Genomic DNA, 70,118 nt, shown 5'->3' on the forward strand with positions numbered 1-70,118 from the left:
GATGTGCAGGGTCTCAGGGTCCCACTTACACAGCAATCACAGGTCAAGGTCATCCTCAGGGGGAGAGTCCAGGGCTCTGTGGCCATCCTTTGATCCTGGCTACAAAGCTTGGTACAGGCCACGTGTTCACAGGGTATCTGTGGATGCCAGGTCAGAAGTAGTAGGTTCCAGAGTGAGGGGACACCCTTGTCACCTTCGAAGCAGCTTGGGAGCTCCTGAGCCCAAGGAAGCAATTTCTGCCAGCCCAGAATTGGGATGCTCAAAGATGCAGCATCCGCGTGCCCAGAGCCCTGTCCCCAGAGGGCAGGCAATGAGCAGTGGAAGGAACCTGAGCCGGGAGTGAGCCAGACCCCGCGATGAATTCTAGCTGTGCCAGTTTCCGGCTGTGTTCTGGAAATAATAAGCTGGCGATTATAATAATAATATAAATAAATAATAATATTATTATTATATTATAATAAATAATAATAATATAAATAAATAATCATAATAAGCTGGAGACTACCCTTCCTGAGTATTCTTCTCATTATCTGTAAAATGGGGACAAAACTCCCCATCTGACCCAACACTTTTTATGTTTCTCGAGCTAGCTTAAGCAAAATCAGGACTGTCTCAGGAGACCAGGGCACCTCCTGAAACCCCAAGGCAGAAGGGCACGTGAGCCTGACAGTCCCCCTGTAAAGCCACCAGAAATTCAGGCAAGACTCCCTCCCCATCTCGCCTCCCATTTCTCTTCCCTCCGTGCTTGCTTCATTCTTCTCCCTCTGCAGATGAGTTTCCTCCATTTATCTGGTGCCTGTAGCCAAAGCTGGCTGCCCGCAGAGCTCACTCAGAGGCTGATGCGTGACAGTCCCAAGCTCATGCAGTCTGGCTGCTGTCTTCAAGTCCCAATTCCAAACTACTGGGAGAAAGAATCTGGTCCAGCTGGGCCTAAGCGCCACCGCTCTGGTCTGTGGCATAGGGGGCTCTGTCCAGCAAAGATGGGTCATATAGCATAACAGGGACCCCCATGGGTAAAATGAGGAAGGGGGCACTTCTCAGAGGAGTGTCCCCTGAAGGGTTATTGTGAGGATTAACTAGGACAGTGGACCTCAGCCCCCAGCACCTAATAGGCATGCGCTTCAAGGGAGGGTCTTAGGTCAGATCCCCTAGAAGCTGAGCTCTCAGGAGAAGAGGAGTGAGGAAAAGAAAGGGGGGGTTCACAGAAAGCTGGAGTTCCAACCTGACTCACGGGGAGCGCTGGACGGGGACCCCCATGGGTAAAATGAGGAAGGGGGCACTTCTCAGAGGAGTGTCCCCCGGAGGGTTATTGTGAGGATTAACTAGGACAGTGGACCTCAGCCCCCAGCACCTAATAGGCATGAGCTTCAAGGGAGGGTCTTAGGTCAGATCCCCTAGAAGCTGAGCTCTCAGGAGGAGTGAGGAAAAGAAAGGGGGGTTCACAGAAAGCTGGAGTTCCAACCTGACTCACGGGGAGCGCTGGGGCCATTGCCTTACAGAGTCAGTGTCACATTGAGGCAAGGAGACTTGTCTATTGTACCCTCATCCGTCAGTCCCTAGGACTGGTGGGGGCTGGAGTGAGGGAGGAGGAGGCTGCCATTTGACTGAGGGCAATTCTCAAGAGAAGCAAGCTGCTGTGATTATTAGCAGCCAACATCCCGGCAGCTGGCAGGCAGGTGCGCTAGCCAGGAAAGGGGATCCACGCGGGGTGCCAACAGCATCCATTACTGGGAGTCTCACGCAAATATACATGGGCACTAGATGACTCTTGCCTTTACTTCTCCCTTTTGTGTGTTTAAGAGTAATATTAAATTATATTTTGAATATGCGTTTTTTCCAAAGTGTATGATTTTTCATACACTGTATGTTGCCACATATAGTACATACAAATATACCTATTATTATAAAGATTGAACATGCAAAAATGTACATGTAATAAGTTCCACAGGGGATCCTTAAGGACTACACGTGATTTTTGCCTTACATGTTGATTTTAGAACTTAATGGCCCCGCCCCTATTAAATTTGACTCCTCTGTAAGTGGTTGAGCTCCCCCTGCTACCAATCCGCCTCTTCCACAGGGTCACAGGACTCTGGCCCTGTTGGAGCCCCTCCTGGCTCCAGTAACTTCCCATACCACTTGAAACACATCCAAGCCCTTGACTCAGCTCCTCAGCTGACCTGACCCTTGCCTACCTCTCTGATCGCTGATTCTCGGCTCACCAGCGTCCAGCCTCAGGGCCTTTGTTCAGTTCCTCAAAGGCACCAGCTCTTTCCCACCTCAGCCTTTGCATGTGCTGCTTCTTTGCCCAGAACATCTTTCCTCTGTTCTTTGCAGAGTTGGCTCCTCCTCTTTATCAGGTTCAACCTGATGTCCCCCGTCCAAGAGGCAGGCCCTGACCCCTCTTCCTAAAGTAAGTTCAAATCACCCTGCTTGTTCCCCTCCTAGTCCTTGACAGTTTGTAATCGTTTTGTTTTATCACTTGGTTCTTGTCTCTCCTGTCACTAAATTGTAAGCTCTATGAGGCCAGGAAGTACCTGGCACACAGTAGGAGCTCAGTATTTGTTGAATGAAGGAATGAATGAGTGTGTTGCCGTGGCCCAGCAGTTTACCTCAAATCCATCCTGTCCATTTCCACTGGCAAGAGAGAAAGTACCAACAAGAGGATCATCATCCCCCTGCTCAGAGCCCTTCCATGGCCCTTCCCTTCATACAGAGTTGCTGACAATCCCTTGCTTAAGCAGGCAAACATAGGACAGAAGTTAAAAGACCCAGGTTCAAGTCTCACCCTTGGCACTTGCTAGCTATGCAACAGTAGCCAAATTGATTCACCTCTCTCTGTCTCAGTTCCTTTCTATGTGAAACACCTCCTGCCTTTTCTCTTTCTTGGGTTGTTGTGAGAAGACATAGAAACCTCTGCACAGATGATTTTCAGTATTATGAGTGCTGACTTTCAAGGGCCTTCATCATTCAGGTCTGATCTCTCCCTGTCCAGATACAAATGACCATTATTCTGGCCCCACCCAGCCACCTGGTACTTCCTGAACTTCACTGTGTACATTCATGCTTTGGTGTTTCCATTCGAAAGCTGTGCTCTTTTTCAAGAAAGCCCATTTCCCTGCCTTCTCCATCGGTCCAGATCCAACGCATACGAGAAGGCTCACTCCTCCATGACATCTTCCCCCACCTCACAGATCACTGCATCTTTGATGTTTGCTTTACACCTGGGACCGTCTCCCTCTTGCACTCCAACTTCCTTTCCCTGGTCCAAACTGCTAATCCCAAAATCACACTGCACTATTTTGTACAGACCAGGCCCTGTACTGGGCAATGGGGCTTCAAAGTGGAGGGAGACCCCATCTCTACTGTAGAGGAACACCACCAAGTGGGATCAGAAGGACCAAACAGCCCTTGATAACTGATTTGCAGACTAAGCGAGCATAGACGTTAGGTGCACTTGCACTAAAGTCAGATATACCTGACTCTGAATCTCAGGATGCCTGGAACAGAACCCTAATTACAGTGGCTTAACTAAATAGCACATATTTTTTTCAAATAGTAAGAAGACCAAAGTGGGGCTTTCAGGACTGCTACAGAGACTCCATAGTACATGGAGGGCCCAGGCTCCTCCTAGACTCCACTCTGCCATCCTTAGCGTATGCCATCATGTTTCTTCTTTGTACCAGTTTTCTCATCTATAAAATGGGAATAACTACCGTCTGTATGGGGTTGTTGTAAAAATTAAGTGAGTTGATATATGTAAAGAGCTTAGAACAGAATCTGGCACATGTTAAGTGCTCTATAAATGTTAGTTGTCGTTGTTATATCCTCATGCTGAAAAAATGGCTGCTGCCCCTCTAGGCATCACATCCTCATCCCTGGCAAGAAAGGAGGAAAGGCAAAGCACAAAAAGTGAGCGCTGGCTGAATCCATCTGTTTTTTTCTTTTCCAATGGAGATAAAATTCATATCACACAAAATTAACCATTTAAAAGTGAACAGTTCAGTGGCATTTAATGTACTCACCATGTTGTACACCACCAACTATCTAGTTCCAAGGAACCCTTGTACCCATTGAGCAATTGCTGCCTAGCCTCTGGCAACCACCAATCTTCATTTTGTCTCTGTGGCTTTACCTCGTCTGCATAATTCCATCTATTTTTAAAGAGCTTTCCAGGAGGCCCCACCCAGCCTCTTCTGCTTATAACTCATTGGCCAGGAATGTGTCTGATTTTTGACTGGGCACATTGCTGCTCTCAACAAAATCAGCACTCTGTCATTTCATATTCTAATACTTACTGAGCACCTACAATCATATTTTATTGATCCGCAGACCCATGAATTCTTTTTACACATTAATTTTTCCAAAATAAGAATCGTCTTATATTGATAACACAGTCGGCCTTCTATATCCGCTAGTTCCACATCTGCGGGTTCTGTATCTTTGGATTCAACGAACCACAGATTGAAAGTAATTGTTTTTTAATTAATTAATTACTATTATTATTATTTTGGCTGTGTTGGGTCTTCGTTTCTGTGCGAGGGCTTTCTCTAGTTGTGGCGAGCGGGGGCCACTCTTCATCGCGGTGCGCGGGCCTCTCACTGTCGCGGCCTATCGTTGTGGAGCACAGGCTCCAGAAGCGCAGGCTCAGTAGTTGTGGCGCACGGGCCTAGTTGCTCCGCAGCATGTGGGATCTTCCCAGACCAGGGCTCGAACCCGTGTACCCTGCATTGGCAGGCAGACTCTCAACCACTGCGCCAGCAGGGAAGCCCGAAAATATTTTTTTTTAAATAAATTTATTTATCTATTTTTGGCTGCGTTGGCTCTTCGTTGCTGAGCATGGGCTTTCTTTTTATTTGCGGCAAACGGGCTACTCTTCGTTGGGGTGTGCAGGCTTCTCATTGCGGTGGCTTCTCTTGTTGCGGAGCATGGGCTCTAGGCACACAGGCTTCAGCTGTTGTGGCACGCAGGCTCTAGAGCGCAGGCTCAGTAGTTGTGGTGCACAGGCTTAGCTGCTCTGTGGCATGTGGGATCTTCCCAGACCAGGGCTCGACCTGTGTCCCCTGCATTGGCAGGCAGGTACTCAACCACTGCGCCACCAGGGAAGCCCCTGAAAATACTTTTTTAAAAGATTCCAAAAAGTTCCAAAAATCAAAACTTGAATTTGCCACATGCTGGCAAATATTTACATTGTATTTACAACTATTTACATTGTATTAGGTATTTTAAGCAATCTATGATGATTTAAAGTATATGGGAGGATGTGCGTAGCTTATACACAAATACTAAACCATTTTATATAAGGTCTTGAGCATCTGCAGATTTTGGTATTCACAGGGGTCCTGGAACCAATCCCCACGTGGATATGAAGGGATGACTATATCACATTTTTTAATGAAATATAACATCAGGCACTCTTCTAGGTGCTGGGGATAAATCAATAAATGAGACAGACAAAATCCCTGCCTGTATAGAGCTGACATTCTAGTGGCGAGGCGATAAACAATTAAATGTAATAAATAAGAGTATTCTTTAATGTGTTAGAAGATGATAACTGCTTAGAAAAAATTAAAACTAGAGCAAAATCAGGCCCATTTGGTAGATGGACAAGGAACTGGTAGCTGTAATAATGTGTTATCTATTGCCAAGTAACAAATTACCCCAGAATTTAGGAGCTTAAAACCACAGACATGTATTACCTCAGTTTTTGTGGGTTAGGAATGCACAACTGGCTTATCTAGGTTGCAAACAACATGTCAGCTGAGGCTGTGGACATCCAAAAGCTGACTGGGGCTGGGGGGGTCCACTTCTGAGATAAATCACACATATGGCTGTTGGCAAAAGGCCTTAGTTCCTCACTAGCTGTTGGCAGGAAACCTCAGTTCCTTGCCATGTGGGCCTCTACACTAGGGCTGCTTGAGTGTCTTCATGGCTTGTCAACTAACTTTCCCAGAACAAATGATTCAAGAGTGAGAGCAAGGAGAAACCCGCAATATCTTCTATGACCTAGTCTTGAAAATGACACTGTCACTTCTGCTATATATTCTATTTGTTAGAAGTGAGTCACTATGTCCATCCCACATTTAAGGAGAGGGGAATTTGAGGCGGTCTCTTAAATAATTTGTGGAAATTTTTGGAAACCACTACAATTAAATGGAGTAGTCAAGAGAAAGGTAATATTTGAGCAAAGACTCAAAGGAGGTGAGGGAATTAGACATGCAGATATGGGGTGAGGGAGCAGATTGTTCTGGCAGAGGGAAGACCTGGAGCTGTCACGGCAGGAGCTTACCTGGCATGCTGGTAAAGAAGAAGGAGAGAGTGACACTAGGAGGAAACTAGTGGCACTGCCACACTTCTTTCCTCCATTACTAGCTGTGTGACCTTGGGCAAGTCACTTCTCTGTGAAATGGGAATGATAGTACCTACTCACAGGTTGATTATGAGGTTTAAATAAAATGCTACATGTAGGGACTTCCCTGGCAGTGCAGTGGATAAGACTCTGCACTCCCAATACAGAGGGCCTGGCTTCCATCCCTGGCCCGGGAACTAGATCCCGCATGTATGACGCAACTAAGGAGCCTTGGAGCCGCAGGAACCCTGGAGCCACAACTAAGAAGCCCTGGAGCCACAACAAAGGAGCCCGTCTGCCACAACTAAGACCCGGCACAACCAAATAAATAAATAAATATTTTTAAAAAAATACTACAAGTAAGGCATCCAGCTCATGTCTGGTACATAGTAAACACTCAATAAATATTAGCTAATACTACTCTTGCTATGATCTGGTGCAGTAGCCTCATTCTCATCATCTGAGCATCTAGTACAGGTGCAAGTCACCATCTAGAGGCTCTTGGAGGACATGGCCCTTAGGGCATCTGTAGAAATATCTCCCCTGCTCTACAACCTTGAGGAAAAGCTGCAGAAGAGATGAACTTTGCCTGCCGGTCAAAGCCTGGAGCTCAGGTCTCAGAGCAGCCTCCAGTGTTAAATGCCAAGTCTGCCAAGCTGCTCGGTGGGGTTTGGGACCCTGCTCAGCCAGGGACTGGGGAGCCAGCTCAGAGGTTCTAGAGCGAGGTCTTCCCTAGGTACCACTCCTGAGCCCCCCAGTCTCAGGCAATCTTTGCCTCGGGTGCTAGAAATGGGGCTGTCCGCAAGAGTAAAACCCAAAAGTTCTTGCCAACCAGAACCTGGGGTCTTTGAGACAAGTTGAAGCCACTTGGGGTGGATCTTTCTATAACTCCTCAAGAAGAAGGACTGGACACAAGAAAGAAGAGGGAAGAATTGCTTTCTCACTTGGTGACACAAGATGGTCCCTAGGAGCTACTAGTTCCTTCTACTGGTGACCACTGACCAGTGCCCAAGTGGGTCAAGGATTAATGTGGCCCTGTCAACTCATGCCAGGTAGACTCAAGGGCTTTTCCCCCTGCTCCCCACCATGGGCTCATGAAGACACGGCTTGGGGTGAAAGCAGCTTGGATCAGTGGGGACTGCCCTGCTCCAGGACTACAAATGTCCCTTCCAGCCCTTGCTCCACCACACACACCTTGTGACCTTGGCCAACTTCCTGAATTATTTTCTGTGCTTTAGTTTTCTTCTTTGTCATAAAAAATAATAACTTTCACTCTGCCTAATCTATTCATTCAATGAATTATTAAGTCCCTCCTATGTGCCAAGCACCATTCTAATGCCTTAGAAATACGGTGCAGAACAAGACAATGCAAGGCCTCTGCTCTCAGGGAGAGGGAGAGAGTCTTTGAAATAATGCCAAGTGGTGGTAGGTGCTGAAAAGAAAAGCAGAACAGGCCAAGCTTCCTCTGCTCCAGCCACCCTCCCTCCTGGCTGTGGCTCACACCTGCCTCCAGGATTTACCCTAACTCACGGGTTCAGAATCACCTGCAGGGCAGATTAAAATGCAGGTGACTGGGCCCCAGCCATTTCTGATTCAGGTCTGGGGTGGGGCCCCAGATGTGCATTTCTAACAAGGTCCCTGGTGACGCCGATGCCTCAGTCCCTGGTACTACAGCTTTAGCAGTACACTCCAGTTGTCCCCTCTGCTGGGACCAGTTTGCCCCAGACACCGTGTGGCTACTGCCCTCTCCTCCTCCAAGTCTTTGCTCAAACCTTATGGTCTCAATGAGGTCCACCCTGACCATTCTGTGCAGTACTGCACACTGTCCCCTGTACCCCCAATCTCCTCCCTAACCTGTTTTTCCTTTTTTCCGTAGTGTCTACCACTTTCTAACATGTGAATAACTATTTTACTTAGTTTGTTGTTAATTATATGTCCCCAAGTACCCACGAGTGGTTCTAACCCAGACCCCATGAACCCCTGAGGACCCCCTGGATCCTCCAGGGATCAGCTAACTGCCAAATTTCTATGCAATAGTTTGTGACCATGATGTCTGTAGTGCTAACCTAAAACAATAAAACAACCAGTCATTTTACCAGCAAAACAGGTTTATTCAGGAGTAGCAAAGAATTGTAACTTCGGACATACAACTATGGTGAGCCACACGCAAGTCCAGGTAAAGCAATGGAGAGGAAACTCTTTTATAGAGGAGGAGGGAAGTTGGAAGTGTTGTTATAAACAAAAACTCCATTGGAGGAAACTAGGAGTTTGAAGTATAGTGACTTTTCATTGGCTGACTTGTGACAGTCTCTCATTGGCTGAGCTGTTACCAGACAAGAAGAAAAATCTTTCTTCCTCTACTGGAAAGTAGCATCACTTCCTGCTGGAGACGCAAGGTAGGTCTCTTCCTGTTAGGACCTGTACCGATGCCCCAGTGGCACCTTTGTGAGAGCTCCCCCTTCTGGGCTCCCAACTCCATTTCAGTGAGGTTTCTCTTTTTTAATTTTCAGTCAGTAGCTTTCATTAGATTCTCAAAGACTTACTTGATCCCCAAAGCTTGAAAACCACTTGTAGATCAATATCTGGCATAGAATACGTGCTCAGTAATACTTGTTGACTAAATTAAAGACCTTTTAAAACATTATTCACACACACACACACACACATTTTTTTGAAAAAGGAAAACTGTTCAGTGTCCCATTGTCTCCCAAATGTTGGTGTCCTTAGACAACTCTGTCAGAATGACAGCGTTGCTTTTTAAAAATACAAATTTATGATTCAAAATACTCTCAGAGAGTCTGAGTCAGGGGTTTGGGTGGGGCCAGAAATTCAGTATTTTTCAAAGCCTCCTGCTTCCCTCCCACCTCCACCCCTCCAGGTGAATCTGAGGTGCAGCCAGGTTTAGGAATTTCTGTGTGAAATCTTTATTGGAGAGGGACTCAGGAGACTCAGTTCCCATGTGCAGCTTTTACACTTTGCAAAAACTGTGATCACACCCATGGTCACTTGTGACCTTCTCACAAGCTCTCAGGTGACCCGGCAGGGACTACAATCTCCCTTTCACTGAGTAGAAAGCTGAGGCCCTGGGGAACCAAGTGACATCACCTCGTGACACCCAACGGTCATACTGCCTGTGGGTGGTAGAGATACAGTTAGAACTTGGGCCCCTGGACTCTCACTCTAGGGTTCTCCCCTCTGCACAAACTGGATAAACCCAGGTTCCAGGAAATCCCAAGGACACTACCAGGGGAGGAGAGCCAGAGAAGGGAGGGGCAGAGTGGCAAATGTGGAGGGCCCAGTTCAGGAAGCTGTCTCCTGGCCACCAGGAAAGACTCCAGCTGCTCTAAGGACACAGGCATTCACATGCTAACTCTGGTTGTGTATGACCCCAAGACACTCACTTTCCCTTTATGTGCCTCAGTCTCCTTATCTGCAAAATGGTGCTGATAATCCATGCCCTGCCTCCAGTAAGATTCTTGTAGAATATATAGCACTATAACACCCAAGTTATAACTATTCTTATCAAGGGAAGGTGCAACATTCCCCCGCTCAGAAGATCTCTAGGGACAGAACTAAACCCAGCCTTTCATTCATCTGAGGTACATTTTTGAGCACCTATCATGCACCAGGCATTGTGCTGGACACTGTGCACACATCACCTCATTTAACCCTCACCACAAGCCAGTGGGATTGGTGCTGTCATTGTCCCATTTTACAGATGAAAAAACTGACGCTCAGGGGAATGAGTTGCAATTCATTCCATCATCTGTTCATTCATCCAACTTTTACTGAAAACCTGCTCCGGGCCAGGCTCTGAGCTACGTGCTGAGGACATGAAGATGAACAAGTCCTTCAGGAAACAAGCCCATAAATTACTTTAATTAACAACTCAGTACATGCTTCCACAGACAAGTGAGTGGGAGCCGGAGGAGGAGCAACTGGCTCTCCTGGGATTATGGGGACAGCCAGCTGATCTTCCGCGGACCCCGCACCACCAAGGTGCCTGTGCCCTGCGTAGAGGTAGCAATCAAAAGGCCTGGGTTCGAGTCTCGCTTCTGTCAAGGCTTTACTGTGTATTCCCAGGAAACCCCTTCTGCCGCTGAGCCTTGCCAGTTTTCTTAATCTGGAAAATTAAGAGGTTAAGAGGTTGGGCTTGTGATCCTGCAGTTCTGGGGGCCTAAACCTCTGGCCCTCCTTCTCCACCTTCTGGTCCGTGCAAGCTTGGCCCCAGCCAGCACCGAGACTAAGCGTAGCGCAGCCAAGACCAGACCACTTGAAAAGTGCCCAACACCCCGCTCCCAGACAGAACTCAAAGCCGGAGGCGCGGCCTGAGGTCCAAGGGGCGGAGCTCTGACAGGGGCGGGGCTGAGGCCTCCTGGAGGTGCGGCGCGGCCCGCCCAGGAGCGTCTCATCCAGCCAATGATCACCCGGGACCGGGGCAGCCCCGCCTCTGGGTATAAGAGGGCGCCGAGTCCGGAGGCACGACGCAGAGGTCTAGCAGTCCGACTGTGTAGGTGTGCAGGGTCCTTTCAGCCCTGAGCTGGGGTGCACAAGAGCTCTGAGTTCGGTGTGTCTTGTGCTGCGCAGGAGCACGGGTCGGGTTCGGTTTTCCTTTGCCCGGCTGAGGTGCGGAGAAGGCAAGGGGCTCGGATCCCTCGCTGCAGAGGAACAGCTGGCCGGGACCCGGGGACGCCCGCGCTGACCATCGGCCCGCCGCCGCCGCCGCTGCCGGCAGTCGTCCCGCCGTCATGGCCGACCACCTGATGCTCGCCGAGGGCTACAGCCTGGTGCCGAGGCCGCCGCCTGGCGCGCCCGCCCATGGCCCTCACGCGCTTCGGACGCTGCAGCCCTACTCGGGCCCGGGCCTGGACAGCGGGTTGCGGCCGCGGGGGGCTCCGCTGGGCCCGCCGCCGCCTCCACCGGGGGCCCTGGCGTACGGGGCCTTCGGGCCGCCGCCTGCCTTCCAGCCCTTTCCGGCCGTGCCACCGCCGGCCCCGGGCAGCGCGCACCTGCAGCCCGTGGCGACGCTGTACCCGGGCCGCGCCACCGCGCCCCCCGGCGCCCCGGGAGGACCTCCGGGCCCGCAGCCGGTGCCAGGCGCCCCGGCCCCGCCACTGCCGCCGCCCGCGCACGCCCTGGGAGGCATGGACGCCGAACTCATCGACGAGGAGGCGCTGACGTCGCTGGAGCTCGAGCTCGGGCTGCACCGCGTGCGCGATCTGCCCGAGCTCTTCCTGGGCCAGAGCGAGTTCGACTGCTTCTCGGACTTGGGATCGGCGCAGCCCGCCGGCTCGGTGAGCTGCTGAGCGAGGCCGGGCGCCTGCCTGCGTGCCCGAGAGAAGGAGGCCGGCCTGCCCGCCGGACTCCGCACCCAGCGTCTGGACCCCGCACGCACCCTCCGTGAGGGTGGAGGCAGCAGTCAGTGCACCGAGCCGACGCCGGGCTGGGACGCCTGGCCTCACTCCAGGCCCTGCCTCCTGCAGAATGACAGTTTGGGTTCAGCTCTGTCCCGGAGCCTCAGCGGTAAAGTGAAGGGGACTGGACGCCCCCTTCCGGACTCCCAGTTCTTAGATTCTGTGTCCTCTCCTCTCGGACCCTCCCCCGCCCCAACCCCCAATCTGAGCCATCCCAGGCCTCTGCCTGATTCCCCCTTTCCTCGTGCAAACCACTGTGGTCACTGGGTGCCTGGAGCCGCCCAGCCGCCAGGCCCCCACCCAGCTGCCTGGGCCCTGAGGTCTTTGGGCCTCCCGCCCTGGGGAGGGGCGGAATGTACAGCCCTCACCCCTGCGGAGTGGAGGAATACCCCATCTGACCTCCAGCACCACAATAAAACTGGGTCACTTTCCAGTCTGGTGTTTTCATTTCCTTGTAACTCCAACTATATTTGGCTTCTAGAGTCCTGAGGCTGTTGGAGGCCCTGGGTGGGATGGAGGACACAGCCCCTGGCAGTGGTCAGGAGAGGAAACTGACAGTTTCTTTCGAAAATATCTGTGAGTTGTGCAATTGTTATGTCATAATCTGGAAGGCAGAGGCTGCCGCCACCGGGTGGCAAGGTAACCCAAAGGCACCAAAGGCGGACTTCCCGGCTCCTGGGAGGGGTGGGGGGAGCTTGGGGGTGCTGCCCTCACTGTTTGCTCAGCATGGCGGCTAGAGGGGAGCGGGGTGTACCTGAGGGTTCAGGTTCTGGCTTTGAACCAGAGCTCTCTCTCTTGTTCAAGACACCATCCACTGAGATTTCTGAAGCCATTTCCTCAGAGACAGATGGTCCCGGTCTTAGGTGGTTGTGAGGATTGCATGCAATGTGAGGCCTTTAGCACAGTGCAAGACACCTAGGCAGCCCTCAGTAAATGATAATGATGATTATTCTACAATAATAATCATGCCCTCAAGGAGTCACAGTCCAAGTGGGAGTAGGGGGTGACAGGCCTGGAAATCAACTCATCTTGGTACAAGTAAGAGCAGGATGAGGACTAGATAACAGGTAGGATGGCCTAGTGGGCAAACCCAGAGGAGGAAGTGGTTTCAGCTGGTGCAAGGGGTCAGGTCAGTTCAGGTTTCAGGGAGGCAGTGGTATTTGATGTGGTGAGAAGAGCCTTGAATGATGAGTACATTTTTAGGACCTGGAGAAGATGGCATGCAAGTGGAGAGCCCACTCAAAGGCAGGGAGGCATACAAGTACAGGGCCTGTACGGGAAGGCATGGGGTCTCTAGAAAGGTCTATTGGCTTTATGGGGACTTTCGGAGGTAGGCACAGTCCCTGTTCTACAGACGAAGGATGTGGTGCTGGCCCAGACCTGGTAGCATGAGCTCTTGGCCACCCTCTGCTATTGCCTCTCTCTGGAAAGATCCCTAGGTGCTTCAGGGGTGTGGAAGAAAGGCAGGAAGAGAGGAATGGAAAGCATGGAGGAGAGGCTGAGGACCAGGCCAAAATAAGGCAGTGGGGCTGGAGAGGAGAGAATGAATTCCAGAGACTCTGTGGAGAGGAATATGGAGCTGTGACCTTCTGTGCCCCGTGATTGGCCTCACCCTCATGCCGAGCTTGTTGACATGCCTTTCCTTCCAAGCCTGTGAGCTCACCCAGAGCACACTGTCAGCACCAGCTCCCGAGCCACCAGGACAGGCATGGAGTGGGCAACAGAGGTGTTTGGCCAATGAATGAAGGTCTCCCCTAGGATACTGGAGATATCCTCAAACAGGTTGGGGAGGAAGGGCAGAGAGGCTTCTGAGCAAGAACTGACCTGAGCTCTGGGCTCAGAACAGCCAGTGTTTGCTCCACTTGGCCCAAGATCCCAGGCCAGAGATAAAAACCAAAGGGTTGGATTGGGATGGGAGGGTCTGGCCCTGGTCTGGCCTCAGTTTCTCCACCAGTAAAATAGGGCTAATAACCCTGCCCTACTATTTCACAAGACAATAAGCCTCTTAGTAAGTGGGGAGCAGATTCAGGGGTGGGATGATAAGCAGTAGGTAAGCTCTGAAGTGCTCTCCATATGGAAGGGGTTACAATGGAAACCCAACACCCGCCAACACCCGCCTCTTCCTAGAATTAAAAAGGGTAGAAGAAGAAGTCCAGCTCCTGAGCTATTTCCCACCCACCATCCCTCCCAGAGGGGCTGCTGACTAGCTGGACAGCAAACAGATGGACAGAGGAAAAGGCAAGTCTGGGGCAGCCCACCACCTGGATCCCCAAATCCCTGACACTTTGCAGGATTTTGACCCTCCCAGCTGGAGAGGAGGATGGAGAGTCCATCCTGCCAGGAGGCTTGTGGTCTGATAGCCTCGGGGTCCATTTCCAGAAGCAGCTCCTACTAGCTGCCTGACCTCAAGTAAGTCACTTACCTTTTGAGTCTTGTTCTCCAACCAGCTTCCTGTGGTTCCAATAGGTACTTTTACGTCTTACTGAGGTTACCTCTTAAAATAACCCATTGACCTCCCCGTCACCCCATCCTGTGGTTTTCATTCTCCTACCTGGGCTGGGTCTTTGGGGTTGGGTGTCAGGCTCCCTCAGGGTTGGGAACTGAGTCATGGGACTGGCAAGACATTATTTCATCTTTGTTTTGTTTTGTTTTTTCCTTTTCATATAAAAGTTTCCCCAGGCTGGAGTTTGTTATTTTGAAATCATCTTTTGGTTGACTGGATTTTATTAGCAAGTAGTTTTTTCCAACTATGACTGCTCTCAAACTCATCTACAGAATGGAGATGCTAATAGTACCTCTCTCATAGAGCTGCAGTGGAGATTAAATTAGTTAATTCCCATAAAGTATTTAGAACAGTGTAGCTTGTAGTTTATCATCTCTGAGCCCTGGCTTTCTGGGGATACTTTATATTAGAGTCTTTAGAAAGGCTGTGTTGTAACCAGCTAGGAAGAGGGGTTACTCCAACAGTAACACTGTTGCTGGTTGCCTGTAGCCAACTCTGAGATGATGTTTCGCCTGCAAGAATTTTATTAGGGAAGGAAGGGTCCAGAGCAGAAGCCAGCAAAGGAAGCTACGTGGCAGACCCAACAAGAGCCTTGGCCAACCCCACAGGGAGGTCTGGAGTTGGAAGGGTCTTTCAGAGTCCCCCCGACCATTATACTTTTTATTCCTGCCCCAGCAGTCAGCAGATACGGCTGCCCAGGGAAGTGGGGTGACGGTGGGCAGGGCAGCTCTCCCCTGCCGAAGCCATCCCTGGGGGAGTTGTGGGCGGGTGAGGAGGGGAAGACCGTCTGCCGGCAGCACTCCCAGCAGCCCAGGGAACAATTTAAGGGAAGCAGGGACTGCACAGCACATCACAGTGTCCACCGCAAGCACTGGAGCGGGAGCTAGGGTGAGGCGAGTGTCATAAGAGTGCCTCTTGAACTTTGTCTCTGGCAGCTTCGTTTGCCTCTCCCTAGTCCCAGACCTGATTAGCACCGTCCCTGTTAGCGGGGTGGGGGGGGCGGGAATCTTTTTAAGGAATATCGACCTTATAGGGTTGATGTGCCAAGAGTCTGTATAAATACCTGGTACATAGTCGATTCTCAATAGAGAGCTGCCCTCATCTCATCATCATCATCATCACCATCACCATCATCATCGCCATCATTCCAGCTCGGCTAAGTGTTCAACAGTCATTTGTTGAGTAAATTAAATGAAAAGTCTGAGCCTGGTCTTTTCCCAGGAAGCTTAGATTGTTTAGCTGACTACTATGTAATCCTCTTGAATTCCTTAATCCTTCCTTGCCTAACTCTTTACGCCACCCTGCTGTTACAAGTGCTGGGTCAGGATTATGGCTGACTGTGGGACTAAGTCAGACTTATTGAGTGCCTACTGTGTGCAGGCATGAGGGGACCTAACAGCACACAGTAGGTGCTCTTTCTCTTCTAGCCCCTCCTTTAACTATCACCCAAGCCTGTATATAGCACCACTAGGTGGTTTTATTCCCATTCCAGAGGTCAGAAAATGGGCTCAGACAGTGCATTACTCCTCTAAGTCACACCCCAGTAAGTGATGGGGTGAGCATGCCCACTCCCATCTATCCAGGGCCCTTTCCCTCCCCGGGCTGGGGCTGGCCAAGGACCTGAGCCTGAATGAAATAAGAGCAGAGTCCCAGACCTGGTGCTGCTACTTTGTGTCCATGCGATGCAGAAGTCACACTGAGCCTCTTTCAGCCTCAGTTTCTTGTTCTGTACAAGGGGGAGAGTACGCCCACCCTCCGAGATATGTGTGCAAGGATTCAAATGAGACTGGGTTTCTGAGAGCACATTGCAGACAGTGAAGCACTGCTTGGCTGGGGTGAGCTGGGGGTGAATAGCCATGACCTCTACCCTGCAGCTGGTCTGGAGACAGGAGACCTGCACACACTTTGGGACTTGAGACCTGGGCCAGCCTGGAGTGTGCAATGCAGAGACACATGCCGGGGCTTCTGGGCAAGTGCTGCCGAGCAACTCGGGATCTGGGAAGCCCTGAGAACTGGTGGTGATGAAAGGGTAAGGTGTGGGGCACCTTGGTGGGGGGACATCCAGGTAAAGACCCAAGGCCCCATGTGTGCCCTGACAGATGGAGGAAATAAAGGAAGCTACTCTCAGCTCAGTCTCCTCATCTGTCATCTGGAGACACCACAGGCTCCCTGTGAGAAAGAATGAAGATGATGTGAAGTGCCTGCCCCCAGGAGTGGCTCAGATGGGAGCTGTTGCTGGGAAACATGACCACAGGGACAAGGACGAGAGAACCTTGTCCCAGCCAGCCTCCAGCTACCTCCCCACCCTCCACTCCAGCCACCCAGGTTCCTGATACCCGATGCTCCTTATGCCTCCATACCTCGGCCTACGCTGCTTCCTCAGCCAGAAATGCCCTCCCCAGGGCCTTTTCCACCTGTGAAAGACCTATTTCATCACATAGAAGGATTGGTGGGGAGCCTTTCCCCCTAGACTGTAAGGGTCTGAGGAATCAGAACCTGATTCCCCTTCATCTCCACCTCCACCCCATGTGTGGCTCAGAGTGGGTATTAGGAAATGCTGGAGTGAAGCCCTGAGCTGGGAGCTGGGCTGAAAGATGGCCCAGGGCTGGCATCTGAGTTAGCACTGTGAGTTCTGAGCTCTAGTCCCAGCTTAACCACGAACTTGTGACCCTGGGCATGTCATTTGAGCTCTCCAAGCTCTGTATGAGGAGGACTACATTCCTTAGCCCTCTTGCCCCGAAGGTGCTGGGAGGCGGTGAGGCTGGCCTGAGGGAGGAGGGCAAGGAAGTGCGATGCTTCCCTAGCATCGTGGTGGGGCAGCAGGCTTGATGTGCACTCTCTCCTGCAGTCCTCACAACTCCGGGAGGTGGGTGTAGTTGTTGGCTTCATTTTATTCTGCTGGCCTCATTCTAGGCAGCCGAGGCTCAGAGAGGTTAAGCAACCTACTTAACAACACACAGGCAGTGCAATGGATGGACAGACACACGGTAAACCAGGCAGGGCTCTTGAGAAGACCCTCTTTTTTGTAGGATGGAAGGAGGTTGGATACCAATAAGCGTGCAGTCCAGATACCCCTCAGGGAGCAGGAATGTGGCCAGGATGGGGCAGGGAATCCTACACAGCTGATTAGAGGTTGGTCTCCAGAGGGACTCACTCCTTTGCCTCTTCCTGGTGAGCAGCTCTCGCTGGGGGCTCTGCCATAAAATTGGCACATCCAGCAGCAAGACTCCCCCTGGGAACCCCAGCTTACACTGGCTGCGGCATCTCAGATTCTGAGCCAATCATTGTTTGTTTGTTTTTAAAACAAACACCTTGTCTTTATTCAAAAATAATATATGCTGGAGGCAAAATACTTTCAAACAATTTTGAAAATGTAAAGTGAAAAGTCAAAGACCTCCCCCAAGTTTTCCCCCAGCACACACATCTAATGAGAACAATATGTTATGTGCTACATACATAATATACATCTCTCTTTCACATGAATGGAATTATACTATTTTCTATCATTGGATATTTTTCACTTAATGTATTTTGGAAATCTTCCATGTCAGTAAATTCCTTTTAATGACTGCACTGTGCATAATCTATTTACCCAGTCCCCAGCTGATGGAGGTTTATCTTGTTTCCAAATTTTCACTGTTACAGATAAGGCTACAAGGAGCATCCTTGTATATTTACCCTGGAACACTTATGGGAACATCTCTGTAGAGTGGATTCCTCGAAGGGAGATTACTGGATCAGAAGAGATGAGCAAATAAAATTGTGACAGCCACTGCCAAGTAGTTCCCGAAGTGGCGGTTCCCATTTGCCTTCCTGCCAGCTCTGTGACTGTGCCTATTGGCTCATGCCCTTGACCACACTGGACATTAGCAATGTCTTAGTTTTTACCTTTCTAAAAGCAAAAAAAAAAAAAAAAGAAGGGTATTTCATTTCTAGTTCCGTGATTATCAAAGTTTGGACAAGTTTGCCTGTTCCCCCCTATATGTGATTCAAAATAAAATAATACTAAGCTGTAAAATTAGTGTAAGGAATCCCCAAAAGTTCTTCAGTTTTCCATAACTATTTTGAAACAGCAATGCTTCATCTCCTCCTCTTCCTCCTCCTTTCCTTCTTCAAGTCAAATTCTTTCAGATTTGCAGCTAGTGCCCTAACCACATGAGCTGTCACATAACCACATAACCACATGCTTGTTATGTAATCCAGTACTGACTCATAACATCTCACCTAACTCTCTCAGTGATCTGACTTAATCTATTACTCCAGGTCACGTAGAAGTGAGGAAGCTGAGGCTCGTAGAGGTCAAATGACTTGCCTACACCACACAGCTAGTCATTTATTGAGTTAAAGTATTTAATGTACTTAGGATGGTACACATAGTAAGAGATATTTAAGTGTTAGCTCAGCTTCTGTAACAAAGGGGAATTTTTTTTAGTGGCTTAAAAAGCAGAAAATATTTCATTCTAGTTCCATCCAGTCGTTTAGACCCCGATTGCCTCCTTCTTGTTGCCCTGCCTTACATGACCCCAACCTCAAGAACCAAGATGGCAGCTCAAATCCAAGTTTGCTTTCTTTTTTTTGTTTCTCATTTTTGGTCTTTGTCTGTGGAGTGGAAGCTGGGTCATGTCCAGCTCTCAGGAGAAAGAGAGTGAGGAGATGAACGCAACCAATATTTTAAGATCCAAATACACACATTACTTCCACTCAGATTCTCTTGATGAGAATTTATTCACATGACCACACTTAGCTGCAAGGGATGCTGGGCAATATGGCTTCTAGGTGGCAACCATGTGTTCGTCAACAACTCAGTTACTATCGAAGATGGGAAGGATGGCTTTTGGTGGGCAACCAACAGTCTCTACCATAGTGAGTGGCTCAGTTGAGATTAGAACTCAAGTCTCCTCTGCCCCAGAGCACTTGGTGGAGTGGGGAAGATGTCAGAGGCCTGAGGCATATATAAAGAGAACTGATTTGGTATCAGGTCAGTCATCACTTGTGAATGTGCATCTTGGGTAACTCACTTCCCTTCTTTGAGTCTCAGTTTCCCTATCTGTAAAATGGAGATAATAATGGGACTTACTCTCAGTTTGCTGCTGAGAAAGCACTTACCAAAATTTTTAACACACTAGGTGCTCATGTGGTAGAATGGTTGGGGTAGAATTTGGATATGAGCACATGAAAGAAAGAAATTCCAGGAGCGGTGACAATGTGTGCAATGGCCAAGTGGCATGAATGAATAGGACTTCATTGGGAAAGGCAACAAGGAAATGTTAGCATGTATGGTAGATATTCAGAGAGGCAAGGGATATACTTGAAGTTGGTAAGGGTCAAAGAAGGATAACCCTTGAGTGGCAGGCTGAGGAGCTTGGACTTGATCTTTTTGGTAAAGGGGAGCCCTGGATTTTATGAGCAGGATGGAAAAAGAGTAAGATTTGTGTTTTGGAAATCTTTGTTTCCAATTTGTGCTGTGAGTAGAATGGATTTGAGAGGGGCACATTGGAAAAAGGGAGAATGCTGAGAAGGCTATCATACCAATTCGGGTAGAGATAAGGGCCCTAGGACAAGTGGTGGCAAGGTGGGGTAGAAGGGAGAGATGGTAAAGACAGAAGTCATAAGCCTTAAGGGAGATTTGGTTTGAAAAAGCATGGAACACAAAATCTGTTATAAGAAGACACTTGCTGAAGGAACTCTATACCTGGGTTATTTAGGATTAGGTGTGTGCCTTTGAGTGACAGAATAACAGCAGCTTAAACGAAATGAACCAGGTAGGTGGTCCAGGACTGGTGTGGTTATCATATGTAAATATCCACACTTCTTTACCTTATTACTTTGTCACTCATGAGTCAGACCTGATGGTCCAAAAAGGCTGCCCTAGCCACTGTATCAACATTCCAGCCAGAAAGAAGAAGAAAAGAGGAGGAGGGCACATTCTGGAAGGTGCCCACCCCCAACCATAAGAGAGCATCAGAAATGTGGTCTTTATTTTGGGTAACCCATGTGTCTAAGTAGAATTTGGAGGTTCTCCCATTACGGAAGAAGGTGGGGATGGATATCAGGGACAACTTGCAGTCCTAATAATGGCCTGTTGAAGTGGAAGCTACAGGAAAGAGAGGAGCCAGAAATGATTCCCAGGAATGTGGGTGGAGGACAGGACAGGTCTTCCCTGAGGCGGGACCCAGGAGAAGGAACAGATTGGGGAGAGTGGGATAAGGTCAGAATGGACATATGGGGTCATCCCGGGTTGATGTTCAGGTAGAGGCAGGCCAGGTAAATGCACCAAGCGCTCAGTAGTGAGGTCTGGGCTGAGAATAAACACTTTTTGTGTTATTAGCATATCCGTGCTTGCCATAGGGATGATGATGGCGAGTGATAGAAGCAAGTGGCCAAGGAGAGAACACAGACATTTAAGAGAAGGGAGGGATGGAAACTGAGAAAAAGCAGCTGGGGAGGCAGGAGGAGAACGAGCAGAGAGGTCCTGAAAGCTGAGGTCGACGTTTCCCAAAGGAGGTGTGGCTGGCAGTGTCTAATGCTGCTAAAAAGTCCAGTGAAATGAAGGCTGAAAAGAGGCTGTTCAATTTATCAACCAGGAAGTGAAAACTGAGTTTGCCAGAGCAGCTTCAGGGGAGCGGAGGGCCAGAGTCAGGCTGCAGGGGGTCAGCAGGAGGTGGGAAAGAGGAAGAAGAATCATCCAGGTCCATGGCTTGTTTAAGTCATCTCTCCCACCTCAGTGCTTTCGTGGGTCAAGTGACCCACGTCTGCCTGGGTTTGGCCGAGACGGTACCAGCTCGAGATAGGGTGCAATACCCCCTTTGCTCAGGAGGTGGCAGCACCACACCAAGCGACAGCACCTGGACCGACACAGGGCACATAAATATATTTCCAGGGAAGTAAAGCTTAGTTCCCTGAACACCAAAGCTTTGTGGGAGGAAAAGGTCGCCATCTTGGATGAGAGCCTTGAGCAGAGGAAACTGAATGGAACTTTAGGTTCAAATCCTCGTTCGTGCTTACTGGCTGTGTGACCTTGAGCAAGTCCTGCTTCCTGGCTGGGAAACGGGATGATAACTAGCCCGAACCTACCTCTGTGGTCACTGGGAGTCTCTAAACGATTATGGTCGTGTCTGATGGTCTTGTGGGCAGCGGGGACAGGCTCAGGAACCGAGGGAGGGAATCCAGACCAGATGAGCCCGGGCAGGGGTGGGTGGGGGTGGGGGGCAGTGGAGGCAGTGGTGTGTGTGGTCCTACGAGGACTGTCCCGGCAGTGATTTTGGAGTCAAGAAAGCTGGGTTCATATTTTGCCGTTGGGGGAACCGAGGCTCATAGAGAGGGGGAAATGACTTTCCCAGAGTCACGCCCTGCAAGCAGGCAAAGCAGAGGCACCACAACCAAAATTTGGAAAAGAATTTGATGTCTAATATATTTTTAAAAAACATTGAGGTTGTATCATGGGGAAAATCAGAACTCCGGGACTTTTCTACCACGATAATGTGGTTCTGTGTTTCCCGCACTCGGAACTATTGAGTGTCTCTCTCCTCTGGTCCCTGTTTGACCCTCACATTCTGAGAGCACCCCGACGTCCGCTCCTTCCCCCCGAGATGACGCGTGAGCACTGTTAAGGACCTGAGAGGAGGAAGGCCACCCGAAGACAAGCCTGGAGGTCAGGAGACGTGGACTCAGTTCTGGGCCCTGCCCTGTCTTACTGGGCCTCAGTTTCCCCATAAGCAAAATGCGTCTGTTGGACCGGCCTAGCCCCTGGGAGCTTTGGCAGCTCTGATTTTTTTCTGAAGGCTCTTGCTTCCACCTTGAGCTTCCCTACCTGCCCCCCGAATAACTGCTCCCCCTCTATGTTGTCACTATCCCATTTCCTGTTCATTTTTCTTCATAGCTCTTATCACTCTCTGAAATTATCTTGGTTTTTGTTTATTTTCTGTCTAGACAGTAATCTACTGTCTACTCCATGTGAGCAGGGGCTTTGTGAGTTTGGGAGAGCCGCTTTGACCTTGGCACCTCAAACAGTGTTTGGCACGTAGTAGAGATGAACAAACGATTGTAGAAGAAATGAGTGAAGGACAAAGAATGCAGCCCCTGACTAAGGCAAGTCCTGGGGTCCCCGTTCAGCTCTGCCATCTCCCTCTCTCTCTCTCTCTCTCCCTCTCTCTCTCTCTCTCTCTCTCCCTCTCTCTCTCTCCCTCCCTCCCTCCCTCCCAGACACACTGGCCCTAACTACTGGGACACCAACCCAAGGTCTTTACTGACGCCTTGTGGCCATGGGGACACATAACAGGGGCTAGGAGGATTCCCACGGGAAAGATGATCAATCTCAGGTGACCCTGCTTCCCTCCCTTCCTGCCAACCAGCATTTCTTAATCACCTTGTGATGGGGATGACCGGAGATGAGAAGCAGGTGTGCTTCTTGCCCTCGAGGAGCTGAAGTGACACCTGGGGAAGGAGAGGCGGGGAAGGGAGTCATAAGATCCAAGAGAGGAGCTATGCGGAGTCTAGTGGGAGTTAGGGTAGAAGGTAAGTGCACACCCCACCCCAGTTCTGAGCAGGCAGGGAAGCCTGCATCTCGGGCCTCAGGATCCTCCTCCCAGGATATCTGTTCTCCAACCATCTCCCCACTTTCTTCCAGGAACTCCTCCATGTCTCCTATCCACTTCAGAGGCTGTGTAGGAAAAAGAGAAAGAGAAGAGGAGGTGTCTGGTGCCCAGAGAAGCCATTTGGGACAAAAACAAAGATGTTAGAGGAGAGTATAAAGAACATTCTGCTTTGTGATGGGCAATGTAAACCTTCCACGGCACAGCTTCCTGTAAAATCCACCTCACCAGCTGTATTAATCAGGTCTTGCTGTGATAATGCTGTGAAACAAGCAACCCCCAAATCTCAGGGGCCTACAAAATCAGAGATTAATTCACACTCCTGAGCCTTAGATCAACTGCAGTTTAGGCTGACGCTTGGTGGACCAGGCTGGACTCCTGACTTTGAATCTGGCTCAGGTCTGTTCCAAGAGTCTGCATTCTGGACCCAGAATGAAGGAACAACAGCTATCTAAGTCTTCTCATGGTGGAGGAAGGAAGCACCAGAAGGTCTGGCAGAACTCACCAGGCCTCTTTTGGCCTTACCTTGGAACAAGCACACTGTCCTTTCTCCCAACATTCCATTGGCCAGAGAAAATCCCATGGCCAAGCCCAAGGTCAATGGGATGGTAGAGTGGAGGCTGTGGTGTTCAGATCCCCCCTTCAGGGACTATGCACTCATTCCCCAGCTGCTGGGAGTTGCCACTGCTGGTTTACAACTGTCGATCCCTGGGAACTGCCTCATCTAAAGCCACGCCCCTCCCAGAGGCTCATGACCAGTGATTGGCTGATGCATGGAAACAAAGGCCTGCCTCTTTCCCTCAGTTTGGCACAACTCTGAGCCCTGGAGCTCCTGAAGATCCGCAGGTGCCTCAGCTGAAATCACATTGTGTTATCAGCGTCTCCCTCTGCCTGGTCCTGCCTTCCTGACACCCTTCAGATGAATCTCCTAAGAACACTCCCTGATAAACCTTCTGCACACCACTCTCTGTCTCAGAACCTGTTTGTAGGAAAGCCATTTTAAGACAGGTAGGGACGTATACTCCACCCAAAGGTAGCCATGGCAATGATGAGGAAGAAAAGAAGCCTTTGGGACAACTAATACCGTCTACTATAATAGTTAAAGGATGCGTCTTGGAGACGGGTCTGATTTATTTTGGCTGCAACAAAATGCTGGGCACATGCTCAATGTGTGTGTGAGGGGAGAATTGGGGCCACATCTGAGAGGTCCCCATTTTTTGGTTGCACTGATTTTATCTTATATATCAGTGTCCCATATAAGGTTATGTTGTAGCAAAAGTTCTGCGGCTTAAAAAAAAGGTTTCCAAACTACTGGGTTCCATGATGTCTAGACGTGTGTCTGGATCTGTCCAGCTGGGAAGGGGCAAGCCCCAGAGTAGATCCTCAGCTCTGTGTACCTTGAGCAGAAAGGGGGCCAGGTAGGTGGGTCAAACCCCCACTCCAGGTATTATGGACTGAATTGTGACCCCACCCCAAATTCATACGGTGAAGCCCTAATCCCCAGTACCTCAAAATGTGACTGTATTTGAAGATAGGAATTTTTTTTTTTCCGGTTGAGTCAGGTCTTCGTTGCTGCACGCCGGATCTTTCATTGAGGCTCACGGGCTCTCTAGTTGCAGCACGCAGGCTCTCTAGTTGTGGCACGTGGGCTCAGTTGCCCCATGACATGTGGGATCTTAGTTCCCCGACCAGGGATTGAACCGGCGTCCCCTGCATTGCAAGATGGATTCTCAACCACTGGACCACCAGAGAAGTCCGCAAGATAAGGCTTTTAAAGAGGCGATTAAGTTAACATGAGATTGTTAGGGTGGGACTTTGTCTATTATGACTGCTTTCCTTATGAGAAGAGGAAAATAGGACACAGAGAGAGAGAGAGGAAGATCAGACACACACACATGCACAGAGACAAAATCATGTGAGGAAACCGGAAAAAGAAGTCCATCTACAAGCCAAGAAGAGAGGCCTCAGAATGCAACCAACACTCTGACACCTTTATCTTGAACTTTCAGCCTCCAGAATTGTGAGGAAATAAATTTCTGTTGGTTAAGGCTCCACTGTCTGCAGCATTTTTTATGGCAGCCCCAGCAAACTAATACAGCAGGTAGCAGCTTTCAGGACCCTCTTGCACACAAGAGGTGTGGAAGGGAAAGAGACGTCCCTCTCAGATGGAAAATAAGAAGATGTTTCAACAACTGGAACCGTCCAAAGTACATGAAATAAGTTATCCAAATTGGGAACTATGTGGCATGGTTTTCTTTGATCTGCAAGAGTGTAAAAACTATAACACATACAGAGCACCCTGGATCCTAGGTGACACCAGCAGAACTGCTCAGAATTTGAGACCAGCTCAAATTGCTGACCCACAGAATCAAGACTAAATAAAATTGCTGTTGTTTTGAGCTATTGAGGTATAGGGTGAGTTGTTACCTAGCAATAGATGAGTGACACACCAGCTAAAATCATATCTGCTCTCAAGGCCATATTTGATGACAGTTTGGGGACTCCCATAGCCACCTGCAAACCCTCCTTGCTGAGCCAGACAAACTTAGAAGATAAAGAGTGGCGTGTACATTGGGTAATTGTGCATCTGTTTCCTCCAGGGGCTGGATGACCTCGGGGCCATAACTGGGTCTCCTGCGTCTGATCATCCTGTGCATTGTGCTGAGCCAGGGTCTGACATACAGCAGGTGCTTCATACACATTTATTCAATTAGTGAAATGCCATGGGACTTGTCTAGATTACCAGCATCTCCTGCTCAGATTACTACAGCAGTCTCCTAACTGGTCTCCCTGCAGCCAGGCTTACTTTCTCAAATCCATCTTTCACCCTGGGAAGAAAACTTTCTAAAATGCAAATCTATCTTTGTTTGATCCCTGGTCAAAATCCTTGACTGACTCCCCATTGCCCTCATGTTTAAGTCCTGGAATGATTTGTGGATCCTATAAACCTTGACTCCTGTCTCATTCTAAAGTCTCATCTTGCACCACTCTCTCCCTTTCCCTCTGGGCCCGGCCAGGGATCTCTTTCTTCCCCACTCATGTATCACACTTTCTGGTGCCGCTGGACTTTTACACGTGCTATGCCCTCTAGCTGGAACATTCACCATCCCTGTTGCCATGCCTGGCTAAATCCTACTCACCCTTCAGTACATTGGGTCACTCACTTTGCCTGGATTGAGAGATGACAAGAAGTGTGGATCTACCAGCAATCCCACTCCTGGGCAAACTATAATTCAAAAAGATACATGCACCTCTATGTTCATAACAGCACTATTCACAATAGCCAAGACATGGAAACAACCTAAATGTCCACCGACAGATGAATGGATAAAGAAGATATGGTACATATATACAATGGAATACTACTCAGCCATAAAAAAAGAGTGAAATAATGCCATTTGCAGCTACATGGATGGATCTACAGATTATCATACTAAGTGAAGTGAGTCAGAAAGAGGAAGACAAGTACCATATGATACCACTTATATGTGGAATCTAAAATATGACAGAAATGAACTTATCTACGAAACAGACTCACAGACATAGAGAACAGGCTTGTGGTTGCCAAGGTGGGGTGGGGAGGGACATGGGGGAGGAATGGATTGGGAGTTTGGGATTAGCAGATGAAAACTATTATATATAGAATGGATAGACAACAGGGTCCTACTGTGTAGCATAGGAAACTATGTTCAATATCCTGAGATAAACATAATGGAAAAGAATATAAAAAAGAATGTATATATATATATATATATAATATGTATAACTGAATCACTTTGCTGTATAGCAGAAATTAACACAACATTGTAAATCAACTGTACTTCAATTAAAAAAAAAAAAGAAGTGTGGATCTACATTGGTTTCTGAGTAGTGGCTCACGGTTTGGCTGGATGGTCAGGACTCAGAAAGCACAGAATTGGTGGATTGCGGATAAGGAAGACTTGGAAAGAAGTATTTAGGTGGACATTCGGAAATGGGCGCGGGGTGTGAATATATTTCTATCCCAAGGAAAAATCTCACCAAAGGGCATCCATGGAGAGCAGGTTCTGGATATTCAGATGGCTAAGACAGCACATCCTGTGGGTGTCAGTCAGCCTCTCTCCGGAGTCCCTCCAGTGCTTGCTCAACATGCTCTTGTATAATGTGGTCATGGCGGCAAGAATGAGACACTTATGGGTTCAACGATATGGACTTACCTCACCGAGGCTGGTTTGGCTAAGGCCACAACTGTATGTCCAACCAACCATCAGCAGGGACAGGTGCTGAATACCCAAAATATCACCATTCTGTGGGGATTCATCAAGCCACCTGGTACCAGGTTGATCCCACCTGATCTATTATCTCATGGAGGAGGTAGTGGTTCATCCTCACTGACACAGCCAGTATATAAGGCTCCAGGAAACAAAGGAAGGTAAGTGAGAGTGGCGTCTCTCATGATTACACCAAGTAACCCTCAGTATTAGTTTCCTGTAGTTGCCATAGCAAATTACTACAAACTTGGTGACTTAAAACAACAGAACTTATTCTCTCACAGTTCTGGAGGCCAGACGTTCAACATCAGCCTCACTGGGTCTAAATGAATGTGTAAGCAGGGCTGCATTCCTTCCAAATCTCTAGGGAAGAATGCATTCCTTGATTCTTCTAGCTTTTGGTGGCTGCTGGCATTCCTTTGCCGAGGCCACATTACTCCAATCTCTGCTTCTGTCTTCATATTGCCTCCTCCTCTTCTGCATGTGTGAGATCTCCCTCTGCCTCTTTATTATTATTATTTTTTTAAATAAAGTTATTTATTTATTTTTGGCTGCATTGGGTCTTCACTGCTGCGCGCGGGCTTTCTCTAGTTGTGGTGAGCGGGAGCTACTCTTTGTTGAGGTGCGCAGACTTCCCATTGTGGTGGTTTCTCTTGTTGCGGAGCACGGGCTCCAGGCAGGCGGGCTCAGTAGTTGTGGCACGCGGGCTCAGTAGTTGTGGCACGCGGGCTCAGTAGTTGTGGCTCGTGGGCTCTAGAGCGCAGGCTCAGTAGTTGTGGTGCACGGGCTTAGTTGCTCCGCGGCATGTGGGATCTTCCCGGACCAGGGCTCGAACCCATGTCCCCTGCTTTGGCAGGTGGATTCTTAACCACTGCGCCACCAGGGAAGCCCCTCTGCCTCTTTCTTAAAAGGACACTGGCAATTGGATTTAGGGCCCCAGGATAATCCAGGATAAGCTCCCCATGTCAAGATCATTAACTTAATCACATCTGCAAAAATCTTTTTTCCTTATAAGGTAACATTTTAAAAATTCCAGAGATTAGGACCTAATATCTTTGGGTGGTCATTATTCAGGCTACTACAGCCGCTCGTGAAACTTCTGCTTCGTGTCCCCACAACATTGGCCTCCGATAGTTTGGAGTTCTCAGTTATCAAGGGAAGAAGGAAAGCAACACAGTTCTCGTTGAATTGGAAGCTGAAACTTCTAACTGGCTATTTTGGGCTGGCTTCCCATGCCACTCAAACAGCAGGCAAAGAAAGAGTTAACATGCTGGCTGCCGGACTGATGCTCACTGCCAAAGGGAAATTAGGGTGCCGATATACAGCAAGGGCAAGGAAGGCACCCGGGGGATTCTTGTGGGTCCTCTTAGTACTTCCATGTACAAAAGTTAACAAAAAGCTATGGCACCCAAAACTGTGCAGGACCACTGAAGCTTCAGACCCTTCAGGAATGATTATTTGGGTCACTCTACCATGTAACAAACTCCAACTAGCTGAGATCCTGGCGAGGGCAAAGGGAACATAGAAGGACAGTGGAAGAAAGAAGTTTATATATATATACATATTCACTCAATTAGTGAAATATATATAATATATAAAGAGAAACATTTACTCAATTGAATGTATCTATGTATCTATCTATGTATCTATGCATCTAACAACTATGGCACTGTGATCAGTTACCAGAAGGAGGTCTACTGCAGCTATGCATATGTTCTTCTTGCTTGTGTGTGTGTGTGTGTGTGTGTGTGTGTGTGTGTGTGTGTGTGTGTGTGTGTGTGTGATATTAAGTGATTTTTTCCCCTCCCCTCTCCTTTTCCCTTATTATTTTAAGATTGTAAGCAATTGCTGACTTTACTCTTCAGTTGCAGGTGCAACTGTGACTGAATTAGAGTAATTAACATCACTCTAATATGGATTCAGTGACTAACTCCTGGAGCTGGATACATCTATTGGATGTTGGGACTACTTGTTTTTCTCATTTCCAGGGAGTGACTTAGAGTCTCTTCATTTGTATGCAGGATAGTTGTTAGATGGACGTTCAAACGTGTGGATTGACGTGTCTGGATACTGAGTGTCCAAAGGGGTGGGCGGTGCCAGTTATGAAGCTACTGTCTTTTCGTTCCAGATTCAGCCTTCTGTACTCTGCTCTGTGAAGCTGGAGCTGGGACTCTGCAAACCACATCAGCTTTGTCAGCTAGTTTTGACAACAAGGGACACTGGGGAAACTCTGGAAGGCAGAAGGAGTGGAGATTTTCCTTCTTCCTTTGCTTACTAACCTCATCAGCAACAGCCTGGTAGGCACAGCTGCTCCCAGCCCTCAGCTACTTTTCTGTACTCCCAGACAAGCTTCACTGTGTCCCCTAGGAGGTACTAGCATCAGCCAGACAGCACCCCCTCTCCAGACCTCTGAGCCCTAGCACTTTAGGCTTCCCCCAATCAAGCCTGTAGGTTCTGTTAGTCCCAACCTCTTCCCTGCACTCCTGCCTTAGGAGTGGGAGCTGCTTCCTGCAGTGCTTCTGTTTGTTCTTACAGTCCATCTACATCAGTGTAACCCATTCCCTATAGTAAAGTCTTTGTGTTGAAAACCTAGTGTAGTTTCTGTTTTTCTGACTGGACCCTGACTGATACAAACTATTAGAAAAGTGGTACTCACTTTTCACTGGGGCACTGAACCAAAAGAAAGTAAATTTGGAAGTGATGGGGGTCATCTTGAGAGGTCAGCCTGCCTAAGAGGAGAGCTGAGACAGAAGAGATCCCTGACACATATAAGCACCTAGATCTAGCTGTGCATGAAGCTAAATCTATCCCCTGGACTTTTTAGTTATCTGGGCCAATAAATGTCTCCCTCTCCTTCCTTCCTTCCTTCCTTCCTCCCTCCCTCCCTCCCTCCCTCCCTCCCTCCCTTCCTCTTAAGGCATATCGTGTTGCGATTCTGTTCTTTACAACCAAAAGAGTCCTGACTAATCCAAATCTCCTCGTCCTCCTGTGCAGCGTTGGTGGTATAGCGGTGAGCATAGCTGCCTTCCAAATCTCCTCATCCCCACCCCCAGACCAGATGCCCCACTCCACAGGCAGAACAGCCAAGACCAACCACCTCCTGCTGAAAACTTTAATGAAATCAATAAGTTAATAAGTTAACAAAGTGAGGTACTTGCATATCCGAGAACCGGGTTGGTGGGGAACCTTGATCCTGGAAGCAGGAAGGGCTTCTTCCCAAGTCTCCTTTGGTCAGAGGGTAATCCCATTCTCCTGCCCCTCTCCACAGCTCTGTCTCTCAGGGGGCGGAGGTGTGGCTCTCTGGGGACAGTGCAGTGCAGGTGAGGTGAGCCAGGATAGGCTCCATCCAGGGCATGACGGTCACATGCAGAGGGCACGTGGGGGCAGAGGCTGGGCACCATGGGGCTGAGGAAGATCCAACCCCAACCCTGGCGCTGGTGCATGCAGGTCCCCAGTCATGAGATGCAGGCAGCTGGGCCTGAGCCCCTTATTCCCTGGTGCTCCACAAAGGGTCACCATTGGTCCACTACCCATCACCCTCCTGCCACCTGCACTGGCTTTGCAGAAGAGGGACAAAGGGGTAGGGACACCAAAGAGGTGCTGGGGGCCTGGAGTGGATGGGAGCTTATGCGGTATGGGGGCTGCCAACTGAAGTGAAAAGTGGAGTATGGAACGAGGGGAAACAGTGCATGTGAGCGCCATATGCACAGTTGGTGCCTGACGAATGGTACTCGCTAGATGCCTTATTATTCTCTCTGGGAGTGAGTTAGAGTAACTAGGAAGAGGTCAAGCCTAGATGGAAGTGGGCCTGATAACCACCCTGCGGAAGGGCCTGTGGTCTTTCCAGTGCTGTCCAGGCCCCAGAGGCCTAGGCCTGAGTTGTGCTGTGGGGACGCTAAGGAGGGCCCTTGGGGGCAGGCAGAGGCAGCAGTTAGGGCTCCTGGACCTGTGAGGAGTAGATCTTCTTGAGGAAAGGGGAGCTGGTAAAGTTCTGGAGACCTGGAGTCACGTCAGAGCTCCCTCTCCTGCCTGGATGTAGTTGGTAGGAGTGGACATTGCCCTGCAAGGCCAGCCCACTGGCCTCAGCTGCAGAGGCCCAGGAAAGGTTGAGTGGCTCTGTGCTCAAGTCTCCAAGTGTGGGTAATTGTGTGTGTCAGCGCGAGTGTGAGAGACTTCCTGCATGTCTGGGGAAACTGTAGGGACATGTTTGTGTGACCGTGGGAGCACGGTCTGTGGGAGGCTGGGGGGAGAACACAGAACTTGTGCTGTCAAAGGTGTCTAGGGCCAGAGGGGAGTGAACATTGTTAGGAAGAGGGAGGCCCTGGGAGGGGACACCTGCAAATGGGAAGGAAGGCCCAGACACTGCCCTTTGGGAGGCAAGGGAGAAACAGGCCCCATGCTGGGAGGTGAGCACTTGATAAGCCAAAGAACAGGAATGGGGGTCACAGCCAAGCAGCCTGAGACCAGCTACTGCTGGGGGCCCCTCTCCCAGTGGGGGAGGGGCAAAGGGACCCCATGGGGGTCCCCAAAGTTGCATATTTAACATAGTTTGCATATATGGTGCCCACCTGCCTTGAGGCAGGGTCCTGTGCTTGTGGGTACCTGTGTGGGCACCGTGGGCCCACCCCCAAGTGGGGCGGGGACTTGGCGGGAAGGCTTCCCTGCTCTGTCCAAAGGGCGGGCCAAAGACCTCACCTTGCATAGCTGGAAGCTGAGTCAGGGCCCAGGGCCCCAGCGCCCCGCTCCCACTCCCGGAGCAGTGCCCCTGCCCGGCGGACCGTGTCGGGCCTTGATGGAACGGGCAGGGCACTGGGGGGCCCAGAGGCCGCGGGACAGCCGCCGCTGCTGCCCTCCGTGCGGCCTGGCATCTCACGCTCCTGAGGTGGGGCGGGTCGCTGGCACCCACATCGGGTATCTCGCCCACCCAGGCAGCTCAATACTGCGTGTGGCCTCTCTCCCCACGAGGGAGCGAGTTCAAGTAAGAGAGGAGTCCGGCGGCCTCAGAGGGCGGGTCCGAGCGCCAGGCCGAGGGGCTGGCCGTGTGCTACCCCGCCCCTGAGAAGCCCCTCAGTCCATGTTGGTGCTGACCGAGCGGGAGATGCTGAGCGTCTGTGCGGAGACGGAGATGTCCTCGTGGTCCACAGGGCTGTGGTAGTCGGAGGTGATGTCGGGGTCGAAGAGTGGCACTTGCACGGTGCCCAGGCTGGCCGAGGTGCCAGAGCGCAGGCAGCGCGAGTAAAAGCCCAACAGCAGGTCCAGCTTGTGCTCGATGGACTGCACCTGGGGGCGGGGCGCGGCTGGAAGCGGGGCCTGGCCGGGACTGGAGGCGGGACTTGGGGGCGGGACGCGGCTGGGAGGCGGGGCTTGCCCGGGGAGGGTCACATCTGGGATACGAGGCTCCTCCGGGAGGGGGTGCGACAGGAAAGGCGGAGCTTGGCCGGAGGGCGGAACGAAGCTGGGAACCTGGGGTTTATTCCCCGCCCCGCCCCCCACGAACGAAATTTAGTTGTGATTGGTTGGGATAGTCCGGGTGATCGACGGAGACAAGTGAGGAGGGGGGTCAAATGAAGTAGGTGGGACTTCGACGGGCTTATCTGAGACGCTAGCAACCTAGGGCGGGGCTTGGCCGGAGAGGGTGGGTTTATCGGGTTGTTTAGCAGGAGTGGGCGGGCCTCCTGGGAGGCGGGGCTTATCTGTGGGGCGGGGTCGGTCGGGCAGGGGATGCCTGCCCCGCGGGTGCTCTGGGCTGCTCTGAGAAACGCACCCTCCCCTTGGGCTTGACCCGGGGGCCTTCCAGAGCTTCTCGGTCGACGACTAGCTCCACCACACCAGCGAAACTCCCTCCGACACTCACCTGCTTCTCCACCTTGACCACGCGTCCCATCATAGTGATTTCATCCACCGCCTCCGTGTCGGAGGGCCCTTTGTCGCCCTTCTCCCGGGCCTTCCGGTCCCCGGGGCTCCGGCCGACAATCTGGTCCACCCTGTGGGGAAAGGGAACTGTCAAAGGGCCCAGGCACTCGCCACAACTCTCTCCTACTAGAATTCGAGTTTGCCTGCTGAAAAGGGAGAGAGACATCCTGCAAGGTGGGAGCAGGCAATCTGAGGGAGGGGCCGGTTTGATCTGCCAAATGGAGGCCGAGTTAAACGGAGGTACCCGGCCGCTACTTTGAGGGTTTTCCAACCAGGCGAGCAAAGGCACCACACGCAAGCATGACAAGTAAAACAGCTGCTTGACGGGAGGACAGGCAGGCAACGGTGAACTGGGTAGAGGGAGAGACAAAAGTGGGAATGTGAGTTATAAGGGGGACAAGGTTGGAGCTGGATGCACGTTATTTTTCTACTCTTTATAGCAAAATTCTTGAAAGTGTTATCTCTACCCACTATCTTCAATGTCTCTCCTTCCTTCCTCTCCAAAACCTCCCCAATCAGGCTTTCATTCCCACCATTTCACCAAAACTACTGTTGTCAAGTTCCCAAATGACCTCCACGTTGTTAAATTTGATTCTCATTATACTTGACCTGTTAGCAGTTGACCCTCAGCACATCTGATCACCCCTTCTTCCTGCATGTTCTTCATCTGGACTCCCAAACATCAGCCTCACCCAGTTCTCCTCCTACCTCACTCACCGCTCCTTCTCAGTCTCCTTTGCTGGTTCCTCCTTTATCTCCACAACCTCTAAACATTGCAGGACCCAAGGCTCATTCCTGGGACTTCTTTTTTTCTATTTACTCTCACTCGCTAACTGATGTCTTCAGTTCCAGATTTTCAATTCCTCTATACACTGCTGACACCAAATCTGTATCTCCAGCCTACACCTCTCCTCCAAACTCCACACTCCTCTGCCAGATCAACACTCCATTTAGATGTCTGATGGGCATCACAAACCCAACATGTCCCAACTTTCCTGATCAAAACTTGCTCCACTCATTGACTTCACCCATGTCAATAAACAGCAACTTTTTTCCTCTTGCTCAAGCCAAAACCTTGGCTTTATCCTTGATTCTCTCCCCCCCTCTCTCTCTTTTTTTCTCTTACACCCCGTCCAAAAACCCTGTCAGCTCTACCTTCAAAATATATCGAGACTATGACCATTTCTCCCCACCTCAACTGCTGCACCTGGTCCAAGTCCCCATCATCTCTTGCCTGGATGTCTGAAGTAGCTCCCTCACCGGTCTCCCTGCTTCCACCCTAGCCCCTTATAGGCCATTCTCAACACAGCATCCAGGGTGATCCTTTTAAAATATACCTCAGATTTCATCAGTCCTTTGCTCAAGGCCCTCCAATGCTTGCATCTTACTCTGATGAACGCCAACATCTTTGCAGTGGCCTACAGGGCTTTATATAGTCTAAGTGCCATTAGCCTTCTAACCTCATCTCCTGCTTCCCTCATGCCAGGACAGGCGCACTGGGCTGCTTGCTGTTCCTAAATCATCACCCCAGGCACCTGCCCATCTCAAACCCTTTGCACTTGCTGTTCCCTCTGGAAACTCTTTATTTAAACAACAACCACGGGACTGTTTGCCTCACCTTCAATTTTTTTTTCCTCAAATGTCACCTTCTCGCCTATTTAAAAATCACAAATCCCAACACCCTAACCCTTATTTTTCTCCTTAGCCTTTATCATCATCTGACATATTCTAGTTTCACTTACTATCATCTGTTCTCCTTCCGCTGGCATGAAAGCTCCATGAGGGAGGAGCCATTTGCTTCTACCATATCCCCACTGTCTGGTAAGTAACAAATAAATGCCCAATAACTATTTCTTGAGAGAACAAATGAATGGGCAGTGAGAATGCAAGCCACAAGAGGAAAAGGGCGAGTTGTAGGTGATTGGGGTCTTGGTGTGAGAATCTTCCTATACGCTGGGTGGAGAGAAGAGGTGCTGGAGGATTCCAGAGGCAAGAGGTGAGCAGCATTGAGGACAATTTGCCTATTCCCTTAGGAGATGGGAAGTCACTGGTTATCTTAAGCCTGTTACTTCAGGACGAGAATACAGTCATCTAAAGACGTTCCCGAGGCAAGCAGGTCAGTAGGGTTCGCAGGGAGGACCTGCGGCTTGGCGTTTCTTCAGGTTCAATAACAGGTGCGGGCTCTGGCTGCAGCGCGCTGCAGGCCAGAAACTCCAGCTCCTGCAGCGGCCCCTAGGGGGCGCTCGGGGCTCCGTTCGGGAGCCGGCAGAGGGGCTCCAGCGGACCTCGTGCGGGGGTTGGTGCCGCGGCCGCCCTGCCCCCCTCCCCCGTCGGAGGCCGGCTCACCCACCGGGCCTGCAGACTCTTGATCCGGCCCAGCATGTCCAGGTGCCCTGCTGAGTACTGCTCGATGACGTCCTTCACGTCGTACGGTCGTAGCGTCTCCTTGAATTTCCTTTTGGCTACCAGGAACTTCAGGATCCTGTCGGGGGAGGGGGGTCTCAGAGGACAGGGATTCTTTTCCAGCCCCCTCTCCGTCCTTTGCTACCTTGTCCAGCACGAGGGCAGCTCCTGCTTGGGCCACCACAAACAGCCACTGCTGGGTGTCCAGCCTGCCTACCTACCCACCGCGCTCCTACCCCGGCCCCCTAAGTTTGTTTGGTATTCTTTAATGTGCCTGTATCTGCAGTCACCTGGGAGGGCAGGGACTGGGCCTGGTTTCTCTCTGCTGGGTGGGACACAAGGTAGGCATCTGTGAACACTGTTGCTGATGACAGCTTAGGGGAAGACACTTTTGCATATGCCTGTTAGCACTGCTGTGCTGGACCCTGGGCACCCAAAAGGGCATCAGATCCAACCCCTGGCCTCAGGAACACTGGTCTGGGGTGGGAGACGGAGAGGACACAGACAATTATGGGGTGACAAGGGTCATGTCAAGGAACGGAGAAAGAGGACTGGGGACCATGAGAAGGGAGAGCTTGGGTGGGGAGGTCAGGGGACAAGTCTTAAGAGTGATACTTTGCAGTCCCAGGGCAAGAGGAGGGGAATGAAGGGAGGCTTTCTGGACACAGACAGGCAAGGAGATGTGTGAGTGAGAGTCAGTTCAGAGTAGCTGGAACAGGATGTGAAGGAAAAGGGTTAATCCATGGGAGGCAGGGGGGAGGTGTGTGTATGTGTGGCGGGGCTGAGGGGGGTACTCTGAAGAGCTCTGAATCCCCGGCGACTGGGGGCCCTGGGAGGTCGGGGCAGTGGGGACGGCCGTGTGGCTTCCTCTGCTTCAGCATAACCATCCTCTGCACGACTGTGTGGAGGATGCCCCGGCTGGGCAGAGTCCCGGGTGGGAAGACCCACTGCAGGGGAAGAGCCGGGAGAGGGCAGTGGGCTGGAGACACAGGACAGCTCTGAGCAGTGCAGGAGAGAGGACTGAAAGGCTTCTGAGTCTGAGTCCAGCATGACTCCTGTGGCTTGGGCACAGGGTGGATGGCGGTGCCACTGCCTGACATGGGGACATGGGAGGAGGAACAGGATTGGGGCATGCTGGGTGTGAGGCATCAAGGAGAGCTGACCTGAGCCAGGGGGCAGCTCAGGCGTTGTGTTCCAGAAGCTGGGCACTTGGAGGGGAGAGACAGGATGTGTAAAAAGGGGGTGGGGAGACGCCTCAGACTCTCTGGGAGGAGGGTATCCAGCTGACTGATTTAAAAGGGTTAGGCAGGTGCATGAGGCAGGGAGGAGAGGGGGTGAGTCTAGAAGCCCTAGGGGTGAAGCTGGAGCAGCAGGGTGGAGACGGAGACAGAGACTAGGCCAGAGCTCCATTCCAAGGAGCTTGGGGCCAGATCCCTGGCTGTATGGCTAAAAGGCTCAGGAGACTCTGGCCCCCCCCCTGAATTGTTGAGCAAGACAGCCAGTAAAGCCAGTAGGGCAGGGGCCTTCAAACTTTTTGACCAAGACCCACCATAAGAAATACAGTTTACAGAAGCTAGTATACACAGACACACACATGCACACACACAACTGAAATAGAAGTTTCGTAAACATTTTTATTCTTACTATGAGGGATGCACTCTGATACTTTCTATTCTTTTTTTTTTTTTTAATGTTGACCATGGCCCACTAAATTGATTTCATTAAGTTGATTTCAAACGGTTGTGACCTGTGGTTTGAAAAACACTGCTCTGGAGGAAGTCCTGGGGAAAACAGACAGGCAGAGGTCAAGACACCCAAGGAGAGACAGTAAGTCTGAGTCACAGAGGCAAGAGGAGGATGAGACTGAGACACAGAGATGGAGCAAAACTGCATGTAAGACGGAGACCCAGGGAGAAACAGGCAGATGCCGATACCAGCTAGGGAGAGAGAAATAAAGAGAAGAGAGCCTGATATAAAGTAAGAGAGAGGAAGGGGAGAGAAGCAGAGAGGACACCGCAGGTGTGAGCAGAGGGGCCTTGATGAGCAGCGGTGCCCACCGCCACCCCCGGCCAGCCGTCCAGACGCGATGAGTCTGCGCAAACCCTGCTGGGAGCCCTATGCCACCTCTCCACCCCACCCGCCTTCCACTGAGGATACCAGGCAGGCGGCAGCTGGCGTGCTGGGAGCTAGGCCAGGCCTGGCCATGAGGGCAGGCCCCAGATGGGGAGCAGCGGTGGGTGGCCCACCTCCAGCCTCAGTCTCACCTGACAGAGCGGATGACCGTCTTCACAGCGGGCATGATGTCGTCCACTGTGAGTTCACACTGGTAGCTCTTCTCCTCTGCCACTTCCTCCGAGGGGCCCTCTGAAAAGTCGGGGGCAGGGGGACAGGTGGTGGCAGCAGAAGGGGCCATTCCCAACCCCTAGCACCACCCTTAGAGGTACGGAGAGGGAGACAGAGCCTCGGGAAGGGCCCAGAACCTTCCTGGGGGCACAAAGCAGACCAGGTTCCTGCCCCCCTGGCTGTCCTACCCAGAGTGAGAACCTCAGCTTGCTGCATGCCCATCTGCCCCGTGGCCAGTGAGCAGGAGCTGCCTTAAGGCACATCTGGTCTGGCCCGGGGTAAACTGCACACAGCCCTAGAGGAAGTCCCACCTGTCCCGCCACGCAGGCCAGTGAGCCCCAAAGACAAGGGGCTCGAGGCCTCCGCACATAATTGCACACACAGCCTCATCCTTCAGCCAGGAGCCGATCAAGGGACTGGGTCCCACCCCCAGCTCTGCTACTGACGAAGCCCCTAAACCAAGTCATTCTCCCTCCCGCCCCCATGAGAGAAACAGCTTCTCCGAGGCTGGTGCCCTGCACTGCACAGACAGGTAATGCTATCCTGGCCTCACAGGGGCAGGAGGGTCAGCAGGCCAGGCAGCTTCTTGGCGGGGAAGGGGAGGCCCCGGGCACCAGCCATGCCCAGACTTCCAGCACCTCCCAAAGACTGGTTTGTGGGGTTCTGTAACTTTCCAGGAAAGGGCTGTCCAAGCGGTCAGCCAGCAGCGTGTTGGGGGCTGATACAGCACAGACAGAGGCAGCATGGCTGGGTCCCCTCCCTCCGAGGTTCCCGTCCCCAACCTCCATCCTCGTCTACCCCCCCCGCCCCAACTCCTTTTCCCACCCAGGGCCCTGAAGCAGGTCAAAGCTGGGAGAAGTCTTCCAGGGGACTTGGTCCAACCGTCTTGTTTTCCAGAAGAAGACACCCAGGCACAGAAAGGGGCAGTATCCTACCTAGGTCACGGTGCAAGTCAGGAGCAGAGCTCGAACTCAAAAAAGTGACCTCTCTAACCAGTTAAAAGCAACCCCACCAGGTTCACAGCCTCACGTCCCCAGGCTGGGCTGGCACAGAGGGCCAGGGTGGGGAGTGTGGGCCAGGGAGCTGGACAGACGTGGTTGAGGATACCAGCTCTACCACTCACTAGCTGAGAGAGCTCAGTCTCCACATCCATAAAATGGGGATAGAGACAGACCCTACTTCCCAGGGTTGTTGAGAGAAGTAAACGAGATAATCCAGCATGGGGCTGTACACAGTCAGGGCTCAGTTCAGCAAGGATGGCTTCCTGCTCCCTCCAGAGCATGTTTATAATACTTCTAGCTTTTGTGGGGCACTTACTATATTCCAGAACTCTTCTGTTCACCTACTGTGGATAATCTCATTTAATCCTCACAACAATCCTATGAAGTAGATATGCTTCTTGTCCCCATGTTATAGATGTGGAAAATGAGGCCCAGGGAGATTAGGTTACCTGCCCAAGATAAGTGACAAAGCCAGGATTCAAACCCAGGCAGCCTGGCTCCAAAGCCTGTGCTCCTAACCACTACCAAATGCCACCTCTACATTCTCCTCTGATTCTCAAACTGTCTGGAGCATCAGCAAAGCAGGTATTATGATGCCCATTTTACAGACCAGAAGACTGGTGCCCAAAGATAGTCAACCTGCTGCAAAGCTGGGGCTAGAACCAAGTTGTTTCCACCCCCAGCCCAGACTCTGTGTCTGCCCTGCCACCCTCAGCAGGTCCTGGCCCCAGACCCGCAGGGGCTCACCCTCAGTGGAGGCGCGGGGTTTGAGTCTCAGGGAGGCCCGGAAGCGGGTGCGGTCGTTGAAGCTCCAGCTCTTCTGCACCTTGGTGGGGCTGCTGGCCTCCCCCACCTGCTCGCTGCTCGGGGAAGTGGGCATCGGTGGAGGTGCTAGGTGCTGCTTGGAGGGGCCTGTCCGCCGCTGGGAGCTGCCCATGCGGATGCGGTCTTTGATACCCATCCGGCTGCTGGCACAGCAGGTCGGGTGGCGGGGAGAGAGCCGAGTTAGCCGGAGCTGGGGGCCGGTGCGAGTGGGGACACTGCTGACTTAGGGCTTGGGGGCAGCTACTGGGGCTGATTCTCCACCAAGGGGAGACTCCCTGGGATGGGACAAGGGTGTGGTGAGGGGGGCCCTGACTCTTATGAGAAGCTGATCCAGGGTCAGTCTGAACAACTCCCCTCCCCACTCCGACCTCCCACCCCTTGTTGCCCAGACAGATAAGGGGTACACAGGAGACAGATGTCAGAGTGGAAAGAGTGACAGAAACCCAAGAAGGGAGTCAGAGACAGACAGGGGGACTGGGGAGCTGGGCCTGGCCCAGGCAGGTGGGTGTGTGGAGGTGGTGACCCCTTTGGGGACAGACAGGCTGCTGAGGGATGGAGAAGCTCACCTGGCCACGCACACTGAGTTAGGCCCCCAGCTCCTCCCTGTACACAGGGGCGATCTGCGTGGAGTTGAGGGCATGTGTATGTGTAGGGTGTGTGCGTGCATGCACACAGGTGCCAGTGTGTGTACCTACGTCGGCATGTGTATACACGTGTCAATTTATATTTTCCTCCTTTGCCCACCGCTGGAGCTATCTGACCCCACACTGGTCAGGTCAGGGCTTTAGGACCTGGTACAGTTGTACAGGCAGTGCACTGCAAAATTCCAAAGTCTCCGTCACTCAGACTTCAGTGAGAATGGTGCCCCTGGAGGTGTGCGGTGCACTGGCCTGCTGGGGTTCTTGGCCCAGCATGGGCCCACAGGTATGCCCAGGCCATGCCTGGTGCCCCTCCTCCCAGTGAAGGTCTATAACCTGTTCTTCTGTGGTCTCCCCTGCCTGAGCTCTGCCCACCCAGACTGACATCCTGCTCATGTGACCCCCCCCAGCCTCCTGAGTCTGCAGTTCAACAGCATCTACATCTCTGTGTATGTGTGAACACATGTGTGCGTATCTGTGTGTGTACTCAGACTTCCCTTCCCGTACCCGAACTCCTCACCCATTCCCCAAATCTTGGAGGAAGACAGGTGAGGGGAGGCCTCAGGTTCCCCGTGACAGGCCCTGCTTAACCAATACCTGGTAGAGTAACTCTGTGTCCAAGAGGTTCAAGGACCACGTTGTCGCTGTCTGAATAGGACCTATGCAAACATCCCCATCCCATGGCCTGTGGTGTCACCACTGCCTCCCTGCTGTGGCTTGCCACTTGAAGGGCCCCCCTTCAGACACGTTTGGGGCCCTTCCACCCCAGAGGTCCGGGGCCCTGGCTCAGGAGAGCACCAGCCAGTCTGGGAGGAATTCTGAGATGGGGCCGGGGCTGGGGGAGGACACTGTGTCACCTAGTCTCTGGGACTTTCAGATCCAGGGTTGAGGAGAGGACAGATTCTGGTTTCAGGGCAGAGTGGGAGCCATGGTCCTCCATGCCCAGGGCATGGGGGACAGAGTACAGAGCCAAGGTGCTGAGGTGAGGGAGACCTCGAAACCAGGGGCACCTTCAGCAGGTGCCTTCAGGAAGGCAACTGGGATGTAGGGCCATCCTTAGGGGTAGGAACCTCTGCCCAGAGGGGAGAGGTTACAGGTCAAGGATGGGAGCCCTGAAGATACCAGAAGAGAAGGACAGGGCGGCCCCTGCAATCCAGCATCCCAAAGATTCCAACCAAAGTTTGAGGTTGGCTCTCCCAAACTTTCCTCCGCAGAGCTATTACTTCAGGCTCTCTTCATGCTGGCAAGCACCCCCCAACCCCATCCGTGCAGCCCCTCCTTCTGTCCTCCACTCTTCCAAGGGGCAGAGGAAGAGAGGGGGGTGGAGAAGGCCCTGACACTCAGCCAAGGGCCCAGAACCCTGGACCTCTGTGACCGGCACATCACTCCAATGGTGTTCTGGGGGAAGGGGGTGACCTCCCTGTCACGAGAAGTGTGCAAGCAAGACTGAGTTTGCACTCAGCAGGACTGATAAAGGAAGGGGGTGGGGGCTTGCCCTAGAGGTCTTGAAAGGTCCCTCTCCAGCTCTGATTCTGTGATGGCTGAAGGAGCTTCCAGCATGGTTTGTGGGGTTCTGTAACCTTCTAGCCAGCCAGAGACCCTGGGCTCCTCTTCAAGGTAACAAGGCACTGTTTTCCCATGGGCGGCCCTGGATTCCAGCTCCTTGGGCAGCACCCAGAAAATGGCTCATGTCAGCCTCTTTGGAGCCTAAAAGCTCAAAGAAAATGGAAAGAAACCTGGCAGACAGTGGACATCGAAAGAGCTTCCCTCCCCGGCTCCTCAGAACACACAAGGTCCTCTCTGACTGCCTGAGCCTTTTCAGCGCTCAGCCACTTCAGGTGGCGGGCTCCAGAGTTACCACCCCTATTTTACAGATATGGAAGGGGGTGACTCGGCTTCCAGGTCATAGAGCTCCTCTGGATGGAACGAGGCCTGGAACCCAGTTTTCTGTGACTGCAGAGACTATGTTCTTTCTCTGGGACAAGCCGCCAGGAGAGGGTCTCAGGCAGTGATACTCAGGTGGGGGCTGTTTTGCTCACCAGAGGACATTTGGCTGGAGACATTTTTGGTTGTCACTCCGGGGGGTGCTCCTAGCATCTAGGTAGAGGCCAGGAACGCAGCTAAACATGATGAACAATGCATGTGACAGCCCCCAACAATCAAGAATTTTCTGACCCAAAACATCAATGGTGCCAGTGAGAAACCGACTGCAGCGTCTGTTGGTGTCTGGGGGCCAGATGTGTGGGCTTGACTGGGGCTTCCCTGTGCGAGAGGGTAAGCTCGGGGCACTGGCTGCCCTCTGACTGCTCTGCTGGACCCAGCCCTGTGCTCACTCCCACAGGGATTTCTTTACGGACTTCATCGAAGTCCGTAAAGAAGGCCACGCTCGGCGGTGGAGGCGTGGGGGGAGGCAGCCTACCCCTTCTGGTGCTGCATACAGCCCCTCTCTTCAGGAGTGGGAAACAGCACGTGGCTGGCCTCTCCACCCTGGCCTCGCCCTTCCTGCCCACCACACCCACACATCCCAAGGAATCTTGCAAAGGGGCAGATCTGACCCAGAGACTCCTCGGCTTTATCCTCCAGCATGTGCCCGTGTCCTACAGCCATGGTTTCCAAGCTCATATCATAACATACCAAACTGCATGAGGCCGACATTTATATAGCACTTCCTCTGAGCCAGGCACAGTTTGAACGGAAGCAGACCCTACGATCGTCCGCATTTTACATGGGAGGAAACGGAGACACAGAGGGCTTATGCCCGAGGTCCCCTAGCCAGGCTCAGATCCAGAACCCATGTTTCTAAGAAACACTGCTTCTTGGTAGAGCAGCCAGGAGCTCCGTCACCCATCTCCTCCTCATGGGTCCCCTGATCCACAAGGCTCCTGAGGCACTTTGGGAAACCCAGGACTCTGTAAGCCCAAGCTGCCAGGCAGTGCCAACAGGATAAAGCTCACACGGGGCCCTTGGGTTCTTCGTGACCCAGCCTTAGCTCCCGACCTCCACGCTGGGCTGCCTGTTCCTTGCCAAAGCCGCGCGCTCTCTCACCCCCTCCCCTTGGTGCGCGCCGCTTCCTTGGCCTGGTAGGCCCTCCCTCACACCCACTCCTTTGGGGGCCTTCTCCGGGTGCAATGCCTGACCCAAGCTCCACAGGCCCTCTGCTTCTGCCTTTACTTGTGCTCATCCCACAGGATAGCAGTTACTCTTTGCAGCTCTCTAGGCACAATGTTTTATTCATCATTGTGTTCCTAGTGCAGGGCCTGGCACAGGGCAGGTACCAAGGGATGTAGTGGCTAAATGAGGCAGCTAAAGAACTGGACTCTGGAGTTAGCGAAGGAGGTGCCAATCCCAGCTCCTTCAGGCATCTGCTAGGATCTAGGGGGTCAGTGGGGAGCCAGGAAGCTAAAGGCCCGGCAAAAGTCAGACTGGGAAGGACCCTGAGAGAGCCTCTAGTTCAATCTGCCCATTCCATAGATGGGAAACTGAGGTCCAGAGAAGGGAAACAATTTGGCCAAGATCACGCAGGGGGGTCAGCGGCAGAGCCAGAACTCATCCCAAGGCTCCTGTACGTGTCCCTCCTGGCGACTGGGCACCAGACCTGGCAGACTGGGCACCAGACCTGGCAGAGGCATCCCCAGGAAGGCGAGGGGCTCATCAGGGCCCCAAGGCAGATGGCAGGCGGCAGGCACATGCACCTTGTCTTTGGCCCATCCTGTCCCCCTCTCCAGCCCCAGAACTGGGTGGGGCAAGGAGGAGAGGGAACAGGAGGAGCAGGCGAGGGGGTACCTCGGTCTCCAGCTGGCGTGGATCCGAAAGAAACTCCGCTTATTACTAAACATCTGGCTGGAAAGTTGAGAACAAGACACAAACAGAGGTTAGTGGGAAGGAGGCAGGTGGGCAGAGCATGGGGAGCTGCCAGGATGGGGCTGGCCTCCTGTGGCTGGTGGGAGAGAAGGACCCCCCAGCTCAAATCATCCTGCAGCCCACATGCCCAGAATGCAGAGGTTCTCCAGCTTTGCATAAGGATCTCATGGGGAGCACGTTAAATATGCAGAATTCTGTGCCTCTTCTCCAGAGATGCTCATTCCGTGGGCTTGGGGAGAGGTCCAGTATCTCTGCATTTTGAACAAATGTCCCATGGGATGCAGATGCAGGGAGTCAGTGGACCATGCTCTGAGAACCACTGTCTTAGCACCTCATCACAAGACCCACAGAGAGAGGTGCTGGCCCTGGCAATGCCACCCCTCAGGAAGTCCTGCCCCTTGTACTCCTGGGAACGTACTCAGCCTGGATCCACCCACAAGCACCACTAAAGGTGTGGCCAACCAGGGGTGTGTGTGTGTGTGTGTGTGTTTGCGGGGGTGGTCCTGTCTTGGGCACCCACCCCACAGGGCCCAGAGAGCCAAGATTAAGGATATGGCCATTTGGCCCGAGGCTGGTGCCTGATCTCCTGAAGTCCCAGCTCAGCCCCCTGGCGTCCCTGGGAAGAAGGGACACTCCACCACCAGCACCATAAGCCCCAGCCACACAGACACTGCAGGGCAGACAGACACAGGCTGGGAGTTAGTGATGGCCGAGCTCTCAGCAGTCATCTGTTCCTAGGCCTCGGGGGGCCAGAGACTCAGAGCAGCTGCGGGGGTGGGTGGTACCGGTGCTGGAGTCCAGGATAATCTCCATTTTCAGTGTCTTCCTACTCAGGCAGAGTGAGACGAGAGGGAACTGAAGCTACAGAGAGCCCTGGCTCAGGCCGTGGGCCGTGGTGCTCAAATGCCAAAACTTCTGAGTTTCTACCTGTCAGCTGTGGTTGAGTGGGTGTGGGGATAACACTGTAGGACATTCAGATAGTGACAAAGAATACAAGTGGGGCTGCACTGTGGACCCTCTTCCAGTGAACTCCCAGCCTACCCTGGCCAATCATGCTTCCCCTCCCCCCAGAGACCTGGAGGGGCTCTCCCTCTCTACCTACTTCCTGTTCAGCCCCTGGCCAGAAGTGCCCTCACTGAGACCGGAAAAGGAATCCTGCTCCCAGCATCCTCTGCACCAGAACCCCCTCCTCCCTGTTCCCCAGGCCCTTTTAGCCCAGAAACCCAGAGAACCCAGAGCCCCTGATCAGCCTAAAAACTGCTGATTTTCTGCCCAGAACCCAGAGGCTCAGAGTAGCTTGATGACTTTCTCAAGGACACGCAGCACCAGGCAGCAGAGGCTTTCACTGCACCTCCACCTTCTGATCCCCGAGTGGCTCACCTCGTCTCCCCTCCCTTGTTCTGGGCCTGGGACTCAGAATCACACCTAAGGCTCAAGACCCAGATGTCCACCTGGCTGATTCAGGGATGATATGTAAAGATGAGACAAAACAAAGAGATGGGTAGGCAACAGGGGGTGACTGTGGTGGCAGGGGGATTGAATCCTTGACCTCAAAGCTACACCTCTACAGGAGAAGCCGCTTTCCCATATTGTGAGTTAGTGGGCCTCCCTTAACCAAATATGCCTGAAATTCCACTATTTACGAACATTTACGTGAGGGTAAGCATTGTTCTTTCTTTGTTCTTCTTTCAAGATGCAAAAGCTCCAGGAGAGGCAGGTCAAGGGGAAAGAGACTGTTGGGACAGCAAAATGTCCCTCTGTAAGGAAGAAAGGCATTGTGGGAGAATCCCAGGAGGACCCTCTGGGATTAGCAAAGCTGTGGACAAGGCTTGCACAAGACAAGAGCATTAGTCATTGGTTGAGTTTACATAGGCCCTACAGCAGTTCTTAGTCACAGAGCTCTCTTTCCAGGTGGCATCTCGTTCCCAAGAGGCGAGTTCAGCGTCAAGCCCCTTCTAGAGGAACATGCTGCGGGAGGGGGGGGTCCCTGCCCTCACACCCCAGTATGGTGTCCACGATTACCTGAGCCGTAAGCACCTGTGGCCAGTGGCCTCCTCCTCTCTCCAGCTTCCCGGGAGGGATGGGAGTGCAGGGATGGAAGAGTGAGGGGGACGTGGAAACAGAGAAAGAAAGAGGACAATGGAATGAATGGAGGAGGTGATGGGAAAGGATGGTGTGGACATCTCCCCCACTCAGACCCTTGGAACCCAAGGTGACAAAATGATGAGTCCACTCTGGCCTCTCCAGAGAGACCCTCATTCTGTACCGTCAGACCCTCTGATGACAACTGGTCCAGGCCTCATGACAAGGCCTGGGAGTCCCCAGCACAGGCCCAGACACCCACAAAGCGGCTGGAGGCAGGTCTGAGAGAGGATGAGACAGAGAATGGAAGAGGAGGAGGAGAAGCAAGAGGAGGTGGCAGCCCCGGGGGGCCCCTACCTTTCCCCAGGGCAGAAGGAGGTGCTGCCCGGCCGGTGGCAGGTGGCAACGGGCGGGTAACGGGAGGGCGCTCCGTCGGGTACTGGCGCCCGCCGCACCTCCAGGGGCCGTAGGCCCCCGTTGCGGGCCCGTTGCACGTGCTCAAACAAGAGGGCCAGCTCTCTGCAGGACAGGGCACCGTCAGCAGCAGGCAGGGCCCTGGCACCACCCCCTCACCCGAGGGCACTGAGCTCCTGACAGATCTTGCCAGGCCCTGCCTCTCTGGAGGTGCTCGGCAAACACCCCAGGCCCGCGTGGGCAGGGGTCGGGGTGGGAGACTAGCCTTCCTCCCTCTCTCCCTATACTCAGCTCCTGGGAAACCCTCAAGGTGCCAAGTATGACTGTGCAGGATGGGCGCCACTCGAGGGCACCCTCCCAAGGGGGCAGGTGGGAGCTCAAATCCACCTCACTCTGTGCTCAGCAAGCCGAGCACCTGGACGTGGAGCTGTGCCCACCCGGAGGCCAGCGGCAGCCCTAAAATCCTCGCCCTCCAGATCTGACTGGATTTTAGGGGGAAACTGAGGCTGAGGAGGGAGACTTGATAGGGCAGCCCAGCTTCCTTCTCCTGCAGCATTCACTCTTGCCGCTGGGCTCTTGGAGACTAGATTGAGGGCTCAGCTTCTTCTTAACTCTCAGGCCATTTCTTGTTTCTATAACCCAAGAAGGATATCTCCCCTCTTTGTCCTCTTTGTCTATTGTATGCATGAGGAAACTGAGGTCCAGGGAAAAGGAGGATCAGTGGACCCAGAATTTCCAAACCAAGCTCTGTTCCTCTTTCCAGAGGACCCAAGACCACCTCCCCAAATCTTTCCTCCCCATCACACACATCATATTTCTAACAAACCAGCCCCTGCCCCACTCCCCAAGGCCTGGCCTTGAGTCCTTAGGACTACTTCTAGAAAGGATGGCTCCTTCTAATCTAACCACCATCCCTGTCTCTAAGGTGGGAGCTTGCCTCTGCCAGGTGGAGAGATGGGGGGAACCAGTGTGATTCTGGGAGCCCCTCCTTCCCAGCCCCTTCTCTCCTGCTCCTCCCCTGGAAAGCCCCTGGGGCTAAGAGGTGGCGGGGATGGGGGCAGCCAGGTGTGGGGGTGAGTGCGATCACGCAACAGCTGCTCTCGGAGAACTAATGAGGCAAAAAAGGCACCGGCAAAAATGCTGAGCGCAGCAGCCTGGCCCCGCCTTGCTCACTGCCCGCCTGCCCACGGGACTGAGCCGCTCTCCAAGGTCTTCATTCCTGCCTCAGGGCCTGGCCAGGCACCTGGCCACACGAACCCTGGTGATGCTATTAATGGTCCCCTGTGTGGAGCCACCCCCGTGCAGTCTTACCCCAGCCTGGGCCAGTGGGGCGAACCCACTTCTGGGCCCTTAAGGCTGCTTGCCTGGGACAGTAAGATCAGTTACGCATGGGGGTGCTGGGGTGGGTGCCTGTACCCAACATGGCACACACGTTCTTGCCCACACCACGCCGTCTCTACCCAGCTGCAATACGCCAGGCTGGCGAGTGCTAACACTGCCCCCAACTCAAGACTGTGGGGAGTGAGCTGCCTGGGCCACTGCCCTGAGTGGCAACAACTCTGGGTGAGCATGTGGCCTGCCAACACCCCAGGACCCAGGGCTCAGCCAGCAGGGCCGGGTTCCACCCCATGCCCTGTGTCCAGCGTCACTGCGTTCCCTGGCATAGCAGAGTGGGAGAGAGGACGTTCCAGGCTCTGGGTGACATAGGATCTACAGAGCCAGCCCCAGATGCTCCCATGGGAGCTGTCACCCCTTTGCCCCCATCCAGGCTTGAGTCCCAGCCATTTGTCCCCAAGGGGCATTACTACCAGCCACCCACCTCCCCTTCCCCCTGCAGTAGGAACTACCTGAAGGACGGGAGGATGCTGTCATAGTAGTACCAAGTGGCTGTCAGGTAGGCCCGGCTCGTGTCGGTGGAGTACAGGCGCCATGCAGCCTGGTGGTGTGGAAGAAAGGGGAAGGAGGTGGTGGGGGACAAGGCATCAGAGAGGCGTCTCAGCCCCCCACCAGCCCTCTGCCCCCAAAAGAACCCAGTCCTCAGGCCAGTTGAAGGGTACTCAGAGCCAGAGGCCAGTTCCAACTCCATAGCCACCAGCAGGGCTAGAAGGAGGCCTGGAGAGAAAAGACTTCCCCAAGGTGACGCACAGGCAGCATCAGAGCCAGAGGCCTTGGAGCATGGGAGTTAAGAGCTGCAGTTTTGTCATCAGGTAGAAGTGGGTTTCCAATCCCAGCTTTGCCACCTACTCATGTGGGCAAATTAAGTAAATGTGCAGAGCCTCAGGTTCCTCATCTGTGAAATGGACATAATACTACTTACCTAACAGAGTGTTGTGAGGACTAAATGGGCAAAAGTATATTAAATGCCAAGTGCAGTGCATGGCACATAGTAGGCACTTAATACCAAGTTCCCCCTTTTTATCTTTTAACATCTTTATTGGAGTATAATTGCTTTACAATGGTGTGTTAGTTTCTGCTTTATAACAAAGTGACCAACACTTTAAACACTCCTGTTATCTCCTGTTACCACAGCTGATAAATATCTATTCATTGTGTATTTGATTAATGTCTTTCTCTCCCTTTAGACTGTAAGCTGCGTCTTGGTCAGCACTGTATCCTCTGGCACCTGATGGGTGCTCTGCAAATGTTTGGGGAATGAACACTGACTGAATAAACCATTGTTACTAATAATAACCCCACCCCCTCCTTCCCAGCTGCCTGTCACTGCCCATGGGATTGACGAGAGGAGGAAACAGCATCACCTACCAACCCCTCAGCATCCATGAAGTTGCAGGGTTTCCTCTGCAGCAGGAGGGATGACGGTCAGACAAGAGGAAGGACAGTCCCTCTCCCCCCAGGTAAAGAGAAGAGCCAGGTAGGGACTGAGAGTGGGGTGATCAGCGAGGGCAGGAAGGCATGGGAGGTGCTGGGCAGGAGGAAGCAGAACTGGACCCTTCTTCGGGTGCCTCTTGTCCTTAAGGGACAGCCCACTGCTGACCTCACTGGCCAGGCACCCTCCCAAGACAGGAATATTTTTACTTCCTGCTTGCCTAGGCCCCTGGCTTGGGCTGGGGAGCAGCTGCCAGAGCTGTCTCATTAATTATGGGCACCACAATACCAGCTGTCTCTCAGCCCGGCCAGTGCCAGCCGCCTGCCCCTACAATGCCCCTCGGAAGGCCAGCTCCCAGGGAACAGCAGCCATTGTGCCCCAAGGGATGCTAAGAAGGAAAGGTTGGGCTGGTGGCTGGAGATAGCAGAGATGGGAGGGGGGTTCCACCCCGAGGAGGAAAGATAAGGGGGCATTGAGTCAGACCTGAGCTGGGGGGTCAGAGCATGTCCAGCTGGGGAGCAGGCCGAGGCAGGCTGTGCATATGTTCCCTGAACTATTTCTCGAAGAGGTTTCTCTTGCACAAGGCTGAGTCACGGAGTCACAAAAAAATCAGTCTTGCCTCAGCCCGTGCCCCGTCGGAATGCCTCAGACAGTGGGGGAAACTGAGCCCACACATTCCTGCTTTTTTCCCACCCGTCTGGCCGTTCCTTCTCTGCCTCCTTGGCTGTCTCAACTCTGCCCACCCAGCCACGAAATGCTGAGGTTCCTTAAAGCCCAGTTCTGGACCATCTTCTCTTCTCCTTCTTTCCTCTCCCCACCGGGCAAGCACTTCATTATCATCTGCACGCAAGGCCCAGCACATTCCTCACCTCGGCTGCACACCAGTACATCAGTGGCCTCCTCCACATCCCCCCTCAGGGGCTCAGAGGCCCCTCAGACTCTGCATGCTCCAGCCAAACTCACACTCCTCGTGCCCCAAGTCTGGTCCCCCTCCAGTGAGGAAGGTCATCAACCATCCAGTCAGGCAAGCCAGTCACCCTGCCATCTCCCTCTCCCTCACTCCTGATGTCACTAATTTCACCTCCCAAGTATGCTGAATCTGCCTATTTCTTTCCATCTCATCTGTTGCTACCCTAGTCCAAGTCACCCGCCACCCCGCCTCACCCAGACTGTTCCCAGAGCCTCTTATCTGCTCCCCCCACACACCCAGGTCACCCTCCAATCCACTCACCACTTTTCAAAACACATATCTGATCATGTCACCCCTTCCTCCTGCTCCATACCTGTTAATGGATCCTCTTTGTTCTTAGGAAAATGTTAAATTCCTCTCTCTGGCCCTCAGCTCTAGGCCTCGCCCACTTATCCAAACCCTTCCACTGTACACTCCTCCTTGAGCTTTCTGTTCCAGTCTCAACTAGCTTCCTTCCTGTTCATCAAACACACCCTGCTCCCTCTTACCACGGGATCATTGCACATGCTGTTCCCTTACCTCGAAGGCTTCCCCCTCACCTCTTCACCTAGTTAACTCCTACCCATCCTCCAGCTCTCTGCTCAAGTGTCAGTTTCCCAGTGTAGTCATCCCTGAGTTCCCCTTTAAGGTCAGATCAGGCCAGGTCCCCTGTAAAATGCTCTTCAGAGAACCATTTCTTTCTTTCAAGGTGTTTCTCTCGGTTTGTAGCTACAACATTCACTTGTGGGAGTGCTTGCGGGGTGAATTAAGGTGTTGGGAGTAGAACAGGCTTACTGATAACTGCACAGCTGATGGGTGGCAGGACTGGGTTTCCACTAGGGACCTAGGGCCTCTTGTCCAGTCTCCACTCCACTTCAGGCCATGTCGAGTTGGGGTTGCAGTGGGTCCATGGGACAGCTCTGGCTAGCCCTGAACTGGGCATGTGGTGCAGGGAGAAATTTCTGACAATCTTAGCCAGCGTCCTAGCTCTGTCCCTGACTTGGCATGTGACCCCAGAAAAGTCACATCTCTCTGAGCTTCAAAGTGGAGTCATAGATGTGAAGCTGGGACACAAGGGTCACCATACAGAGCTGACACACCAGTTCAGTTCGGGGCTTCCTAGGCGTCCTGTACCTGGATGAGGTTGGCTGCTGGCATCCTCCGCTTCTCAAAGTGCTTCTGCCTGTGCTGCTCCTGCACCTTCAGGGCAAAGCCGGAGCCAAGGATGCCCTAGGATGACAGGCATGGTTCGGGGAATATGGTGATGGCGGGGACAACAAAAGGCAGCAAAGGTGCCCCCACCGCTGCCCATCTGAGGGGCCCGCCACCACCCATGCAAATGCTGGACGGGGTTTAAGCAGGATCTGTCCCCAGGACGCCCCCGCCCAGGGCTGGGCCATCCTAAGTGGAGGGGGACTCACAGCAGGCAAGGCAAAGAAGGAGACGCCTAGTAAGGCGAAGCCAGCAGCCAGGACCCTGCCCAGCCACGTGTGTGGCGTCTTGTCACCATAGCCAATGGTCGTCAGTGTAATCTGGGGACACAAACAGGTTACCTGTCGGGCTGGTTACGGGGGCCACCCACAGGAGCTTGTTGGGTCACAGGGAGGTGGGAGCCTGATCACAAGGGAGGGGGCCTTCATGGTTGCCCACAGGGACTAGTCACAAGGACTTGTCACGGGGGCTGGTGAGAGGCATAAATGGATTCTCCCCCTCCCCCGTGCTGGTGGGGGAGAGGGGTACAGGTCACAAGGGCTTGATGTAGGGAACTAGATGGGGTCACATGCTGGTCCACTGGGGAAGTTGGAGAACTAACACAGAGGCTGGTCACGAAGGTCCCAGCCTTAGTCGAGAGGACAGGGACAGGCCCCTAGGTCGGGGTCACGATGATCAGGCCGGGGAGGGTCCCAGGGAGAAGGGCGGCCCTGCACAGACCCTCACGCACCGTCCCCCACCAGAGCGAGTCGGCGTAGGAGGAGAAGTCGGAGTTGGCGTCCTTCTCAGCCAGATAGACCAGGAAGGAGGCGAAGATGAGCACCAGGAACCCGATATACCAGGCGGTGATCAGCTCCTGTGGGGTCAGCAAGGGATGAGACCACACACCTGGCACAGGTGGGGAGGTGGACGGCTCCCAGAATGGCCTATGGGAGGCGTTCTGAAAGGGGATAAGTGTACCCACCTCTCGGAAGTCCCTGGAGGTGGCTCTGCCTGCCTTTCTTTCTCAGCAACTCCCTTCAAGGAGACCCTGCCCCGCCTTCAAGGAAGAGCGAGGCCCTCACAAAACCTCAGAGCACGGCCCGGCCCTGCCCTTGACCCTCCAGGTTCCACGCTCAGACCTCCGCCCACAAGCCCATCTTGCACCGCCCCCCAAGCCCCACTTTCAGGCTTCCATCCCGCCCCACATCCTCTCCCGCCCCAGCCCCACCCTCAGACCCCGCTCCAGCTCCCCACTTCGCTGCAAGCATAGACCCCCAAACCCGGAAGCTTCCAATTGAGACTCTCAAGCCCTGCCCTTCAGGCCCCGCCTCCTGGCCTGGTCCTGACCTCCCCTCCAGACCCCGCCCCCCGAGGTAGCCCCTGTGGCCTCGCCCGCGCTGGGTCCCTGGTCTCCCCTACCACGACCCCACCTCCGCTCGGCCCCGCCCCTCCAGCTGCCACACCAGCTCCGCCCCGGACACGCCCCCGGACACGCCCGGCCTCACCTTGCTGTGAGCATAGACCACCGAGCCCAGCAGCTTCCAGGTGCCGCCGCGGCGGTCCATGCGCACCATGCGCAGGATCTGCAGAAAGCGCATGCTGCGCAACGCAGACGTGGCAAAGATGTTGCCCTGCGTGCCGGCGGCGATGACAGCCACCGAGGCCACGAACACGATGAAGTCTGCAGGGGCGGAGAGCGGGCGAGGTCATGGCCAGCGCCGGGGAGCCAACCTACCCCGTGCCTGGACCCAAGGTTGGGGGTTCCTGGGGCCGAGGGGGCGATTGAGAAGGTCTGTTGAGTCTGTGTCAGCAGCCAGGGTCCTGGGGTCAGGGTGTTAACCCTGGGGCTTGGGGTCAAGAGTCAGGCGGGGCTGGGTAGGCCCATTACCGATGACACAGAAGGGTTTTCTGGCAAAGCGGAAACGGCCCTGCCATCCTCGGTAGCGGCAGCAGCATCCAGCGGACCAGATGCGGATGATGTACTCCAGACCAAACACCACGATCATCACGAATTCCTGTGGGACCAGGGGCCTGAGTTCTGGTCCCCACTCTTCAGGACCGGGGTCTAGGTCACACAGCACCCACCCAGCCCGGAGTCCCCGGGTTAGGGGTACTAGGATTTCCTCAGACCACCTCTCCTGGAGGTTCTTACACCTGGATGGACCTGAGGAGGATTCCAGAAGGAAGTGGCTTCTTCCATGTCTTCCAAAGAGACTGAAAGCCCACATCTGTCCTCCCTTGCTGTCCCCATGAGCCGTCTGGGTTTTTCTTCTCCTCATCCCACCCTCCCCCTCCCAGCCATCCCAGCCTCTGTAACCCTGACCAGGTGACATAAGGGGTGGTTGGTTGTCTGTCACTGTGACCCTCCAAGGTGCTTCCCGTTAGGGGGAAAACCCCCATCACACCGGGGTGGTGTTAGCAGTTTTGATCCTGAGAAGGAGTGGCTCTCCTCTGGGCCCATCATAAGCCCTGGCATAGAGGTGGGAGCTCTCCCAACACCTGCTATAAAGCAAGGGATGAAGCCCAGAGAGGGGCAGCCACCAGGTCAGAGAACACAGCACAGCAAGCCACTCTCTGAGCCATGGTATGAGAAGCCTCACTCCACCTTCACCCTCAGACCAGAGGTGCTACCCCGACACAGCCTCCCTCAGACCCAAACTCTGGCACTCACCAAGATAAGGAGACACTCGTTGGCAAGTTCCTGGTGCTCCTGGATAGTGGACAGCACGGACAGCACCAGGCAGCTGAAGACCAGCAAAAATCTGCAATAGCAGCATGAAGGAGAGGGTTAGACTGCTGGATGGACAGGGCAGCCAAGGAGCCTCTGGCAGGGGGCTGCAGAGTCAGAGTCAGAGGAGGAGGGAAGCTTCATTTGGGAAGAATCATCCGGAAAGCAGACTAAGAATCAGGGTTCCCTGGAGCTGTGGCTTGGTGCTGGACACAAAAGGGAGAAGCCCCCAAGCTCCAGGAGGCTGCTGAGCCCACAGACACCTTACAGCCCTCTCAACTGCCCTTGATGCAGCTGCTGCTCACAGAGGTGGTCACTGAGCTGTGGGTGGTAGGTCTGTCTGGGCTGGCTGAGGGAGGGACCCAGGAATCCCCCCTTCCCTATGAATTCCGAGATGGCAGAAGCATGGTTTCACCTGCAGAATGAGGACAATTGCCTCTGCCTTCGTGGGTTCTTATGGAATTAAATACTGAGACAGCTAGGGAAGGAAAGGGGATTGCGGAAGACAGGTAGGGAGGGAACATGCAGAGGGGGAGAGGGTGTGTGGAGGGCAATCAGGCAGCAGGGAGCCATGCCATCGAGGCCTGGAACTTCCCGGAGGGCAGTTGGAAGCTACTGAGTGGCCCAGAACCAGATGGTTAGAAATGGAAGGAACTTTAGAATACAACTCATCCGACACTTCCCTCAACCCTAATTGCACACATGAGGAAACTGAGGCCCAGAGGAGGAAAGGGATTCACCCAAGGTCACCCAGGAGGTCCAGGACAGGGGTGAGATTAGAGCCAGGGTTTCCAACTCCCCAGTGGATGGGAAGAGGGGAAAGGGCGTGAGGAGAGAAGCTGCTGGACTCAGGGAGAATGTGAATATGTGAGGGAAGACAGGATGTGGGGCACAGGCTGCAGATGCGGCAAAAGGGAACAAGGCTGGCCTCCCGGAAGCACTCCTCCTTTTGATGGGGGTGTTGCTCCTGGAAGAGACTCCAGAGGGAATGGGCTTCTCTGGAAACGCACAGACCTACAGCCTCTCCAAAGTGTTCCCAGAGTGTCCCCACCTGGGACTGCTGACATTGCATTCTGCCTGAAACGACTCACCATTGGAGCCTGATGAGATGCTGCTCAGCCTCCCCTCGCCCCAATGCTCCTGCTGGGATGCCCCCATCCCACTGTTCCCTCAGAACGCCCCCTCCCAGTGCTTGCCTCCCAAGTCACTGTCTATGGCGCTTTATTTGTGTTCATATTTCATCGCGGCAGGGGCATGGGCTCCGAGTCAGAGAGACCCGGGTTCAAATTCCAGTCCTGCTGTGTGTGTGACCCTGGAAAAGTCACCTACCTTCTCTGAGCCAGTCTCAGCATCCGTAAAGTGGGGGCTGACGGGGGGATGGGGTGGGACATGGGAAGGGCATGGCTCCACCCTGGCCCACTTACACCTCCCTGGACAGGGCTCCCAGCCTGCGTGGAGGGCAGGTATAGGGCTGCAGCCCAGCACATGCCCCAGGGGGGAGGACGTAGGTGGTAGATGTCAGTAAAAGGTTTTGGTTGAATGAGTGAGGAAGAGGAGGCCTCCTGTGCCAGTTCCAGGCAGGAGCTGAGTCAGCAAAGACGTAAGGCATAGGGAGAGGTGGGGGAGAACACCAGCTCCTCATGTTCAATAATTAACCACAGAAAACGCAGCGAACCCAGTGCCGCATCCACCGGGAATGGGGACCACCACCGACACAGGGCTCAGGGGCGGAAGGGTACTCCTGAGGTTATTCCATCCAGCCCCCTCCTCTGGGAGGCCTGCAGCCAAATTTTGATGGGCCTTCACCCCAGCCCTGGACAGAAATCCTTCAATCCCACTGCAAGCTGACCTCAGAACCTCAGGTAAATGGGTCACGTTTGGGGCTTCCTGCTGAGTGTTTCAAGAATTTTTTTTTCTCACCACTATTCTTTCCATGCCGATAGTACACATCGCTAAAATGTCCACTTCACAATAGGTTATGTGAAAAAAGCAGATTATGAAACCTTAAAGCAATGTGATTCCAAGTTTTAAAATATAGATTTTTTTTTTATACACATGCCAAGAGTCAGCAGGGCTGATCTCTGGGTGGCAAAATTAAGAATGATTTGGCTTTTGTTTTGCTTTTTGCTTATCTTCATTTCTTAGTATTTTAAAAGAATAAACATGGGCTGCTTGGGTAGTAACAAACTAACATCAATTTTAAAATGCATTTCCTTAAAAATACAAACGGGGTGGGGGGAAACCTTTAAATTCTGTCCCCACCCCTTTACCACAAGAGCCCTGGCCATTTTTAAAAAATAAATTTATTTATTTATTTATTTGTTTATTTATTTATTTATTTTTGGCTGCATTGGGTCTTTGTTGCTGTGCGCGGGCTTTCTCTAGTTGCGGTGAGCGGGGGCTACTCTTCATTGCGGTGCACAGGCTTCTCACTGCAGTGGCTTCTCTTGTTGCGGAGCACAGGCTCTAGACACATGGGCTTCAGTAGTTGTGGCACATGGGCTCAGTAGTTGTGGCGTACGGGCTTAGTTGCTCCATGGCATGTGGGATCTTCCTGGACCAGGGATCGAACCCATGTCCCCTGCATTGGCAGGCGGATTCTTAACCACTGTGCCACCAGGGACGCCCCCAGCCTTGGCCATTTAACAGGTGTGAGGGTGTGGCAGCCTCTCCCCGAGTCCAGTTCACCTATCAACGGCCTGCTCAACATCTCTTCTCAGTTGTCCAGGGGCCTCTCAAACCCAACGTGTCCGAAAACAAATTCTCAATTTGCCCTAAAATCTCTCTCCTCTCTCTCCTCTTCCATCTCAGGAATGGCACCACCTTCCATCCGGGGGCTCAGGCCAAGTACCTAAGAGTGACCCTTGACTCTTCCTTTCCCTCACCCTCCACATCCCGTCCTTTAGCAATTTCTATTGGCTCTAACTATAGAATGTAGCCCTGGACAGACTAACCCCCATCATCTCACCCCGACTGGTCTCCCTGCCTCCACTCTGGCCCAACTGGAACCCTCTTCAAAGCAGCAGTGTGATTTTCCTACAAAGCAAAGCTGGAAACCAGGACTCTCCACAGAACTCTCCTCTGATTTCCTATGGCACTTAGAGAGCGGCAGTCAAATTCCTCAGCACGTCCAGCAAGGCCCTGCGAGATCCGGTCCCATCCGGCCCTTGAACTTGATCTGCTTCTCTCCAGCCCCTCCATCATTGTGCTCCAGCCATTCTACCTCCCTGCCCTTCCACCTCCCTGCCATTCCTGGAACACATCAAAAGTTTTTCCATCTCCAGGCTTTGCACTTGCTTTGCTGTTTCCTCTGCCTATTTATTGCTCCCGTACTCATCCAGATCTCTGTTCAAACATCACTTCCTTGGAGAGGCCTTCTCCAGCCGCCCCCTCTCCAAAGTAATGGCCCCATCCCCGCTCTCTCTCCCCTGAATCTGCTTTATTTATTTTTTCATAGACTGAGTAAACGAACAGCAGAAATTCACCTTAAACAAACCTCAAAACATCATGTCACCAAAGCCCCCAGTTTGTACCCACTGCAGTCTCCCAAAGTTCCAAGTACATCCATCCCTGACCCGTTGGGCTCCCCAGCAGCCTTCCTGAGAAGTGAAGAGAAGGCAAGTCTCCAACCTTGAACAGCTCTATTTGGTAGACACTGTTTAAAAAACCCCTGAACTTCGCCTCCTCCAGCCTTCATACACTGGCTGGGGGTTAGATGCTCAATACAGTTGTACAGATATACTTAGTTTGTCAGAGAACATCTTGTGTTCCAAGCAGCTGAATAATTATCCCCATCTTCCAGTTGAGGAAATGAGCCCAGGGAGGGGCAGACTTGCTCCAGATCACTCAGTGAATCCATGGCAGAGCTAGGGCCCAAGCTGCCTTGGCCTTCCTGAGAGGTCCTCACACAGACACCCATTCTTGGGACAGCAGAGAGAGATCATGTCTGGAGCTTAGGGATGGAGGAGACAGGGAGGAGCCCTGAGATGGGATCTGGTCGTGTCTGCCAGAACCAGCATGTGACTTCATTCATACAACAAATAAGGATTGTCTAAGTATTGTCTCTGGCCCCTTCTGAGGCTTCAGTTTCCCCATCTACAAAGTATAGATGGTACACAGGAGCTGGCTGGCTTGGGCCCTCTAAAATCACTCCAGCAGAAAGGCCAGGCTGGCAGCCGCTTACTGGGGCATCTCTGCCCAGCATGCCTGGCTGCAACTTGGGGCCCATGTTCTCCCTTGCCCAGCCCAGCAGGCAGAGCTGGGACGGGTGGGTGACGCCTGGCTGGCTCTGCCTGGTTAGAGCTTATTGTGAGACCTACTGCAAGCCTTCCTCCCCGACTCACCCATTCTGTGACTATCCCACTCATTCAGGAAGGCAGCAAGGAGATTAGGGATGAATAGGTGAATGGTTTGCTTGGATCCATGGTTGTCAAACTACAGCGGGCATCAGAATCACCTGGCAGGCTTATTAAAATACTGATTTCTGGGCCCCACTCCTAGAGCATTTGATTCAGTAAGTATGAATTGGGGCCTGAGAATATGCATTTCTACAAAGTTCCTGGTGATTCTAACGCTGTTCCCCCAGGGACCACACTTTGAGAATCACTAGGTTAGTGAATGGGAGTGGTTGTGGCTGACTCAATTATTAGCCATCTCAAGGCTTTTAAAACAGCTGTAATCATTGCCTCCCCCCACCCCCGCCCCACCCCGTGGCCTTCCTCAAATTACTGCCAGGGAACCCTAACCCTAACCCTAACCCTAGCCACAGTGTATGAAGGCGGGGGGGTGGGGTGGGAGGAGGAAAAGCCTGCTGGGGAGGTGGGTCTCATGCCAACCTCAGCTTCACCCCGGTTCACTGTGTGACCCCATAACTGGTCCTGCTGGCCAAGGCTACCTGTTGGCCAGGCACTGGTGGAACCCTCCATGTGCACATTCCTAACCCCTCCTCCCAGCACTTCCATGACAGCAGCACCACAGTCACCATGGCCCATCAGTGAGGAAACAGGCTCCGAGAGGTGTACGATGATGGCTGTACAACTCTAAATACACTAAAAACCACTGATTTGTGCACTTTAAAAGGGGGGCACATGGTTATGGTATGTGAATTGTATCTCGATAAAGCTGTTACTTAAAAGGAAAAAAAAAAAAGATAGAAAGAAAGGTATACTAGGTTGTCCAAAGCCATAGGGCCAGGACCTGAACCCAAGTCCACCTGGACCACCAAGGCACAGTGCCTCTCTGGGCCTCAGTTTCCCTGTCTGCAATATGAGGTGGGGAGTGTCAGCCTTACAATTCCCCAGCAGTGGAGTAGAAGGGAAGGGTGAGCCATGAGCTCAGCTCCAGACTCTTTGGAGATGTCCCTGGAGAGACAGATGCTTGGAGGCTGGAGAGATGGGGATATGGAAGGCAAGAGGGCTGGGGTGGGATGGGGTTAGGCAACAGAAAAGAGGTTATCGCCTAACCTCTCTGAGCCACATTTACTTATGAAATGTTCATTGCAGGGACTTCCCTGGTGGCACAGTGGTTGAGAACCCACCTGCCAATGCAGGGGGTACGGGTTCGATCCCCGGTCCGGGAAGATCCCACATGCCGCGGAGCAACTAAGCCCGCGAGCCACAACTACTGAGCCCACACGCCACAACTACTGAAGCCCGCGTGCCTAGAGCCCGTGCTCCACAACAACAGAAGTCACTGCAATGAGGCGCCCGCACACCACAACAAAGAGTGGCCCCCACTCACCGCAACTAGAGAAAGCCCGTGGGCAGCAATGAAGACCCAACACAGCCAAAAATAAATAAATAATAATAATAAAAAAAGAAATTGTTCATTGCCCTCCACACTCAGCCAGTTTTATTGTAAAGCCAGCCATTAATCATACAGGTCCCCAAGAAACTAACAAGTGTAACACAGTGGTGATACGATGGATGAAGTGATAACAGTGTACCCAGAGGTTGGGGGGAACACCAAGATGGCTTTAGCAGAGCCAAAGTAGAGGGATCAGTGAAGAGGTGGAGGTGACGAGGACAGGGGTGGGGTGCCCCAAGCAGAGGAAGCAGGATGTGTGTGCAACAGAGATGTGGGAGCCTGGAGGCAGCCCAGGGCAGCCAGTAGTTCTGGCAAGTGCGGGCCTAAAATGAAGGGGCAGAGGAGAAACCAGAGATGGCCAGGTCAGGCACCCTCAGACCTTATGAACGTTACCTAAAGGCAATGGAGAGCCATTGAAGAGTTTTAACAGAGGGAATGATATGGTCTGATATGTGTTTCAGGACCACAACTCGGGGGCAGTGGGGACCATGGACTAGAGACTGATCAGGAAAAGCAAGTAGGAAGCTCCACAGTAATTCAGATGAGAGATGACAGTGGCAACACGAAAGAGAAGTGAATGGACTGTAGAAAGTGTTAGAAAGTGTTAGGAAGTAGGACTTGATGGTTAATTGGAAACGGGGGCAATGAGAGGGAATAACTCATATTTCTAGTGTGGGGACTAGATGGATGAAGGTGCCGTGACTGAATTGAGATGGGAGAGCCCACTGGAGAAGCGGGTGTGGGGGTGATGAGCTCCGTTTTGGACGTGTTGAGATGGAGAGGGCTGGGCAAACACTCTAGGTATGAAGATAGAAACCTGAACCGGAAATGTGGATCTGGGGGACATGGAAGGAGATGTGGTGACTGAGGCCATAGGTGCGGCTGAGACAGTCCAGAGAGCATGAGGCAAACTTAGAGGAGGAACCAATGGAACCCCAGAGGTGCAGAGGGTGGAGAGACCCTCTACCCAGACTGGGAAGGAGCAGCCAGTGAGATGGGCTAGAAACCAGAAGAGAGAGGTGCCAGGCCAGGAGAAGAAAGTGTTTCAAGGAGGGAGTGTGGACGACAGTGTCAAATGCTGCCAAGAGGTCAAGCAAGTTAAGGCCTGAAAAATGTCCACTGGATTTGGTGACACGTTGGTCACTGGGTACCTTGGCAAGGCCAGCCACAGAGGGAGGGGAAGGCTGGAGCAGGTCTAGATGGGATGAGAAAGGGAGAGGGCCAGGGAGGAAGTGGAGACAGTGAGTGGAAGTATAACTATTTAAAGAAGTTTAAAGTGTAGAGGCCGAGATCGGTAGCTGGAGGAGGATACGGAGCACAGGGAATAAGCCATTGTTCTTTCTGTGGTTGTGGTTGTTGTTTTAAGGTGAGAGAGCCAGAGTGGAAGGAGCCAGGAGAGAGGGAGAAGTTGAAGATGTGAGAGAGAGAGACGGAGTGATCAATGGAGTGAAGTCCCCAGGGCAGCTGGGAGGCTGGGATCCAGAGCAGGGGAAGGGCTGGTGCTGAGCAGAAAGGACCCTGGCAGTTTCCATGGTGACAGGTGGGGAGAGGGAGAGACCAGGTGGGAGAGGAGATTGGGGGACAGATGGGAGAAGCCTAGAGAGCCTCCATCAGGGGACTCGACTTTCTCTGGGAAGAGGAGGCCAGATCTACTTTTCAGTAGGGAGCAGAGTGGGTGGGGGTCAGAAGAGGTGGAAGAGGTTTGAAACCGCAGGTGTGGAGAATGGGAGAGTGAGCTGACCAGGCCCTGGAGAGGGGTCCAAAGGGAACACAGGACCGTTATCCCCATAGGGGAGGATGGGAGAAAAGACCTAGAACATCGCAGGTGCTCCACACACACAGTTTTGGTTTGGCTTGGGTTGGGTTGGGCTTTTTTTTGGTTTGTAAAGCTTGATGATTCTGAGGGAGGAAGGAGCCTGTGTGGGATGAGGGGACCTCCCCGCTCCCCACAAGGCCAAGGTAAATGCAGTTCCAGGCCCTGCCCCTTCCTTCACACTGGGTCTCCTTCCTTCCTTCCTTCTCTCCAGTGTCCCTCCTCCCACACTGAGCCCTGCCAGGGTCTGCCCCGGCCTGGCCACCAGCCGGCTCTCTCATTTCTGCATCTGGCCTTGGGAGTGTGTGACTCTTTCCTTGCCTCCCAGACCAGGACCCCAAATGCAAGGTTCTATCTTCCCTTGGCTATGGAACCCTGGGGCCAGTCTGTCCCCATTCAGCCAAGGTTCCTGGAGGGCAGAGGCCATGACCCCCACCACCTTCCAGCAGAAAAGGGCTTTTTTTTTTTTTTTTTTTTTTTTTTGCAGTACGCGGGCCTCTCACTGTTGTGGCCTCTCCCGTTGCTCTGGACGCGCAGGCTCAGCGGCCATGGCTCACGGGCCCAGCTGCTCTGCGGCATGTGGGATCTTCCCGGACCGGGGCACGAACCTGTGTCCCCTGCATCGGCAGGCGGACTCTCAACCACTGCGCCACCAGGGAAGCCCAGAAAAGGGCTTCTTAAATCCCAAACCTGAGCTGATACTGACGAAGAAACTTCAACTAGACCCGAGAGGCACTTCCTGACAGAGGTGCAGTGTGGTCCAGAGGGTCCCAGGCTCCTCTGGAGAGAACAGGCTCGAACTTTCTCTTGCAGGGGGATAAAGGGTAGGGGCAGTCAGCCAGGCCTCAGAGCGAGGCTCTTTCCAAGAATCCTCAGGGGCTGGGACGAGAAGTTTCCCCTGATCCAGCGATTCTAAATATGGCAAAGGGAGCAAAAGCACGTGACCCAGGGCCCCGCACCAGGGCTGCTGCCGTGGCCGCCGTTTCTCTGTGCCAGAGGCCTGCGCTGGGGCTCAGGGCTAGGGGTGAGGTCTCAGTGGAGCCCCAGTTTCCCCATCTGCAACATGAAGGTAGGGGACAACTCAGCGACGGCTAAAGTCCCTTTAGCCTTACAACTCTCCAGCTGTGGGGCAGAAGGGAAAGGGCGGGCCTTCAGCTCAGTTCCAGATTCTTTGAGGATGTCCCTGGAGGGACAGCAGCTGCCAGTACATAGTACAAACTATGAAAAAAATGCGCCCTCTTGGAGGACCAATTAGAAAAGGCATTCCCTTTAGCATGAAAAATGATAGAAATTGACCCTTCCAAATGACCCCATTAGAACCAGGTAACCCTTGCTCTGGGCTGATCCACCCTCAAGCACAGGCTAGATTCGGCACCACTCACCCTCTCAGCCCAGCCCTTTGCATTGTACAGGGCGCACAAGACATGGGGCAGCCCTGGAGATGGCCCTGACAGCCAGCACAGCCCTGGAAGGGCCAACCCCATGTGGTACCAAGTGGCTCCGTGCCCCTCTCCTGGCTGCCGGGAGATGGACGCTGACCCAAGAAAGCTCCCCCCCGCATAGGTTGGGCTGAGCCAATCAGATTGTTTCTCTTAGGCATGGAATTAAGGCCTACTCAATATTCTGTAATGGCCTATATAGGAAAAGAATCTAAAAAAGAGTGGATATCTGTAGATGTATAACTGATTCCTTTTGCTGTATACCTGCAACTAACACAACATTGCAAATCAACTAGATTCCACTAAAAATTTTTAGGGCTTCCCTGGTGGCGCAGTGGTTAAGAATCTGCCTGCCAGTGCAGGCGACACGAGTTCGAGCCCTGGTCTGGGAAGATCTCACAGTCTGTGGAGCAACTAAGCCCGCGCGGCACAACTACTGAGCCTACGCTCTGGAGCCCGCGAGCCACAACTACTGAAGCCCTCGCGCCTAGAGCCCGTGCTCCGCAACAAGAGAAGCCACCGCAATGAGAAGCCCCCGCACTGCAACGAAGAGTAGCCCCCGCTCGCCGCAACTAGAGAAAGCCTGCACGTAGCAACGAGGATCCAACACGGCCAAAAATAAATAAAAAAATTTTTTTAAGTTAAAAAAAATTTTTTTAAAGAAATAATACATGAATGAATGAAAAAAAAGAATGAAAGATTACGTATGACTTAGGAAAAAAAAAAAGAACCATAGAAGCACGTTGGCGGAGGTGCAGAGAGAAGTGGAGATGAGACTGTCGCTCCAGAATCTCATCTCCCCCTCTCGACTCCACGAAGCCCAGATGTGCTTCCTGCTATGAAGCCTCTACAAATTCTTCCCTCTCCTTCCCGTAGGTGTTCTCCACCTCCACATGCCAATTTTTCTTGAGCCAGTGTGAATGGTCTTGGTCCCATTATGGTATGGAAGGCGGTGTCTTCTCGACAAGGTGCTTTATGAGTCACAGCCTCGTCCTCTCCCACCTGAACCAGCTCCAAACCCTCCTACTTGTTCTTGCTGCTTCCCTCTGCCATGCCAGCTAGACTACCTGGTGCACCAGGTAAGTGGGCTGAGCAACATGTCAAGGGTGGCAACGAGGAGGGAGCAGGGGCTATCCATCTGTTCAGGGCTGGCCAGGCAGCGCTGACTCCTCAAATAAACAGGGAGCCTGGCCTCCCAAGCAGGAGGCCAGCAAAGTGAAAGCAAACTAAGGGGTGGAATTCAGGCAGCCTGAATTTTGGAAACTTAAACAAGATGGCCAACGGAAACTTTCCCCTGGTTCTACCTGAGCAGCTTGTGTGGATTTGGGTGACTCAGTTTTACATGCTGAGCTTGGCATATGATTTCATTTGAAAAAAGAGCTTTGCTGCTATTTTTTGTTTGTTTAAAAGTGTGAAATCGGGCTTCCCTGGTGGCGCAGTGGTTGAGAGTCCGCCTGCCGTGCAGGGGACGCGGGTTCGTGCCCCGGTCCGGGAGGATCCCACATGCCGCGGAGCGGCTGGGCCCGTGAGCCATGGCCGCTGAGCCTGCGCGTCCGGAGCCTGTGCTCCGCAAAGCTCTACCTGAGCAGCTTGTGTGGATTTGGGTGACTCAGTTTTACATGCTGAGCTTGGCATATGATTTCATTTGAAAAAAGAGCTTTGCTGCTATTTTTTGTTTGTTTAAAAGTGTGAAATCCACCGACTCGCAGGCTCAGGCCCAAGCACCTTAAGCATGGTTGCAAGGCAGGCCCTTACTCACCCTGCCACCTGACTCTCCACCACTCAGTACCCCACCTGGCACACAATGCTCCATTGTCACAGCTCTGTTCCCCCCGCAAAAAAGCAAACAGAGCTTTTTTGCTCTGTTTTTTGCTCCTCACCTTTGCTCATGCTGTCTCTGCCCCTCCTCCAATCCGGCTGGGTTAGGTGGGAGCCCCCACTCTATGCTCCCTTAATCCCCCATTTCCAGCTCTACACTCACCTCCATCACGGCATTTGCCTCAACACGTGAAAAGCACTGTCTGAGTACCAGCCTCCTCCCCCAGACCAAGAGCTCGTTGAGGTCCTGTCCTTTTCACCTGGAATGCCCTGTTCCCAACTCAGGATGGGAGCTGGGTAAAAGTTTCCTGAAAGAGAGGACGACCCAGCACTGGACCTCTGACTGGTTACTGGTACCCAGGGTGCCCACACCCTGCTGGCCGCTCCCAGCTCCACACCTCAACCCTCCCCGCAGCAGACGGGATTATGAGGGAACTGGGGCGGGCAGCAACACCCAGGAACCCCACAGTCCAGAGCCACAGAGCATTCACTCACTCATTCAGTAAGTACGTATTTGCTGAGTGCTCACCGTGAGCCAGGCACAAACACCGACAACATCCCTGCCTTCATGGAGCTTACGTTCTCATGGGGGGAGATGGATAATAAATAAATAAGACAATGTTCAAAATGTCAGATGATGATGGAGAAAAATAAAGCAGGAAAAGGGGACAAAGAACATTGGTATGGGAGTTGGGAGCTATTCTATAGAGGGTGGTCAGGGAAAGCAGCATTGAGGAAGTGACATTTGGGCAGAGGAAATGAGGTCTGAGAGAGGTGCCTGAGACCTGAGCCAGAGGGTGCCTGGTGTGTTCCAGAACCATCAAGAAAGGCGTGCTCCCAGAGCGGAGTGAGGAAGGGGGAGAGTAGCGGGCAGTGGAGGGAGGTGGGAAGCAGAGCATCTACTGGCTAGGGTGAAGATTTGGGCTTTTAGTCCAAGTGAGATGGGGAGTTTTGAGCAGAAAGTAACACGATCTGACTTATGTTTGCAGAAGATCACACAGGAGGTTGAGTGGAGAACAGACTATGGCACAGAGAGGGGATGGGGAAAGCAATGGCATTCACCCCTGTCTTGAGTTGAGACGCTAATGGTTAATCCAAGCGACAGGTGATGGTGACTTGTACAACGGGAATAGACGTGGCAAGAGGTGAGCAGATACTGACTATATTTTGGCACTGAAAGATCCCTTAGGGTCAATGAATCCTCTCTTTATAGTTGGGAAACTGAGTCCCAGAGAGGGGCATGACCTACCTGTGATGATACAGGGGATCAGTGGCAGAGCTGGGACGGACACCCAGATTTCCCTATTCCTAAGGTAATGTTTTTCGATTTCTCCTCTTTCTGTAGAAGGACCCGGGCACCTGTCCCTCATCCCCACCTTGAAAATTCCTTCATCCTGGTGGCAGAATGGGGCCCGCTCCTGCCCTTCTCGCTGTATGTGTCAGGGTGGCACTGGGTTCGAAGATTACCCAGGCCTCCAGCTACTTGAGCCTGGCAGGGGTCAGGGTCACCTCTTAGAAGCCTTCTGTCCTCTGAATCAGCAGAACTTTGCAAAGGGGGAAGAGAGAAGGGAGGGAAGAGTCAAAAGAGGGGAAAGAGCTTAGTGCCCGCCACTTGGTTCTCCCAGAGCAGAGAGGGCACCAAGAGCTGACAGGGTGGAACAGGAGCTTGGGGAGGGCTGGGCCCCCTAGGGAGGACAGCCTGGGAGTCCTGCAGACTCAGCCATTGAGGATCTCACCCAGTGGGAGGTTTAGGGGGATTGATAGGGGAGGAGCGTTTGGATGCATTTGCTACTAACAAGCAAAGCAGCATGCAAACTCACAGGCCACACCTGGGGCAGTTGGTTACAGGGGCCCTGAGAGCATTGCTCACCATGGGAACCCCCAATCCAGGACCAGCCAGACTGAATTCAGCAAGACTGGCTCCAATGGGCCCTGACAGCTGGGAAAGGCTTGCTGAGTGACCTTGGCCTGCTCCACAGCCAAGGTGGAGGGGTGGTGAGGAGGGTCTTAGGCTGGAAGCTGGAAGCACATCTGCAGACATCTCCCCCCGCAAGTTTCCTCGGCCTTTAAGGGGAGAGGTTCCGCCTGATTCAGAGTCCCTTGAAAGGCAAGGCCCTGCTTCGTGGCTCTGAGAAAGGTGTCAGGGTTGGGGGCAGCAGACGGGGAGGCACAGGATGTGGACACAGCTAGGAACCTGGATCAACAGGCTCTCTATCCTGACTCTGCCACCACTCAGGAGGGGTTGGAAAGCTGTCTCTGAGTTACAGTTTACTTCTCAGGGAGAGGAAGGGGTTGAGTAAGGGTCTCCAAGAGCCCCATTTTTTGCTGATCCATCTGGGACTGATGATTTTGACTTCCCAGTGGGAAATGAATGAGGCAGTTCCTGAAGATGCCAGTCCTGAGGGACTTCTAGAGTCTCCCGGAGGTGGAAGGTCTTTTACATTTCATTTGCATAGCACTCCTGTGCGTGGAAAGTCTAGAGAGACCTCCTTCTACCTCCAAAACTCCCCTATAATTGAATAATCATAGCAAGGAGGAGTCAGGGTAGACCAAAGCAGGACTTCCAATAGCTCATTAACCACAGAAACAGTGCTGGAGGTGGGGGGAAGGGGACAAATTGCACCTCTGGTCCGGACGCCCCCACGTTTGAGAGCCAAAAGAACACGGCTTGAATTCAGCTCCGATCCTGACCGCCTTGGCTGCATGACCTTGAGCAAGGGAACTGTCCCTCTCTGGGACTCAGTTTCTCCGTCCAATGGGGCCAGTGATCCCTAGTGCGGCAGCCTGGAGGCAGGGGTCTGGCCCCGATAAACCCTGAGCTGAGGGGTTGCAGAAAGGCCTGGGTTCACTTCGGGACGCAGAGGAGGTGGACACCAGGCGGGGTTCCTCGGGAGAGGGAGGGGTTCCTGGGGAGGAGGGCTCCTGGGGGACTCCTCCCACGGCACAGCCTCCGCCCCTTCCCCTCAGGGGCCCCTTCCCGCTCAGGGGTCCTCGGGGCTGACCCCGCCTTGTCAGCACGGGGAGGGGCATACTGGAAGGGGCGGGACGCGGTGGTGGGCGGGGCCCCGGGCTGTCCCTGGGAGGGGCGGAGCGTCGCCGACACCCGGCACCGCTCGCGGGAGGGGCGCGGTCGGCGCGGTCGGCGCGGCGGCTCCGGTTACCTCCCTGCGGCTCCCCCGCCCCGCCGGCTTCTTTTTCCGTTTCCAAATTAACAATTGAAAACGCGGCGGCCTGAAAGGCGAGCAGCGGGCCAAGCGGAAAGTGTGAAGGTGCCGCCGCGTCCCCGAGGACGGGGGCGGAGATGGGGGCGCGACACCCCGACTGCCCGCGGCTCGCCCACCCACCAACGCTGCGTGCTGGGGACTGAGCGCCCCAGGACCCAGAGGTGCCAAGGACCCTAAATCGGGTCCTGGCCTGATCCGGCCCCTGGTACTGCCCTGGCCAGTGTTGTAGGACCCAGTGCCCAGACTCGGGGTGGTGCCAGCCCCCTAGGGGGGTGGGGGGAGGCACTAGGGCTGGGTTACTACTCTCGAGGCTGAGTGCCCAGGAGGGGCAGGTGCCAGGCAGCACCCTCATTGCACAGTCCTTAAGGGCTCCCAGAGTCAGGTAGGTTCGCATGTGAACTCAAGTCATTTCACCTTACTGAGACTCAGTTTCCTCATCTGGCATATGGGGAGGGAAGATACAGCGACCACACAGAGCTGGTTGTGGGGAATAAATTAAATGAGAAGATGCATGAGGCTGGCCACAGTGAACACAATAGATAGTAGCTATTATTATCTTGGGTTGATACTGAGCCCTGGGCACACCTCCACCTCCACCCACAGCCAAAGGAACTGTCCACCAATGGGGAATACTGGAGTTGACAGGTCTTTCCCTCCCCTCACTTCCTCAGGGCCTCCCCAAAGCCCCACTTGACAGATAAAGAAACTGAGGCCAGGAAGGTTCTTGTAAGGGGCTCAAAGTCACATGGAAATGAAAAGGACTAGGGCCTGAGCCCAGGTCCTGCTCCCAGGCCCAGGCTTGTCTTATGGAGATGGGTGGTCCCTGGGGTTGGGACCCTGAGCCCTGGACCCCCTTCCTCAATGTTCTGAAGATGGGTGCTGATACCAGGGCAGCTGGGATGAACGAGTGGGTAATGGAGAGAGTCCCTGCTCCCGGGTATCCAGGGGTATGGGCCAGAGGGTGGACACCAGGGAAAGATACAGTTTCTGGGCCCCTGGCCCCCCATAATGCAAGCTCCATGAATGCAGTGACTTATCTATCTTGTTCACCACTATCTCTCCTACACCTAAAACAGGGCTTGGTGCGAGAGCAGATTATCGATAAATATTTGTTGAGTGAATGAATGAATGAGCAGGTCCCCTCTTATACAGCTTATACAGTGGCCTCACACCCCCCACCTATTTGGGGAGGGGGGTTTGGGAAGAGGAACTCCTCTCCCCAGTATGGAGACCCAGGGCAGCAGAATGGTGGGAGACAGAGGCAGGAACCAAGACAGAGCGAAGGAGGACATAGCAAAGAGGTTCCAGAAGTCAAAGTTGAGATCAACTCTTTCTTCCTAGCCCCCCACTCCTGTCCAGTCAAGCACTCACCCCATTCCTCCTCCCTCCAGCACCTCTTCACTGACCACCACGATTCCAGCACCATCCTCATCCTCACCCCCAGTCCACTTACCTTGCAGTCTGTGCACCCCTCCCCCATTTACAATCCTACAGTGGCTTCTCATGGTTCACAACCTGAGGTCCTCAGCCCAGAGCTTGAGGCTGTGCACACACCAGGCATCAGCCACACTCCACCCCTCCATACTCTGTCTATTTCCACCCTGGTGACTTTTGTGCTCTCTCCTCTCCTTGGGATGTTCCCCCTTCCTCCCCAAGAATCCCTGATCTGCTTTGAGGAGAAGTGCTCCCCCAGCCCCTGGTTGGGATTCCTGGCCCCCTCTGGGCACCCCAGGA

General features: G+C 53.0%; 2 protein-coding genes across 2 annotated transcripts; one reads left to right on the forward strand and one right to left on the reverse strand.

Moving 5' to 3' along the window:
* Positions 1–10,344: 10,344 nt before the first annotated feature.
* CITED4 (Cbp/p300 interacting transactivator with Glu/Asp rich carboxy-terminal domain 4) lies at positions 10,345–12,196 on the forward strand. The gene has a single exon (XM_007108030.3). The coding sequence runs from the start codon at positions 11,098–11,100 to the stop codon at positions 11,653–11,655; it is 558 nt and encodes a 185-aa protein (XP_007108092.1). The 5' UTR covers positions 10,345–11,097; the 3' UTR covers positions 11,656–12,196.
* A 17,922-nt stretch (positions 12,197–30,118) lies between these two features.
* On the reverse strand, positions 30,119–55,676 carry KCNQ4 (potassium voltage-gated channel subfamily Q member 4). Its single transcript, XM_028485021.2, has 15 exons — positions 55,615–55,676; positions 54,229–54,319; positions 53,446–53,572; positions 53,063–53,238; positions 52,306–52,431; positions 51,785–51,895; positions 51,498–51,593; positions 48,435–48,523; positions 46,531–46,692; positions 39,515–39,735; positions 37,688–37,787; positions 35,371–35,502; positions 32,962–33,091; positions 32,196–32,387; positions 30,119–30,407 (listed from the first exon to the last, which is right to left on the reverse strand). Exons 1-15 carry the CDS (start codon positions 55,674–55,676, stop codon positions 30,339–30,341), a joined length of 1,884 nt encoding a protein of 627 aa, XP_028340822.2. The 3' UTR covers positions 30,119–30,338.
* Between the last annotated feature and the right edge of the window lie 14,442 nt (positions 55,677–70,118).

This window comes from Physeter macrocephalus, unplaced genomic scaffold (assembly GCF_002837175.3).
Source record: "Physeter macrocephalus isolate SW-GA unplaced genomic scaffold, ASM283717v5 random_331, whole genome shotgun sequence".
Lineage (NCBI taxonomy): Eukaryota > Metazoa > Chordata > Mammalia > Artiodactyla > Physeteridae > Physeter > Physeter macrocephalus.

What these genes read in the sequence shown, in the direction of transcription:
- CITED4 (XM_007108030.3), top strand. Translation starts at nt 11,098, where the DNA reads ATGGCCGACCACCTGATGCTCGCCGAGGGCTACAGCCTGGTGCCGAGG.
- KCNQ4 (XM_028485021.2), bottom strand. Translation starts at nt 55,676, where the DNA reads ATGTCCCACCCCATCCCCCCGTCAGCCCCCACTTTACGGATGCTGAGA. An exon ending in ACGAGTGTCTCCTTATCTTG is followed by an intron (nt 53,573 to 54,228) that starts GTGAGTGCCAGA and finishes CTGGTCCCACAG; the next exon opens with GAATTCGTGATGATCGTGGT. An exon ending in CCTTCTTTGCCTTGCCTGCT is followed by an intron (nt 51,594 to 51,784) that starts GTGAGTCCCCCT and finishes CTGTCATCCTAG; the next exon opens with GGCATCCTTGGCTCCGGCTT.